At 44.1% G+C, this 60,948-nt stretch overlaps 3 protein-coding genes and 1 pseudogene across 16 annotated transcripts in view; 1 reads left to right on the top strand and 3 right to left on the bottom strand.

Annotated features, from left to right (window-relative positions):
- Positions 1 to 437: 437 nt before the first annotated feature.
- TIGD7 (tigger transposable element derived 7) lies at positions 438 to 8,098 on the bottom strand. Of its 5 annotated transcripts, none has more exons than XM_032144559.2 (2): positions 7,899 to 8,098; positions 438 to 3,279 (listed from the first exon to the last, which is right to left on the bottom strand). In XM_032144559.2, exon 2 carries the CDS (start codon positions 3,264 to 3,266, stop codon positions 1,617 to 1,619), a length of 1,650 nt encoding a protein of 549 aa, XP_032000450.1. In that variant the 5' UTR covers positions 3,267 to 3,279; positions 7,899 to 8,098; the 3' UTR covers positions 438 to 1,616. The 5 variants fall into 5 exon arrangements, with proteins under 5 accessions (XP_032000450.1, XP_058289761.1, XP_058289762.1 ...); XM_058433778.1 differs by lacking the exon at positions 7,899 to 8,098 and adding an exon at positions 7,682 to 7,883; XM_058433779.1 differs by lacking the exon at positions 7,899 to 8,098 and adding an exon at positions 7,682 to 7,883 and having other exon boundaries at positions 438 to 3,089.
- A 64-nt stretch (positions 8,099 to 8,162) lies between these two features.
- On the top strand, positions 8,163 to 24,561 carry ZNF75A (zinc finger protein 75A). 10 transcript variants are annotated; one of them, XR_009211724.1, is made up of 9 exons: positions 8,166 to 8,330; positions 10,987 to 11,510; positions 14,384 to 14,573; positions 15,277 to 15,368; positions 15,653 to 15,779; positions 19,505 to 19,615; positions 19,781 to 21,942; positions 23,036 to 23,176; positions 24,519 to 24,561. XR_009211724.1 is itself a non-coding variant. In XM_058433782.1 (8 exons), the coding sequence occupies exons 3-8, from the start codon at positions 11,103 to 11,105 to the stop codon at positions 20,458 to 20,460; spliced, it is 1,608 nt and encodes a 535-aa protein (XP_058289765.1). In that variant the 5' UTR covers positions 8,166 to 8,330; positions 9,656 to 9,777; positions 10,987 to 11,102; the 3' UTR covers positions 20,461 to 22,602. The 10 variants fall into 10 exon arrangements, 7 of the variants coding, with proteins under 7 accessions (XP_032000452.1, XP_058289766.1, XP_058289765.1 ...); XR_009211725.1 differs by having other exon boundaries at positions 19,781 to 21,429; positions 24,519 to 24,552; XM_058433782.1 differs by lacking the exons at positions 23,036 to 23,176; positions 24,519 to 24,561 and adding an exon at positions 9,656 to 9,777 and having other exon boundaries at positions 19,781 to 22,602.
- A 1,201-nt stretch (positions 24,562 to 25,762) lies between these two features.
- On the bottom strand, positions 25,763 to 26,628 carry LOC116462252 (ribosomal protein uL30-like; annotated as a pseudogene).
- A 33,848-nt stretch (positions 26,629 to 60,476) lies between these two features.
- The window catches only part of ZSCAN32 (zinc finger and SCAN domain containing 32), a 15,839-nt gene continuing 15,367 nt past the window's right edge, over positions 60,477 to 60,948 (bottom strand). Inside the window, exon 6 of the mRNA XM_058433939.1 lies at positions 60,477 to 60,948. This exon is cut by the window's right edge and continues 1,156 nt beyond it. The gene's annotated coding sequence lies outside the window, so the exon portion shown is untranslated.

Below are 60,948 nucleotides of genomic sequence, written 5' to 3'. Positions count from 1 at the left end.
ATCTCAAAAAAAAAAAAAAAAAGAGAAATTCACATCAACCAGTAATGAAAATGGCAAGGTACTAGAGCAAGAGTAGACACCAGTAGTACTGTATTTAGTCACTAATTTTATACTATAATTGCCTAGTATTCACCAGTGTAACAGAATACGCATCTCAGAAACAGATTCTTTTTTTTTTTGAGACAGAGTCTCGCTCTGTCACCCAAGCTGAAGTGCAGTGGCACGATCTTGGCTCGCCATTTTCCTGTCTCAGCCTCCCGAGTAGCTGTGACTACAGGCGCCTGCCACTGCGCCCGGCTAATTTTTTATATTTTAGTAGAAACAGGGTTTCACCACGTTAGCCAAGATGGTCTTGATCTCCTGACCTCGTGATCCGCCCACCTTGGCCTCCCAAAGTGCTGGGATTACAGGCGTGAGCCACCGTGCCCGGCCAGAAACAGACTCTTGAAGATAATATATGAGAAATGAAACATTGAAAGCCAGTAAGAATTATCCAAACACAGCTTGTTATTTGCAAATATCAACTCACCTGACACCTTATGTTAAATAGGGAACAACCATAAAGATACCATTCTTTTGGTTACAAAATTAGCAAAAACTAAGAGTATAACAATATTCAATGTTGGGATTGGTGCATTGGGAGAAGTACTTTCAAAATAATGGCGGGAATGTGAAAGCAATTTAACAGTGTGTATCGAAGTTTTTTCAAAAGTTCATTCTATTTGACCTGGTAGTTCAACTGGTATGTTACATCCCCTGGTGGAATATTAAAAAACCATCAAATGTGAGGTTAAGAGATTTTAATGACCTAAGGGAAACTCTCAGAAATAGTGCAGCATGATGGTTAAAAGCCTGAGCTTTGGCATTAAATAGAATTTAAGTCTCATCTCTGCTATTTACTAGTTTATGTGACCTTTATCGTTACTTAATCCGTTTCCTTATGTATTTGAAAAGGGAAGTCATTGTTATGAAGACTAACATATATATACAATCCTATATACTCAATAAATGCTAACTTATTAATAACAAACCATAAAATATGTTAAGACAGTAAGAGATAAGGTTTTATTTACAATGTAATCTGCCTATTTAAAAAATATATGGTATACACCAAAGTGTTGAGGATATCATTAGTCAATAGAATTGAGTGCTTTTTATCTTTTTTTATATATTCCCTATAATCAGCATGTTACTTTCACAGTAAGAGGAAAACAAACACTAAATAGGTAGTAACGGAGTTAAGAAAGCAGAGTGTGTTTTACCATTAAATTGAAAACCTAATCTATCCTTATCTTAAAGCTAACTAGAACTAGTCAGCACAGTTTGTTATATACTATGATTACAAACTAACGCTTTTCTCAAAGGCATTCCACCTTAGATAATCTGGGACAATACTTCATTATTCAGATCCTTGTGTAAAATTTAAAAGAAGAATTTATGAAACACAAATTTATTTAAATAAATTTAAAGAAACATAAATGTATTATTTTCAAACTGTAAATTTTATAACCATTATATAAATGGGCACTGATAAACAAAATAATGTCAGTTGCTAAAACATGACAATTCACAGCTGGCCTACATCATGTAATGGCAGAAATCTTTAAACACAAAATCTAATGATTAGAAGCGGAAGTTGAAGGCCCACTGAAGGAGTCCTTAATATTATGAGGCCTAGGTTTCAAAAAGCTACCAATTCTAGAATGGATTTTACTCTGGAATTGTTTCTTGACTATTTCTTGTTGCATCTCTTTCAGTGTGAAGTGGAATCTCTGAAACTCAGGTGTGGCATCAACAAAGGCAAGAAGGTAGTCCAAACTCTCTCTTACAGCAGATAATTTAAATTCAGCAGTCTGCTTCTCAGCTTCTCCTCCTTTTTCAACAACTTCCTTTGTTATTCCACCTTTGGTTTTTAGGAGACAACCCTTTTCTTCATCTCCATTTAACCACACTCTATCATCATCCAACTTAGTTTCCAATTCCCCACATTTTTCAAGAATTTCTCTATAATCCACATCTTCTAAGCCTTGAAAATCATATTCAGGTTCCTTTTTGTAAAGAAGATTTTCCCACGCATTTGCTATGGTTATTTGTTTTACTTCATCCCAACTTTTTGCCCAGTTAAAAACTGCACTTTTTATATTGTAGATTTTAATTTTGGAAACTCCTTTATCTCCTTTCTCTTGCTCATCATCACTTTCTTCAAATATTACAAGACTCTCTTCAAGTTGCTTACATCTATACAGCCGTTTGCAGCTCAAGATCACACCTTGATTCATTGGTTGAATCAAGGTTGAAGTGTTATGGGGAAAGAACATACATTTTATTCGACCATCCTCACTGGTTAGGGATTCAGAGGAAGGATGAGCCGGGCAACTGTCCAGAAGTAACAATGCCCTGACATCCTCTTCATGAAATCTTAGAACATTAAGTTGAAAATGTCGGACCTCAGGAACAAAGTTCTGAAAAAACCATTCTGAAAACAATTCTCTGGTGAACCAAACATGTTTACTGGGTTTATATATCACAGGCAACGTACTTGTGTCCTCTTTCACACTTTTGGGCAGTTTTGATTTTCCAATAATGATTGACTTTAATTTATGAGTTCCGTCTGCATTTGCACATAAAAGGGCAGACAACCTTTCTTTGTTTATTTTCTTCCCTGGTAGGCAGATATCTTTCCTACTTGCCTGAGAATTTTCTGGCATTGACTTCCAAAAGAGGTCTGTTTCATCCCCACTGTATAGCTGAGCTAGACACAGTTTCTCCTCTTTAATTATCATGGACAGTTTTTGTCGAAATGGCTCAACATTTTCAGAAACTGAACTTAGGACTTGTTCCCCACATCCTTTTCGGTTCCCAATTGCATGCCGATTTCGAAATCTAAAAAGCCAACCAGTGCTAGCTTTGAAATCTGTTCGCCCAAAACACTGTGCAAATCTCTCTGCAGCAGCCTGAAGCTCCACGCCTCTTACTGGGACACCGGCTGAGCGTTTCTGTTGGTACCACATGTAGACTGCATCATCTACATCACCATATTTGGCTCCGGTTGTCCTCTTTCTCTTCTCAGCCCCTACTAATGGCATGTCCTGCTTCAGTACAAAGTCAAGAATTAACTTCTTATTTTTTTTAATGTCATAAAATGTTGACTTACTGATTCCAAATTCATCCATTACACTTTTAAGTGATCGTCCAGCTTCAATTCTACTTAGAACCTTCATTTTCTCCTCCAAATTCAGGGTTGTGTATTTCCCTCTCTTATTCATACTGAATTTAACTCTGAACCACCAACAGGAGAAAACAAAGGGAAAAGCCTTAATGAACTGGCAAAAAAAACCCCCACATTTTCTAAACAAAACTTAGCTCAAAACCCCAGAAGGCATGGGCATTGTATTGGAGGATAATGGACTGAAGGGGATAACCATGACTCAAGAGCTAGTCTAGAGGTGGAGGTCTTACGTACTCAGACAGCTGCCAGTTCCAAAGTCCTGTCTGGCTCTTTCTCCTGCAAGCCATCAGTGATCATTTTTCGGAATGCCTCCTACTTCTCCTCTCTTTTGACAGATACAACAGCCTCGGTCAGGAATGACAGGAATACCTGCATACTTTCCCTAACTCAATACAGGAAAAGGGACAATATGAAGAGAGGAAGGATTGAGCAAGATGTGCCCACAAGAAAGGACCCAGGTGGGATAAGTTTCCATAAGAACTGATGCTTGAGAAGAAGGGAGTGTGAAAGACTCAAAGGCAATGACAGAGTAATCTTGTGTGTAGCAGAGATGCAATGTGGCTTCTCCCCTTCCAAAAAGACCCGATTTTACCTCACTGCCAGCAAAGAGAATGGTGCTCAAATTGCCGTGTACATAGCGTTCACTGGGCAGCAGTTCATCTACCTGGATAAGGGCTCCGAGCTACAAGGACCCTGACATGGGGATGTATGGAGAGTTGGAATTCAGGAACAGTTGTACTGAATCTTGAAGTGAAGAAGAAAGTAGTTTCTGTTGTACATATGAATGAAATCCAACCTTTATTGCATTCAATAGAGTATTCTCAAGCACCGTGCTTTAACTTGAATGTCTCTTGTGTTTGCCAAGGTAATATGTAAGTATGTAAATAAGTTATTTGTCAGTGGCACTTTACCATTCTCAGATCTTCTTCCTTGGGAACATCTGATGTATTCTCAAGTGCTATTTTTCACTGAAACTGTTCTCTATTTGAGATATTATCAAGTTTCAGAATCACAGCAATTCTTACAGATGAGCCCAAAAGTTTTACAAATATTTCACTATAGTTAAAAAATTTTAAAGATGTCCTTTCATTTGTTTTCCTAAATTTACATTATAAGTAACATACTTTTTATATTTGAGACTTTTATTTCTCTTCAGTGTTTATTTTACTTAATTTGAACCAAGACTCAACTTTTCCACAGAAGAAATCTAAAAGGTTTCTCTGCTGCTGTTTCTGATCAATTGTTTCTCATAAATCCTATTGGCAAACTCTTCTGTCCCTCTAGGCCCTCAAATACTCTTTTCGGGTCCTCCTGGTGCTCCCCAAAGCCATTCCAGGTCCTTAGAAATGTCTTAGTCTAGATTAATTTCCTGGTTCTCATTCCAGATCCTTAGAAATGTCTTAGTCTAGATTAATTTCCTGGTTCTCATTCCAGATACACAACCTCATGGGAAGAAACAAAAACTGCCACTTTTATCCATTCCAGGTGCTATGAAGAAAGAAAAGTATGTCAGAGAAATAAGGGAAATGGCTGGTATCTCAGTTATTCTTCCTTTTATTTAGGGCAGAATCTGACTGGCCCATTCATTCCTCAACTACATAGAATTCTGTCTCTCTCTCTTTTTTTTTTTTTGAGACAGAGTCCTGCTCTGTCACCCAGGCTGGAGTGCGATGCCGCCATCTCGGCTCACTGCAATCTCTGCCTCCCGGGTTCAAGCAATTCTCCTGCCTCAGCTTCCTGAGTAGCTGGGACTACAGGTGTGTGCCAGCACACCCGGCTAATTTTTGTATTTTTTTGGTAAAGACAGGATTTCACTATGTTGGCCAGGCTGGTCTCAAACTCCTGAACTCGTGATCCGCCCGTCTCAGCCTCCCAAAGTGCTGGGATCACAGGTGTGAGCCACCACGCCCGGCCCATAGAATTCTCTTAAGTCTCTCATCTAAAAACCCAGAAGAGTCAGACCACTGGTTTTCCTGTAACATTCATTGCAAGAAATGCCAACTATGAGTTATGGAGCATGGAGAAGACTACAACAGAATATGGTAGTAATTAGGGTATGGAGCCAATGGCAGGCTACGATCAAGCAACTTTCTAAATGAGGCAACTATTATTAAGGCAATTAGTAAGTGATAACACAGAGATAAATCTTGGTTTATCTCTTTCACTTATAAATGGAAAAATAAAAAAGTATTTGCTAGCCAACAGCAGCACCATTAGCTCGGGCCAATCACCTAGCAAAAATATTCAGGCCACTATGACAGTTGTGTGGGTGTCTCAGAATTAATGTATTTGCTTTCAATGCTTCTCAGCTGTGCCGTCGTCTTTTTTTTTTTTTTTTTTTTTTGAGATGGGGTCTGGCTCTGTCGCCGAGGCTAGAGTGCAGTGGCACAATCTCGGCTCACTGCAACCTCTGCCTCCAGGGTTGAAACCATTCTCGTGCCTCACCTCCCAAGTAGCTGGGATTATAGGCATGTACCACCATGCCCTGCTAATTTTTGTATTTTTAGTAGAGACAAGGTTTTGCCATGTTGGCCAGGTTGGTCTCGAACTCCTGACCTCAAGTGATCCACCCACCTAGGCCTCCCAAAGTGCTGGGATTACAGGTGTAAGCCACTGTGCCCAGCCACAGTCATCATTTCTAAAACAGTGCCCAAGCAAGGGGAGGTGAAACCAAAAGGAAAGGCTCAAGGAACGTTTGTGGGCTTCAAAAGATAAGCCACTATGGCAGCAAACCTCACACAATGAAAATCATCAGTGCCTCTTATTCACTATTCATAATTTGTGCCTTGCTGCCTCTTTTTCCCATGAATCCCTTTTCCCTTTAACCAACTTTCTATGTTATGAATCAGGCCTGTCAATGATATCCAAGGGCACTGCTTAGCACTGCTAGCAGAACTTCACTTATTCAACTTAATAAATTCTAATTATATATTCAGCATTGGGCCAGGTGATGAGAATCTTAATGCTGAGGACGTTGCTGTCCACTGGTTCTGATAGACTGAGAACAATATTTACTTCTGAAGAAATGAAGTCCCAACCTGGCTGAGATTTTAAGGAAATGAACCTATTTAGACACATATTCAAGTGACTTAGGCAGATGCTCATTATTAAATCTGTTTTTCTCTCTCGCTTACAAAGGATCAAGATCTATGCCTAAGCGGAGTTACATACCATCCCATCCAAAAGCAAAAATAGCATAATGGCCTCTCATCTTCATTCTCACCTTAAACTTACCTTAGATGAACTGCCATAGAAAGCAGCTCAGTCAAAAACGCTCAAATGGTGCTCCAGGATTTACTTTTTTTTTTTTTTTTTTGAGACAGAGTCTCGCTCTGTCGCCCAGGCTGGAGTGCAGTGGCGTGAACTCAGAACTCGGCTCACTGCAAGCTCCCCCTCCCGGGTTCATGCCATTCTCCTGCCTCAGCCTCTCCGAGTAGCTGGGACTACAGGCGCCCACCACCACGCCCGGCTAATTTTTTTTGTATTTTTTAGTAGAGACGGGGTTTCACCATGTTAGCCAGGATGGTCCCGATCTCCTAACTCATGATCCGCCCGCCTAGGCCTCCCAAAGTGCTGGGATTACAGGTGTGAGCCACGGCGCCCGGCCAGGATTTACTTTCTTAAATGCACTCTTTTCATTCCCATTCAAAGGACTCCAGTATAAGTGCCACATAAACTCGTTTTCTAACTTTTAAAACTCTTCCTCTAAATGCAGCCCAACTCAGTAAAAACGTACCTAAGATCTCACACTCTGTTTCCAGCTTTTACTCCTACCCTTCCCTCTGCCTGGAATGTGTCTCCATTCCCTGCTGTGGACAAAATCCCTCAAGGTCTTTCATAATTTCCCCCAACCCCAAATCAACTTGGATTTTCTTGGAGTTCTCACAGCATTCAGTTTATGTCCTATGCTTACCTTGTGTTACTGATATTCACGAAATTGCTCAGTCCTTTCAAGAGATTGCTTAAGGACAAAGACGTCTTACTCAACTCTGTAATATTGGCTACACATAGCTGACTTAATAAATAGTCCCTTGATTGGTATACGCTGACGTTACAAAAATTGGTAATTCGGAAACCACTCATACTGGACTTATTAAATAATCCCTCAACTGGTACAGACTGACATTACAAAAACGGATTAATTCAGAGATCACTGAACACCCAAAACACTTAGATTCTTCTAACTATGATTCAGTAAATATGTGTGGAATGCCTATCTTACCAGGTGACTATGTTAGGCGCTGCATGAGATATAAGATGAAAACAAGGTTCCCACTTTCCAGGGAAGAATACTGGAGTGGAAAACGCAGAGGATACCACAACAGGAGAGCTACTTCCGATTAGTGGCCGCCACTGCTGAACTATGTGACCCTGAGCAAGTCACTTCTTAGGTCTCCGTTTCTCTGTCAAGCAGAGACAGAAAAATAACCTATTTCACAGGTTCAAACCTACCTCAAGAAAAAATAGTTGTGGGGAATGCGTCACGAGACCTAGAAAACGGTACAAAACCCTCGGAGGGCTGCTGTTTCTGACCTAGAGAGTGGCCCGACTCGGACAAAACGCCTCTTCCTCGAGGAGGCTGCGACGAGCCCAGCAACAGCTCGAGCACGGCCGGCCGGGCCGCGGAAGCCTGAGGACGCAGCGCGCGCAGCTGGGCGGGGACCCTTACCCGGCGAGGCTCCCGGGACCAAACTCCGCCCGACAGCCACGCAGAACAGACGTGACAGTGCGACGCCTCCCTCACTGGGGACACGAGACAGCGACAGCCACGCGGTGAGCCGGTGCAAGACCCTCTAGGCTTCGGCGGGTCTGGAGACTCGGTGGCATTAACCCTTCCCTACCGCCGGGGCTAGCGACAGTTTCTCTGGCGAGGAAGTAGGCCGGGCTCAGACGCCTTAGCGAGAGGGCGGGCCTGCGCGCGCCCTCGGAAAGCGTCACTTCCACTTCCGGCCGGCGCTCGGGCTCTGCACCTGGACAGGGCAGCGGTAGGGCAGCGGTGGGCCGGCGGTTGCGCTCCTCAGATTGGCTGCCTTCCGGGCGGCGGCTTGCGTTTGAGCTTCAGAAAGCGAGCAGCGGCCTCCAGGAAGCCAAGCTGGCCGAGGTAACCGAGAAACGGCTTCCCCTATAGCTTCGACCCTGGAGCCGATGGAGCGGCGGCGTCCGCAGGGAGGCAGCCATTTTCCGTAGGCGGCGGCCGCGGCGCTTCCGGGCCGCGCGGCTGGAGCCTGAGGCGGGGCCACCGTCGGGCTCGAGAAACCATTCTCTCCCCGCTTTTCGCAGCTATATCCTAGAGGCGCGGCTGAAGCTCGCTGGGACACTGCCTGCTTGCCTAGTGCCCACGGGCACGCCTGTCGCAGTCACAGCCTGTGGCAAATCCGAGTGCTGGCGGGCAGCAGTGCCTGCAGCTGCGCCCGCAGACCCTTTCCCGCCTCCGCCGGCATTTCCGTGTCCGGCCGATGTTATGCGGTTGGTTAAGCCTCAGGGCTAGTAGCTTCTAATGATGCAGAAACATGGGAAGTGTCTCTGCTTCTGGAACCGGGGTGGGCAGCAAGGAGCTGGCCACTTCTTTGAATACCGGTGGCATCCTGGGCAGAATTTCGGTGCCGCTTCGGCTGGCTCACTTCAGGAAAAGTGAGGCTCACGGCTCTCCTCAGCCCCCCTTAGAAGTCTAAATGACCGTTGGAGAAATACAAAGTCAGCAGAAGGTTTCACTTTCGTAGTCACCAACGCCTATTGGAGTTGATATTTCATAAAATCAGCGACAAAAAGAAAATACGACTTGATATTTTGTAAATAAAATATCTTTTTTTCAACTTGATATTTTGTAAACACGGATCAACTAATTTTCTCCAGCTCAAGTAAGCACACTTAAAAATTCGTATAGGCCGGGCGAGGTGGCTGACGCCTGTAATCCCAGCACTTTGGGAGGCCAAGATGGGTGGATCACGAGGTCAGGAGTTCGAGACCACCCTGGCCGAGATAGTGAATCCCTGTCTCTACTAAAAACACAAAAATTAGCCGGGCGTGGTGGCACGCTCCTGTAATCCCAGCTAGTCGGGAGGCTGAGGCAGGAGAATGACTTGAACCCGGGAGGTGGAAGTTGCAGTGAGCTGAGATCACGCCACTGAACTCCAGCCTGGGTGACAGGGCGAGACTCCGTCTCAAAAAAAAAAAAATTCGTGTAAATCATCTGCATGGCACCCTTTATGTGTCTTGCAAAGAAGAATGATGAGCATCTTGTTGCTTAGTTGGGAGACATTGTCTGAAAATAGGCTACTTTTTTACCTTCCTTCTGTAGTACCCCTTTCCCCCCACTTTATCTGGGTTTCACTTACCCGCTGTCAACTGCCGTCCAAAAAATATTAAATGGAAAACTTCAGAAATAAACAGTTGATAAGTTTTAAATAACTTTTTTTTTTTTTTGAGGTGGAATCTCGCTTTGCTGCCTTGGCTGGAGTGCCCTGGCACAGTCTCAGCTCACTGCAGCTTCCGCCTCCCAGGTTCAAACAATTCTCCTGCCTCAGCCTCCTGGGTAGCTGGGACTACAGGTGCGCACCACCACACTTCGCTAATTTTTGTATTTTCAGTAGAGAAGGTTTCACCATGTTGGCCAGGCTGGTCTTGAAGTCTTGATCTCAGGTGATCCACCCACGTCAGGCCTCCCAGAGTGCTAGGATTACAGGCGTGAGCCACGGTGCCCCGCCAGTTTTAAATAACTCTTATTACAGTGTTTTATTGTTAATCTCTTATTGTACCTAATTTATAAATTAAACTATCATATCTATGTATACATAGAGAAAATAGTATAATGCAGTTAGATGCTGTTGGGGGTTTTAGGTATTCGCAGAATGTACTGGAACTTACCCCCCTTGGAGAAGGGATACTACTGTATTTTGATCTCACCGTCTCAGCTCTTTTGCCAGTATTTCTATAATGGAAAATCTAAAATGTTGTTTTTTAAGGTGCCTTTATTTTTAGTTTTTAAATTAGAGAAAAAGTCTTGCTCTAACTACCAGGCTGGAGTGCAGTGATGAGGTCATGGCTCACTGCAACCTTGAATTCCTGGGCTCAAGCAACTCTCCCACCTCAGCCTCCTGAACTAGAGCTACTGGTGTGCTCTACCATCCTGGCTATTTTTTTTTTTTTTTTAATTTTGTGTTTTGTAGAGATGGGGTCTTGCTATGTTGCTCAGGCTGGTCTGAAACTCCTGGCTGAAGTGATCCTCCCACCTCGGTCTCCAGAAATGCTGGGAATACAGGCATGAGCCACTGCACCTGGCCTAAAATATTTTTAAAATGAAGGCTTCCATCTTCACAAGAGGATGAAGGGTCATAAAAGTTGTATTCCCCTTACTAGAGACAGACTGGGATGATCTGTTGAAATTTAAGAGAATCAGAATGTTTTCCTAATCTTATTTTCCCCTATTTTCTTATGGGGAAGATGGGATAGGAGGCACACCAGTTAAATCCTTGGAAAATCCCAAAATACCTTTCAGCCAGTGGGTGCCAATTTTCTTACCCACCAACCTTTCCTAAATTGTTTTCTTTTTTATAAAAAAGACAGTTGTCCACTGACATTTGTGTTTTTTGTGCTGTGCTTCAGCTGAATAATAGAACAGGAGAAAAACAAAGGGCCTGCTAGTTGATTTTGAAGGGAAGACAGGACACCTTTTCTGTTCTTTTTTCTCTCATAAGTCGCAAGTGATGAGGTTCATGTGAGTTTCTTATTGATACATACTTTTTTTTTCTTGTCCTCAGCGCTTTTAGGAAGAAGATCCTTTTATTGCTTTTGTACAAGACCAGACAGGATCTCATTTGTCAAACGTGGTACCAATTGGGTGTCTTAACACAGGAGCAGAACTTCCTAAAGCAGCATGATGATGGTAGATCTGAAAGTGGCTGCGTACTTGGACCCTCAGATCAAGGCTTTGTGGGAGACCAAGGAGCCTGCAAGAGAGAGCTCCGGTCAGAGTAAAAAATCTCCTCAAATGGACAGTATCGATCCTAAGAGCTCTTGCTGGCGCTTCCGCAACTTCACCTATGATGAAGCAGCTGGACCTCGTGAGGCTGTCAGCAAACTTCAAGAATTATGTCATATATGGCTGAGACCAGAGATCCACTCAAAAGAGCAGATACTGGAACTGCTGGTGCTGGAGCAGTTCCTGACTATTCTGCCCAGGGAGACACAGACCCAGATGCAGAAGCACCATCCACAGAGCATTGAGGAGGCTGTGGCTCTGGTAGAACACTTGCAGAGGGAATCTGGTCAAACATGGAATGGGGTGAGAAGAAAGATTCCTGGCATATACAGTGAAATAGGATGCAGGTGGATATAGTAGAGATGGTGGCAGTTAGTTGAGAAATTAGATGGATTAGGTCACTGTTTTTTTTTTTTTTTAGGACAGTTAAGGTGGGACATGAAACTACGGCCCACAGAGAAGTGCACAGCTTTCAGAGATTGTGGCAGATACTTCCCTGGCCTTAGAGAAGGAGAGTTGCTTTTGCCCTCTTTGGAGCCAGGGTGAATTGAGGGTGATGGGCCTAGTCTGGCTTGGCCAAGGAGACAGGACTTAAGTACTTAGAAACAGAATAAAAGGTAATAAAGAGTCAGGGAGGCTGGATGCAGTGGCTCACACCTGTAATCCCAGCACTTTGGGAGGCTGAGGCGGGTGGATCACCTGAGGTCAGGAGTTCAAGACCAACCTGGACAGCATGGTGGAACCCTCTCTCTACAAAAATGAACCAGCTGGGCATGATGACGAGTGCCTGTAATTCCAGCTATACTGGAGTCTGACGAGGGAGAATCATTTGAACGTGGGAGGTTGCAGTGAGCCGAGATCGTGCCGTTGCACTCCAGCCTGGGCAACACAGCAAGATTCCATCTCACAAAAAAAAAAAAAAAAAAAAAAAGGAGGGGCCGGGTGCGGTGGCTTACACCTGTAATCCCAGCACTTTGAGAGGCCAAGGCAGACTAATTCCGTGAGCTCAGCCTGGGCAACACGGTGAAACCCCGTCTCTACAAAAAACATGAAAATTAGCCAGGCATGGTGGCACACACCTGTGGTCCCAGGTACTTGGGAGGCTGAGTCAGGAGAATCACCTGAGCCCAGGAGGTGGAGGTTGCAGTGAGCTGAGATCGCACCATTGCACTCCCTTGGGTGACAGAGTGAGACCCTGTCTTAAAAAAAAAAAGGGCAGATCCACAAGGAGAACACAGGAAAACAAGGACATTTAAAGAAAAGGAGAAATTGGCCAGGTTTGGTGGCTCATGCCTATATTTTGAACACTTTAGGGGGTCGCGGTGGGAGGACTGTTTGAGACCAGACGGGGGAACATAGCGTGACGTTGTTGCTATGAAAAAAAAAAAAAGCCAGGCTGATGGTACATGCCTGTAGTCCCAGCTTCACAAGAGGCTGAGGTGAGAGGATTGCTTGACCCAGAAGTTTGAGGCTGCAGTGAGTTATTATTGCAGCATTGTATTCTGGCCTGGGCAACAGAGTGAGAACTTGTCTCTTTAAAGAAAAAAAGAGTTTTAGGCCGGGCGTGGTGGCTCACATCTGTAATCTCAGCACTTTGGGAGGCTGAGGCGGGGGGATCACAAGGTCAGGAGTTCGAAACCAGCCTGACCAACATGCTGAAACCCTGTCTGTATTAAAAATACATTAGCTGGGCGTGGTGGCGTGTGCTCGTAATCCCAGCTACTCAGAAGGCTGAGGCAGGAGAATGGCTTGAACTTGGGAGGCAGAGGTTGCAGTGAGCTGAGATTGCACCACTGCACTCCAGCCAGGGCAACTGAGCAATACTCCATGTCAAAAAAAAATGTTTTTAAAAATTAGGAAAAATCCAGCCTGGGCAACATGGTGAAGCTCCGTCTCTACAAAAAACACAAAAATTAGCTGGGCATGGTGGCGTGTGCCTGTAGTCCTAGCTACTCGGGAGGCTGAGGTGGGAGCATCACCTGAGCCTGGGGAGGATGAGACTGCAGTGAGCCATGATTGCACCACTGTACCCCAGCCTGGGTGAGAGAGTGAGACCCCTGTCTCAAAAAAAAAAAAAAAACAACTAGGGGAAGACTGCAAAAGAAAAGAAAACATAGAAAAAAGGGAAACAAAGATTTGGAAAAAAGAAAAATCCCAACAGAATAGCTAAGGAGAAGAAATGCACTGATGGGTAATGTCCTCCCTATAGTAGATGAAAGTCTCTACTGCCTTCCCTTAATGGTTGTTCCTTGGCTTTGCTGACAAGTTAGGAGCCAGGGTACGAACTTGGTGGGTGGCGACACATCTGCTGACCTCGGGTCTGCTGGGAAGAATACACGGCAGGACCTATGTTTGGTGTCAGAATCATGTGGAGGTAGGTTGGAGCCACTCCTTCCCCTTTTTTCTTCATTCTGTCCCCATTCTCTGAAAACCTTCGCTGGCTATAGGGATAATCAGGCTGACCGGAAAACTTTTAAATTCATTGAATTTATAGAAAACTAGAAGATAGAAAACCACAACTGTGGGATTGAAGTCAACAGAAAAGGCCTGACAAGACAGTATTAGAATGAGTGGCCTGCCCAGCTGGGCACAATGGCTCACACCTATAATCCCAGCACTTTGGGAGATTGAGGTGGGCAGATCACCTGAGGTTAGGAGTTCGAGACCAGCTTGACCAACATGGAGAAACCCTGTCTCTACTAAAAATGCAAAAATTAGCCGGGCGTGATGGTGCATTCCTGTAATCCCAGCTACTCGGAAGGCTGAGGCAGGAGAATCGCTTGAACCCAGGAGGCAGAGGTTGCAGTGAGCCGAGATTATGCCTTTGCACTCCAGCCTGGGCAACAAGAGCAAAACTCATCTCAAAAAAAAAAAAAACTGAGTGGCCTGCCCAACCCTGCCAGTGGCCTGACTTAGACCGTATACAGAGGAGTAGAAGCTGCTGTGTTGAAGGGCTGGCAGGCACCACAGTTTGTTTCTTTTTACCCTAGTTTTCTCATATTTGTGTATAGTCATTTGTGGAACATTGGTGGCCCAGTATCTCTTTAAGCCTTTTTTTGTCATTTTTTTTAGTGTCTTATACTACCCACAATGTGGGCTGTACACCTGTTGCTCTGCCTCCACCCCCACAAACCAAAAGTAAGTTCTGTGGTAACGAGGATGGGAATTATTTCTAGGTCCGTGAGCTGGGAAAGGAGGCAGTGCTCTTGGGAGAAACAGCAGAGGCCTCAAGTTTCAGGCTGAAGCCAACAGAGTCCCAACCAGTGGGCGTATCCCAAGATGAAGAATTTTGGAATACATACCAGGGTCTGCAAGAACAGCTCAGCAGGAATACTCATAAAGAGACTGAGCCTGTGTATGAGAGGGGTAAGGTGCTTCATGGTAATTTCCTTCTCCTGGGAGCTGTGATCATAGTTTATTCAGCCAAAATGTCATGGGCATTTTTTGAATACCCTGCTCTGTGGATTTGTAAAACCATCCTTGATAGCAACTATAATGTCCTTCCAGGCAGCAATAGAAATGCCAGCTGTGGATGAAAGTGGGAGTTGGCCTAGGGAACAGAAATATCTAAACCACAGAACTCTTGGTAATAATAGCGTGAACTCTGTTCCTTAGAAAAGTGGAGAGGAAGGAAAGAAATGGAGTGGGAAGGCTTGGAGCCACCTCATCCTCATAAAATCAGAAGGAATTGGGATCAGATGGGCTGTTAGTGCAGAATTGTGAAAGCAATTGTGTACCAGGAAAAACATAATAAAAGACAAAAAACTTCATCTACCATACAGTGGAGTCCCTGAGTACTTCATTTTAAGATACCTTTAATTTTTGCTTAACTCAGAAAAATATGAGAGGAAAAAGGGATTTCCCTTTTATTTCTCTGATGAAAACTGAGGAAACATTTAATTCGGGAACTAGTTCTAGGGGCTATTTATGAAGAGACTGCTTCAGGCATCACACACACCACACGTGTAAAGGTGTCCCACCTGTACTTAAAAAGTCAGGATCAGTATTTTAGAATGAGCTCAGGATGTTTATAGATAAAAGATTTCTTCTGACTCTTTTCCCCCCACAGCTGTGCCTACTCAACAGATTCTAGCCTTTCCTGAGCAAACAACCACCAAAGACTGGACAGTGACACCTGAGCACGTCTTGCCTGAGTCCCAGGTGAGCTGTGCTTTCCAGCTGTTTAGGGCTACCTTTCTCTGCTATGTATGATTCATACTGTCCAGGAGGGGTTCAGAGGTGTGTTAGTCCCGGGTGTTCTCTGGGCTACTGGGTACCTCCCAGGCTGTGGGCTGACGCCTTGGCTCCTTTTTTTCTGCCTTCTCACTTAAAAAAAAAAATCATGTTCTGTTAATTCCTTTATCGCCTGGTCAATTCATAGCCAGGTGGCTAGGCTGCTTCTGTACAGTGGCAGGTTCTGAGCTGAAGTCCATTCTCTTCTTTAGAGCTTGTTGACATTTGAAGAAGTGGCCATGTATTTTTCCCAGGAAGAATGGGAGTTATTGGATCCCACTCAGAAGGCCCTCTACAATGATGTAATGCAGGAAAACTATGAGACTGTCATCTCTCTAGGTAAAGATTTTCCCTTCCCTTTATGTAGTTGAGTACTCTATTCTTGGCTTACTGAGAAGGAACCCCATTGAGGGGTGTCTCACTGTTCCAGGAGCTGGTTGATTCTCAACTAGATGGTGTAGGGGAGGGTGTAGGTAGTGTATCCAGATCACCTGTGGAGCTTTTTCCAAACGTACATGCTGATTGCTTATCCTACATTGAGTTCTTAATCCTTTCCTTCTCTCTTCCACCAAACTTCCTCTTCCATGTCTTATGTCAGTAAGGGGCACAGTCATTATCCAGTGGCTCAAGGCATACAAAGTAACAGTCCTCCTTTATTCTGATCTTGTCATCATACCCCACTGTTAATTCATTAGCAAGTTTTCTTAGCTTTACTTTGACGCATCCTGACTGCAACCATGTCTCAGCTTCTTGCACTGTTAGCATTCTGGTGTAAGCCAGTGTCATCTTGAACCAGGCATACATGAGTAGCTTTTTAACAGGTGTCCCTGCATCTCCTTGTGCCCTTCCACAATCTGTTTTTTATACAGAAGCTAGATTGATCTTCTAAAAACCTAATCAGATCATGACATTTCCTTTCCTCAAAAGCATGTGGTCACTTACAGTCAGAAAAAAAAAGTCTGATATTACCAGGGCTCCAGGACACTCTACAGTCTGGTGTCTGCTCATCTGTCTGCCCTCATCTGCTACTCAAGCCCTTGCTCAGTCCTCACCAGCCACTTAGCTGGTCTCCTTGCTGTTAATTGAATTTGTCAAGTTCATTTTTACCCTCTTGTTTCATTTTATTTGGCACACTGGGCTCCCTGAGTACTTCATTTTCCAATTGAGTACATCTAAGTTTTGCTCAACTCAGAAAAATTTTTATCATGCGAGGGGAAAAAACCCTATATATATATCTTTTTATTAACTTTCCTTATGAAAACTGAGGATAATCATCTGGGAACTGGATCTAGGGGCTGGTAGACACTTGGTTCTAATTTACAAAGAACCAAGTGGTTACCATACACACTCTTAAAAAGGTGTCCTATCTTTCCAGAAAGAATCAGGATCTTGTGTATTTTAGAAATGAGCTAAGCATGTTCATAGAAACAAGACAAATGCCGTCTGGCTCTTTTCCACCCACAGCTGTGCCTGCTCAACAGATTTTAGTCTTTCCTGAGCAGACAAACACCAAAGACTGGACAGTGGCACCTGAGCTCCTCTTGCCTCAGTCCCAGGTGAGCTGTGCTTTCCAGCAGTGTAGGGCTATCTGAGCATGACCTTATCTGCCTTTCCCTGCTGCCCAAGACCCACACTGCCCAGCATGCCCTGAGGCATGTTAGCCCCAGAGGTTCTACCCTGGACAATTAGGCTTGGCCCAGAGGGAACTGGGTACCTCCTAGGCTGTTTGCTGACCCCTTGGCTCCTTTTTTCTGCCTTTGCCCCCCCACCCCCCGCCACCTTTTTTTTTCTTAAATCATATTCTGTTAATTTCTTTAGCACCTGGCCTACCATGCAGTTCATACCCAGTTAGGCTGCTTCTGCAGTGGCAAGTTTGGAGCTGAAGTCCATTCTCTTCTTCAGAGCTTGTTGACATTTGAAGAAGTGGCCATATATTTTTCTCAGGAAGAATGGGAGTTACTGGATTACACTCAGAAGGCCCTCTACAATGATGTAATGCAGGAAAACTGTAAGACTGTCATCTCTCTAAGTAAAGATTCTCCCTTCTTTTTGTGTAGAAGTTGAGTAATCTGTTCTCAGGTTACTGAGAATGAACCCCTGTGAGAGGGTCTCACTGTTCCAGGAGCTGGTTGATTCTCAACTAGATAGTGTAGGGGAGGGTGTAGGTAGTGTATCCAGATCACCTGGGAGCTTTTTCCAAATGTACATGCTCATTCCTTATCCTACATGGAGATCTTGATCCCTTCCCTTTCCCTTTCCCCAAACCTTCTCCATCATGTTTTTCCCATCTCAGTAAGGGGCATCAGCATTATCCAGTTGCTCAGGACAAACTAAGTACTGTTATGTTTTTTTTTTTTTTTTTTTTTTGAGATGGAGCCTTGCTCTGTCGCTCAGGCTGGAGTGCAGTGGTGCGATCTCAGCTCAGTGCAAACTCCGCCTCCCGGGTTCACGCCATTCTCCTGCTTCAGCCTCCCGAGTAGCTGGGACTACAGGTGCCCACCACCGTGCCCAGCTAATTTTTTTGTATTTTTTTAGTAGAGACAGGGTTTCATCATGTTAACCAGGATGGTCTCAATGTCCTGACCTTGTGATCCACCCACCTCGGCCTCCCAAAGTGCTGGGATTACAGGCGTGAGCCACCATGCCCAGCTAGTACTGTCATCTTTTACCCTGATCTTGCCATCGTACCCCACTGTTAATCATTAGCAAGTTTTCTTAGCTGCACTTTGACATATCCTGACTGCAACCATGTTTCAGCCCCTTGCACTGCCAGCATTGTGATCTAAGCCAGTGTCATCTTGAAGCAGGTCAATGTCAGTAGCTTTCTAACAGGTCCCCCTGCCTCTGCTCTTGTCCTCCCACAGTCTGTTTTCTACTCAGAACCCTGATTGATTTTTTGAAAACCTAATCAGATTGTTGCATTTTCTTGCTTCAGAAGCGTGTGGTTACTTCTTAACGATATTTGGAGAAAAATCTAAACTTCTTACCAAGGCCTCAGGACCCTCCATGGTCTGGCTCCTATGGACTTCTTTGCACATGTGTCCTGCTACTGGTGCGCTTGTGCACTCAGTCCTCTTTAGCCACACTGGTCATCTTTCTGTTACTTGAACTCGCCAGGCTCATTTCTACTTTTCCTTTGCCTTGCATACTTTTCTGCCATGTGGCAAAACTCACTTTTAGGTTTCTGCTCAAGTATTACTTTCTCAAAGAGGTGTCCCACAGGACCTTATCTAAAATAGCTTCACAGGAGCAGAATTTTAAATACTCTTTACCATGATTTAATTTTCTTTAAAACATTTATCACTCCTACATTATTTTGTTTATCGATTGATTGTGCCACCCCTCTACTATAATGTAAAGTCCATGAAATCAGGGATCTTCTTCACTACTATATCCCTAGCCCTCGAGCAGTGCCTAACACACCATAGCCACTCTATACATGTCTGTTGAATGAATGAGTGACAGAGTTTCATACCTTGCAATCTTTAATTAGAGAAACTTCACCAAGTGATTTTGGTCTATTTCTTCTACCTGCATATGAACCAGTAATCTATAGGAATGGCAGAAATCTATCCTAGTTGAGGGTCTGTCGCTAAAGACTAAAGGCTAAATAAAAAGTAACTGTAATTATAATATTAATCACTTCTGCTTATGATAAGTCAGCGTCATTCACATTGGCTCTGCCATACCTGGTCTGATCCGGGCTGAGTCCTTCTAAAGAGGTAATAAGACCAGCTTATATTCTCTGCAACTTCTGGAGCTTGGCTCCCCCTTGGTTGGATATAGGGTATTGATGGCAAAAGAGGGAGAACATATACTGGATTCCCATTCCCTATATCCTTTTCATTGATCCACCATAGGTTTATTTCTTAGTCTCTGCTTTGCATAGCTACCTAGAAGCATAGCATAGTATAAACATGATACTGAATCTTGGAGTCTATCCATTTAACCATTTGGAGTAACAAATTGTAAAATGTCTTTGGTCATCCTGAAACAGTCTGGGATTAGTGGACCAGTTCTCTGTTAAGTTACCAGTCCTTGACCTCATTTTGTCCATTTGACAGCATTGTTTGTGCTCCCCAAACCTAAAGTGATCTCCTGTCTAGAGCAAGGGGAAGAGCCATGGGTTCAAGTATCCCCGGAGTTTAAGGATAGTGCCGGAAAATCTCCTACAGGTAAATATACCATGGGAAGTGGAGAAATGTGCCTTGATATGAACTTTTGCAAGGGCTTAACATTTTAAGATTTTGTTCCTTTTTTTAAATCATTGAATTTTTCTTTTTATTCATGTGATTTTCTTGTTCTGGGATACAGATGGGTGATTATGTTTGTTCCAACAGGGTTAAAGCTCAAAAACGACACTGAAAAGCATCAACCTGTATCTCTTTCTGACTTAGAAATACAAGCATCAGCAGGCATCATATCAAAAAAGGCCAAAGTAAAAGTTCCCCAGAAAACAGCAGGCAAAGAAAATCATTTTGATATGCACAGAGTTGGAAAATGGCACCAAGATTTTCCAGTGAAGAAAAGAAAGAAACTTTCAACCTGGAAACAAGAGCTGCTCAAACTTATGGATCGTCACAAGAAAGATTGTGCAAGAGAGAAGCCTTTTAAATGTCAGGAATGTGGGAAAACCTTCAGAGTTAGCTCTGACCTTATTAAGCACCAAAGAATTCACACTGAGGAGAAACCCTATAAATGTCAGCAGTGTGATAAGAGGTTTAGATGGAGTTCAGATCTTAATAAGCACTTAACAACACACCAAGGAATAAAACCATATAAATGTTCATGGTGTGGGAAAAGCTTCAGTCAAAATACAAATCTACATACACACCAAAGAACTCATACAGGAGAAAAGCCCTTCACATGTCATGAATGTGGAAAAAAATTCAGTCAGAACTCCCACCTTATTAAACACCGCAGAACCCACACAGGTGAGCAGCCATATACTTGTAGCATATGCAGGAGAAACTTCAGCAGGCGGTCAAGCCTTCTTAGACACCAGAAACTCCACCTGTGAAGAGAAGCTTGTCCAGTGTCCTCATTCTGAAGACATTACCAAATGGAGCTTGACACTAAAATTTGTGTAAAACAAAATCACAAACCTTGAAAAATTTTACATCAGAAAATGGGGGGATAAACATAGGTTTCACAGAAAATAATCAAGACTTGCTCTGCAGCCACTCGGTAGTCTTCTGTGGTCACAGAAGTAAACATTGTTGGTTTTGTATTGATCTCTCCAGTCATTTTTGAACACATCCAGTAGAAACATTTGCAGCATGGTCTTCCAAAACAAAAAGCAGTAACATGCATGTTTAATTGCATACCATTCTTTTCACAGTAGCAGGTTTACCAATTTCAATAGTCTCATGAAGCAGAAATGAATTACAATGTAAAGTGTTCCAAGAACCAAATTGGATTTTCTTTCTTTTGTCATTGGACAAGGTTTGCAAAGTTGAACATCATTTGAGTTCCTTCTTGAACTTTTTGGCAACTTCTCTTGGATCCTGTTATCACAGTTTTTTACTGTGATGAAATCATGTTAACTTCAGCACTAGGGAATCTCCAGATGAACTATTAATGCACTATCTCATGCCTCTCGTCGGTGATGTTTGGAAAATAGAAAACATCGCTAATGGAATCATGGGGAAACGGGTTGGAATTTGTAGCCATGGAATATATATTAGATGTAAAGAATTTTCTGCAATAAAAGAAACTAGATTTGTTAATCCCTGCCTTGCAATGTCAGTAGGATAAAGCAGCTATAAAAATTAGTACTTGCCCAAGCCCTGAAAGAAAATTAGTGGGAATTACGATCAACTTCTCAGAGTTTTGTTTACTTTTTAATTGGCTTTTCTTTGTTATTAAGAATGAGAGATTTACATTTGTATGGGAGTTGGAGTGTGTGTGCTGCAGGCAGGATCCTGTGGCTCATTTGGCATGGAGACCTGGACATCTAGTCAGCAGGAGGCGGTTCCCTAGATAAAAGGTTTGGGCACTGGTGTTGACTGTTGGGTGAGGATGAGCAAATCCACATCCATGTTGTTTTGTCCTATATTGTAAGCTCTACCTGTCTTTGTTGTTTCCAGCACAGCATTTAACATCAGCCTCAGGTGATAAATTTGATGTATTGCCAAAAGTCTGTATAGCCTATGGATTTTCTTACAACTTGCTTGTTTAGCTACAGCAGTGACTCAGGTGCATTCCTTTTAGAGGTCTTAGGTATATCAGGAAAGGGGTTAAATGACCTCTTCCAAACCTCTTATTCTATTCATTTTTTTTTAGACAGAGTTTCGCTCTTGTCGCCCAGGCTGGAGTTCAATGGTGCGATCTCAGCTCATTGCATCGTCCGCCTCCCAGATTCAAGCGATTCTCCTGCCTCAGCCTCCAGAGTAGCTGGGATTACAGGCACCCACCACCACGCCTGGCTAATTTTTTGTATTTTTAGTAGAGACGGGGTTTCACCATATTGAGCAGGCTGGTCTTGAACTCCTGACCTCAGGTAATCCACCTGCCTCGGCCTCCCAAAGTGCTGGGATTACATGCATGAGCCACTGTGCCCAGCCTATACTAATTATTATTTCTTAAGTACAGCCAGCTCTGGAGCTCTGGTCTGCATAGCTTTTACCCAGCACCACCTTAACCTAAGACCTCCAGGATTCTGTTTCTTCTCCCAGATCATGTGTGGCTTTCTTTCTGGCCCTACATTCATTCATTCATTCTGTTCAATTTAATGAAGGCCTATGATGTGTCAGGCACTGTCCTGTACTCTGAGGACATAAGAGTGGCCAAGAGACAAAATTCCATCCCCTCATGGAACTTGTATTCTAGTGAACAGTAAAAAGAATGGTTTTGCTTTCCTGCTCCTTGCACTAAGACGGGGTTATGAGATAGTTTTGGTCAATGAGTTGTGAGCGGAAGAAGCCTCACTTTTGGCTGAAGCTTTTCTTTCTTTCTTTCTTTTTTTTTTTTTTTTTTTGCTGGTACAAGGCCAGTGCTCTCCTTTCCTGCCTTAATCATGGAACCACATACAGAGAGAGGAGCCATGAAATCAAAGCAGTCCAGAACACTGAGCCCCTGCATGGAGGGCGGCTATTCCTGAGAGTCTCCAGACCTATAATGGACTTTGTGAGAACAAGAAATAAACATTTGTTCTGTTAAACCACTGAGACATTGGTGCTGTGTGTTTCTGTAGCATAACCTGGCCTTTTTTTTTTTTTGAGACGGAGTCTCGCTGTGTTGCCCAGGCTGGAGTGCAATGGCACAATCTCGGCTCACTGCAAGCTCCGCCTCCCAGGTTCATGCCATTCTCCTGCCTCAGCCTCCTGAGTTGCTGGGACTACAGGTGCCCGCCACCACGCCTGGCTAATTTTTGTATTTTTAGTAAAGATGGGGTTTCACCTTGTTAGCCAGGATGGGCTTGGTCTCCTGACCTCGTGATCCACCCCCCTCAGCCTCCCAAAGTCGTGGGATTACAGGCATGAGCCACCGTGCCTGGCCAACCTGGCCTATCTTAATAGAGCTTGGAAAAGGGCAGTTGGGGGAGTGACTGTTGTGCTGGCGCTCTGTAACCTTTCCATTTTCATTCTACCTAGGCTTTGGCCCTCAAAAGAGATCTGGCTTCCCATGGATGCTAAACTGAGCTGGTGCAACACTAATGGGACCACTTAGGACCTCCCAAGACTGTAGATGATAGGGAAGAAAGACATTGCTGTCTGGGACAAATCTTACAGGAGGTCAGTTCAAGGGGACAAGGCAACCCTCCTTCCCTGTCTGGCCTTATTCCACTTCCCTTATTCTTTGTCTCCCTGTGCGTTGCTTCATGGACAAAACGGGCATTTCTATTGATGAATGGGCTATGGTGGGGGTTAGGGGTAGGGATTGCCTCCCTGATATGAGTAGAGGAGATTTCAAAGAATGGTTTGTTAACTACCTCTGTCGTATCTTCAGTGAGTTGTGCCTCAGAAAACAGATGAGATATAGGGCAAAAGCAAATTTGCCCAGATCAGTGTAGACAGTAAGGTGGCTGTCTTCCTGGACTAAGGGATGACAGACAACTGGGGAGAAATTTGGGCAGGGAGGCAGGATCAGGACAGTTCCACTTGTGGAGTGAGAATCCTCCAGGGGGAAAGTCGTAACTTAGCCAGTACCCAGCTGCTACGCATAACATGATGTCTCATACCAACCTTGGAATTTAGGGGGTGGGGAGTGGAAGAAGGGATTTCTGTAGCTTGAGATGAGATTGGATTACTAAAATGATATCAGATGATATGAGAGCAGATTACTTAAACCATGATATTAAAATCTATTGAGGCTTGCTTTAAAAATGAAGTATGAGAGACACATAATCCTAGGTTTAGCCTTAAACATTAGTACTAAATGCACTAATTAGTACTAAATTCACAAATATGTCCTCCATAAACCGGCAGATGATTTCTAGGAAACAAAAAGGATGCTTTATTTTAGCATGTTCAGATAGCAGCCTTACTGTGGCTTCAAGGAGCAGCCTTACTGTGGTTTCAAGGTTATTTCAGAGAACTGTATCATTGACCCTGTCTAGTCTCCTGACGTCTCCCCTGTGCTAGTCTAAGTTCAATGCTGGGACCATCCCAGACCTAGAGTTCTCCCTGCCATTAAGCAGACTGAAACTTGAGCTCACTTTGAGAACCTCAGATATATTTTATTTTTGAGACAAGGGTCTCACTCTGTTGCCCAGGCTGGGGCTCACCACAGCCTCCATCTCCCAGTCTCAAGCAATCCTCCCACCTCAGCCTCCTGAGTATCTGGGACTCCAGGCACGTGCCACCATGCCTGGGTTATTATTTTTTACTTTTAGTAGAGACGAGGTCTTGCTATGTTGCCCAGGCTGATCTTGAACTCCTAAGGTCAAGTGATCCTCCTGCCTTGGCCTCCCAAAGTACTGGGATTACAGGCATGATCCACCATGCCCAACCTCAGATATCTTTTAACTGGAGGGGAAGAACAGGAGGGCTTAGAATCAAACTAAATGTCAAAACTAAAACTCCTAGGGTTTCTGTTAACTTTTGGAACTACTGAGAACAGTGTTTAATTTCCCAGGTGAGTTTGAGGAAGAACGCCCAGCAGCCTCTTTTACCCAAATGGACAATTGGTAACAAAAGATGGGAGTTCATAAAGGATTTTCCAAATATTTGTTGAGTCATGCCACTGAAGCATTTACTCCAGCATTTCCTGGTCACTCCTCCCTGTCACGTGTGATGAAGGCTGCCCTGTTACTCCTCTCTTGGAGGTTTTCTAGTGCATAAATACTTGGCGAAGCTCTCCCCACATTCCTTATGTGGACTGAATTCTCTCCTGTGTAGCCTCTCTGAAGTCCCCTCAAGTGGGAAACGAAGTTTTGCCCATACTTTGCGTTTCTACTGTTCGTCCCAGTAGAAATCCACCCAAACAAAAAGCATACTTTTGTTTCTGAATCTTTTCTGCACTTGTCGCTTTTTCTTTCTTGTGTGGGTTCCCTGGGGACTAAGATGAGGGCACTGTTTGAAACATCAACCAAATTCGCTATATGGCTAGGATTCCTTCATGTATTAATCCTCCACTGGGCAATGGTAGATGGGCTGTACTGAAATGCCTTCTTCAGTTAAGCATCTGTAAGGCTTTGCTCCTGTACGATTCACCCAAATCTGATAATTCGTGTACTTTGCCTAAAGCAGTTCGCCTAGTCTGAATCTCTCCTGTGAAAGGAATTAAGCAAGCTACCTTTTGCATTGCATTTCAGTTTTAGGAAAACTATATGAATCACTTTTCATTTCTGCCACAGTTCAGATAATGAATCTTGAGTTGCACCAATCTTAGCGCTGACATTAAAAATCAAGCTTTACGGTGTTTGCATATGATGCACCTTTTAGGAGAAACTAAGAAAGCTTACTGTTGAAGTTTTTTTTTGACAAGTTAACATTTATTTTTGGGCCTTTCTTCCTATGTGTATTTCAAGTCTTTTTCAAAATAAGGACCCAGGAATCTCCAGATTCAATTATGTCCCTGGGCTTGGTCGACTGCTCCCGGAGTCTTAGGAAGCCTTGTACAAATGCTAGAGTTACTCATTTACCAACGTTAAACCCTAGGATAGAAGATGCAACAAAGCAGGACTCCTTCAGCTGACAAGGAGGTAGCCAATGTAGAAAATGCTGGAATTTTTCCTTGGAACTGGACTGTGATGAGAGGTACTTGCCATGAACATAAGCTACTGTCTTTTCTTTAACCCTTCCTTTCCAGTTTTTGAAGATAAAGCAGGAAATAGTCTGAAGATACTTGGTAAAAAAAAAAAAAAAACTCAAAAAAACAAAAACACATGCTTCCACTTCATTGATAAAAATTTACTGCAGTTTGGCACCTGGGTCTAGTTCAGCTGGCAGATTAGCTGATTGATGCATTCACCCCGATAGCCAGTTGTGCCCATCTCCTTGAGGAAGCCCACTGTATTTCTGGTAGCATGATGGGCCACTGAGAGGTGGAAAGGGTGCAAGAACCATGCGATCTCCTGGAAGTGCTTCCCTGGGAAGGCAATTTCATGAATGAGGTCTTCCAAGCAAATGACACCAAACTTCCCCAGGTGCTTCTCAATCACTGTGTTGTCTGTCAGAGGGGTGGTCTTCTTACTGACCTTGGCTTGTCCACGTTTCAGAATGAGTTCCCGGACAAACTTCAGATTTGGAAATCCCCAGATCACATAAGGTTCCACTATACGCAGCAGTTTTAGGTTCTGGGGGGTGACTTTTACAAAGACACCACTAAAAATTTTCTTTAGGAGAAGTCTTGCAATGGCTCTCTGCACCAGTAGACTTACGCCATCAATCCTTTTGATGCATACAACAAAGGCCAAGGAATGTTTATCTGGCAATTCCAAGGCACGAGGTTTAATTTCTAGTCATCTGAGACACACCTTGTCACGTTTCTGCCACCAGGAATCATGTAGGAATGATTCCAGTTGCTTAAACCTGAGCCCTTTTCTTTCCGCTGCTCCTTCTTTGCCAAAAGTGCCTGCTTTGCCTTAGTGGCTTTGAGGACTTGATAAGCCTCCCTCTATTTCAGGAGATTTTCTGGAACCAAAGGGATTTTTCTTTGCTCTTGCTGTGCCATCTTTCTAGTGTTGCAGCTGCTGATTCTTACTGTTGAATTTTTGAAACCAATAGATATACTTTCAACATAATTTTCACACTAAGCATTTGTCCATGATTTGTACAATCAACTGAATGATTTCAAAGCATTTGAAACAATCAAAAAGTAAAAGATCTTTACTGTTCACAAAGATAAAATTAAATATTTGTAGCATTAGAAAAATTCCTAAAATATTTAATAGCATAGGGAACAACAGCTTGTTACACAGAGGAGTTAGGAAAAAAATTTTTTTATTTTATTTTTTGGAGGCAGAGCCTCACTCTGTCCCCCAGGTTGGAGTGCAATTGCCTGGTCTCGGCTCACTGCAACCTCCACCTCCCCGGTTCAAGCAATTCTCGGGCCTCCTGCTTCCCAAGTAGCTGGGACCACAGGTGTGCACCACCACACCTGGCTAATTTTTTGTATTTTAATAGAGACAGGGTTTCACCATGTTGCCCAGGCTGGTCTCAAACTCCTGAGCTCAGGCAATTCACCTGCATAGCAGAGTTAATAGATTGGCAAAGGCCATTGAGTTGAGGAAAGCACATTATGATGAATCAGCCTCATGTTCTGGGACAAAATCAGAGTACTCACTCTACTGAATTGACCAAGCGACCATGACAAAAATATCTAACTAAACTGCTCAGTGTTGAAATGGATTTCTCTCTGCATATGTTTGTTTTATATATATTTTAGAGATGGGAGTCTTGTTATGTTGCCCAGGCTGGCCTCGAACTCCTGGACTCAAGTGATCCTCCTGCCTAAACCTCCCAAAATCTGGGACTACAGATGCATGCCATCACACCTAGCTCCTCCTCCTACACACACACACACACACACACACACACATAATGTATATATACCTACATATACATATATATGCTTTCCTCAAATATATTGCAGATTTGGTTGCAGGCCCATGCAATAACATGAATATCACAATGAAGTGAGTCACACAAATTTTTTGGTTTCCCAGTACATATAAAAAAGTTATATTTACACTGTACTGTAGTCTTTTTTATTTTTCAATTTTGTATTGTGTTTTATGTTTTGAGACAGAGCCTCCCTCTGTCACCAAGACTGGAGTGCAGTGGCATGATCTCAGTTCCCTGCAACCTCTGCCTCCCAGGTTCAAGTGATTCTTTTGCCTCAGCGTCTGAAGTAGCTGGGATTACAGGCACCTGCCACCACGCCCAGCTAATTTTTGTATTTTTAGTAGAGATGGGGTTTCACCATGTTGGCCAGGCTGGTCTTGAACTCCTGGCCTCAACCGATCAGCCACCCTCAGCCCCCCAAAGTGCTGGGATTACGGGCGTGAGCCACTGTGCCCAGCCTATTTACTTATTTTTTTAATAGAGATGGGGGTCTCACTATGTTGCCCAGGCTGGTCTCAAACTCCTGGGCTTAAGTGATCCTCCTGCCTTGGCTTCCCAAAATGCTGGGATTACAAGTGTGAGCCATCACACCTGGCCTGTAGTATAGTCTTTAAGGGTGTAATTGCATTATGTCTAAAAACGTCTATATCTATGTATCTATCTATCTATCTATCTATCTATCTATCTATCTATCTATCTATCTATCTATCTATACACCTTAATTTAAAAATATTGGCATGGAGATATGAAGTGAGCGTGTGCTGTTGGAAAAATGGCAGTGACAGATTTGCTCAACACAGGCTTGCCACAAACCTTCAATTCATAAAAAATACAATATCTGTGAAGTGCCATAAAGTAAGGCACAATAAATTAAGGTATGCCTGTATATTAATACATATGTGAATACACTCTATGGATACCTATATTTCATATAGGTAGATATCTTAAGTGTATATATTTTTAAATATTAAGATGTTTTTCACTATGTTTTTGCTTTGTTGGTGTAAAAGGGAAAAATGTAAAAATATAAAATATTTCTCAAATTGCCATGCTAAATGAGGCATGTAGGTACCTGATGTGAGTATTAGTGATGGAGATTATCTCCAAAGCATGGAGGTATTATACTGCAAGAGTACTCAAGTGCATTCTTTTTTTTCTTTTAGATGGAGTCTCACTCTGTTGCCCAGGCTGGAGTGCAGTGATGCAATCTCGGCTCACTGCAAGCTCTGCCTCCTGGGTTCAAGCGATTCTCCTGCCTCAGTCTCCTGAGTAGCTGGGATTACAGGTGCGCGCCACCAAGCCCGGCTAATTTTTTTATTTTTAGTAGAGACAGGGTTTCACCATGTTGGTCAGGCTGGTCTTAAACTCCAGACCTCGTGATCAGCCCGCCTCAGCCTCCCAAAGTGCTGGGATTACAGGCGTGAGCCACCGTGCCTGGCTCAAGTGCATTCTTATGATGACAGCCTGGGACGCCCGGAACAAACCCAGCACTCACCGTACACCAGGCAAAATGATGCCTTTCTTTCGGAAGTAAATGCACTCTCCAAAATGAAGCACATTACACTCTCAAAACCATTCCCATCCACACCAGACACTGCCTTAAGGAAATCTTCCACCTCTACAGACCATCCAGGTCCCTGATCTCTGACCACAGCTTCACACTTCTATTGCAGTTTTAGAAGATATGGTTCAGTGCCCTCTGTTCTATCCTACTAGAAGCTTTACACATGGGGAGTGTAGCAGACATTTGTTGACTGCCTCCTAACATCCATTTCACCCTTTTTCCTCTCTGTCAATCCTGATTCCATTTGGAGATCTGAGAGGTTCCTGATCCTGGTTTCCAGGAATGGAGAATGTGACCTAACCTCAGTAAGAGAAAGATTCTATCTCCTTGGTTAGACAATGGCTCAGGGTTAGGCATATGGCCTTAAGCTGGTGCTATTGGGACTTTTCTTGGAGGTGCTAGAACAAATCCAGCTCTTGCCGGATGACGCATGTAACCCAGCTCTTGCCGGATGACGCATGTATCTCTTGAAACTGGGAGATATATGAGCCTTAGGATGAAACCAGCATCATAGAAAGCAGAACAGAGTGATAGAAATTCAGTCCTTGGTAACATCATTGAGCTATAGGATCAAGCATCACCTCATACCTAGAACTGCCCAGTACTTTTCAGCTACGTGAATCTATACATTCCCTTTATTGTTTAAGCCAATGTGAATTGGGGTTTCTGTTAATTGTAACTGAAAGAATTCTAATAAATACATAGAGTAATAACTGACTTAATATATATAGGAAATGGACAATCCTTTTATATGTACCCACTTAGAGGTTTTTCTTATGGAAGTTATCAAACATATATATATAGTTATAAAGAGAATAGTATAATGAACCCCCTCCAGGCCTTAAAAATCACCAACATTTTGTCAATCTTGTTTCATTTATCCCCTCCAGTTTTTTTTATTTTTTGCATTTAGAGGGTTGTTGGTTTGCTCTGGAGTATTTTAAAGTAAATCTCAGACATGCTAACATTTCACCCTTAAATAGTTCAGTTTGTAAGAGATAATTCTTGACAATCTCTGCCCTAAACCATCTTTGAGGAACAGTTCCTACTCAGTGGAGGACCTCTGTCCCATAGGAGCAAAGCTCATTGAGAACACAGGAGCTGCCTTTCCCTTCCCCAGAGGGTGACCCAAACTTTACTGACTTCTCAAGATGGCTTTGTAAGAGGACCCTCTTGACCTCCTCCCTGGAGTATCCATTTATGAGAACAGTAGGCATCCCAGACGCCTTGTAATGAGAGTGGTCCGGAAGGGATACTAGATGCTTCTAATGATCCCTGGAGCAAGTTATTAATAACTTGAAACTAAGTAATCTACTCTTGAACTTTTAACAAGCCCCAGAGTGCTTCATTCATTAAGAGTTCAGTGGCATCAGTTAATTGTCAGTTTCCTAAAAGCCTACTGAACAAAAAACTAACAATAATTACACCGGGCATCTCCCCAGGAGTTCAAAGTGCCCTCAGAAGAGTTTCTCATTTACTCACTTGCGTTGGCTTTAATTTCTTTTTCTTGAAACAATGTGTAAGTAAATATTCAAAGCATTAAAATTTCATTATAGTTTACCTCCCTCTTAGTATACCTGCTTGATTTTATTTCATTTTAATTAGCATGTGACCATCCTATTTGGGTAACTTCTAAGAAGAAAAACGGACCTCAAAATTTAATGTCCCTATTCTACTTTCTTCCTCATTTGTTATCATGCTTCCTCGTAATGAGGAATTTTCTCTCCTTTCCCTTGGTTAGTGTTCCTTCCTTAACTTGATCCTCTGTCTGGAGTTTTTCTAAAATAGTTACTCTATACTTTAACACCCAGCGTCCTGATAGTCAAGAAGTGTGCTACAAACTGCTGTGAAAGATCCTTTATGGCCAGTTAATACTTGCTATAATTTATCATTGTGGTTTTATAATAACATACTTAACCAAACAAGAGTTCTTTGCAACCAGAATTCCTCGTGCCATTAGCTTCTGTTTATTACCTTCTGCAGTTCTCAAATCAACACTTAAATTAACCTGCTGACAAAAATTTATTCTGTTCTTATCTCTGCCTAAGGATTACTCCGCCTAAGTTTACTCCCTAAAATTTTTTGAAAGTTATGTACTCTGTGTGCTCATTCATTCATTCAACATTGGGAAGATATTTATTGGTCACTTTTTATCTATCAGCCTGTCAAAACTGTGAGGCAGGAAAAACAACCAAAAACCTAGCACCTGTCTCCTGGGAGGACAATGTAAGCTTGGGTAGGTAGCCAGACTAGGATGGAGAGCAGAAAACAACTGGTGTGGGAAATTGGCTCCCCTTTGGGGTTCTGTGCTCACCCGCCCTCTCCTTATCCCAACAACTCTCTTGAAAAGAACATACCCAAATCAGAAGCATAGCATGTTAACTGAAGGCAGGGTCCCTAGTGGAGCAATGACAAACAGGGTTGACAAATAGGAAGAGTTCAAGCCCAGAGAGTGTTGCCAGAAGTACTATGCTCTGAGGGTGTTGCCCCACTCCCTGTCTAAACTTGCCTGGTGGAGCACAGCCGGGGCCTGACCGTTGGTCTTTCCTTCACTCAGTTTATCACCAAGGTAGCTGATGTGCACAGGGAATAGTAAACACAACACATGAAATAAAGACACATGAAATAAAACAGTTGGGCTGACTGGGAAAATTAATTAATTAATTAATTAATTTGAGGCAGGGTCTCGCTTTGTCGCCCAGGCAGGAGTACAATGGCACAATCTTGGCTCAGTGACGGAGCCAAAGGATACAGTCAAATAAGGAATCGGTAAGCAGAAAGATCAGAAAGAGGAACACCTCTAGAAGGCATCAGGAAGGGATGGGAGAGAAGACACACACACACGCGCGCACACACACACACACACACACACACACAGCTTAGCTATGGAGTGGGAAGAAGAAATGGAAACATTCTCCTTGCATTTGTGTGAGAAGGAGTATCAGAAGGAGAGAAAAACAAACAATAATTAATATAGAAAATATCTGAAGAATGACCAAGAATGTCCCAGGATTAAAGACAAAAGAACACCACAAAAAGAGTATATAGGATAGATAAGAATAAAGGCCAAAAAGGGGGAAAAACATGCATACCTAGAAATATTACAGTAAATTATTATTATTATTATTTTGAGACGGAGTCTCACTCTGTCACCCAGGCTGGAGTGCAGTGGCGCGATCTCAGCTCACTGCAAGCTCCGCCTCCCAGGTTCACGCCATTCTCCTGCCTCAGCCTCCTGAGTAGCTGGGACTACAGGCGCCCGCCACCACACCCGGCTAATTGTATTTTTAGTAGAGATGGGGTTTCACTGTGTTAGCCAGGATGGTCTTGATCTCCTGACCTTGTGATCCGCCCGCCTTGGCCTCCCAAAGTACTGGGATTACAGGCTTGAGCCACGTGCCCGGCCCCAAAGGGAAGTTTTAAAACAACAATTTTAAGAACCCCTTCACAAAAGTCATCTCTGGAATGGTCCAGGAGGAAGCTGGGAAATTCTTAACATGAAACAAACAAACAAAAACCCTTTTGCAGGCACAACTCTGTTCTGGGAACAGAGTCCTCAAGCAGAAAAGGATCGTAAAAGACTTAGGGTATAGGCTGGGTGCAGTGGCTCACGCCTGTGAACCTAACACTTTGAAGGCTGAGGCGGGAGGATTGCTTCAGCCCAGGAGGTTGAGGCTGCACTGAGCTGTCATTGCACACTCCAGCCTGGGTGACACAGTGAGACCCTGACTCAAAAAAAAAAGAACTTAAGATATATTCACTCACGCCTGTAATCCCAGCACTTTGGGAGGCTGAGGCGGGTGGATCATGAGGTTAGGAGATCGAGACCATCCTGGCTAACACGGTGAAACCCCATCTCTACTAAAAATACAAAAAATTAGCCGGGCGTCGTGGCGGGAGCCTGTCGTCCCAGCTACTTGGGAGGCTGAGGCAGGAGAATGGCGTGAACCTGGGAGGCAGAGCTTGCAGTGAGCTGAGATCGCGCCACTGCACACCAGCCTGGGGGGCAGAGCGAGACTCCATCCCCCCGCAAAAAAAAGATATATTCAGGCCGGGCGCGGTGGCTCACGCTTGTAATCCCAGCACTTTGGGAGGCCGAGGCGGGCGGATCACGAGGTCAGGAGATCGAGACCACAGTGAAACCCCGTCTCTACTAAAAATACAAAAAATTAGCCGGGCGTGGTGGCGGGCGCCTGTAGTCCCAGCTACTCGGAGAGGCTGAGGCAGGAGAATGGCGTGAACCCGGGAGGCGGAGCTTGCAGTGAGCCGAGATTGCGCCACTGCACTCCAGCCTGGGTGACAGAGCAAGACTCTGTCTCAAAAAAAAAAAAAAAAAAAAAAAGATATATTCAGCGCCTTCAGGCAGGCAAATCTCTAAGCATACCTTATTTTTCTCTTGCCAAAGAATTTAATCAATATTTTATCACACCAACATCTCAAAATGCCCAATCGCAATTTCTCCTGCTCTGAATTTAAGACTTTTTTCTTTTTCTTTTTTTTTGAGAAAGAGTTTTGCTCTGTCGCCCAGGCCTGAGCGCAGTGGCACGATCTCGGCTTACCACGACCTCTGCCTCCCGGGTTCAAGCGATTCTCCTGCCTCAGCCTCCCTATTTTTTTTGCTTTCCATAGAGAAGGAGAGCACTTGCTTATGAAGCAAAAATTTTAAAAATCTCATAATAGTGAAGACATTAATTGGAAGAAAATTTGTTATGGAGAATGGTCTGAGAAAAAAATAATTGGAAGTAAAAAACCCACTTCTCCCTTTAACTATTTCCTCCTAAGCAAGTCTCCCGTCTTGGCCATACTTCATAAGACCTATGTCCTCCTTCTCCCTCTTCTTTAAAAATCTGTGTACTCCGTTATCCTTTTTAAAATGCTAGGCAAATCAGGTAAGACGCTGGGATAAGGAATTGCTAATGCGGTACACAGCAGAAAGCTTACTCCCCCGCCCTTACATGGAACCTCCTTTTGTTCATTTTTCTCTCTGGGACACCCATTGCAAGTTGCCTTCAGCTTGCAGAGAGGTGTAACCTTGATCTCCTTGTACTCCTGGGATATTTGTGCTTCTCTAGCCTTTTCCAGTCTAAATTTGTGCTGTTGAATTTTTGTATTTATTTGATGTACTGCCAAGCATTTAGTCTTTTTTTTTCCCCCTATTTTATAAGATCCTGGGCTTATTAGAACTGCCACCTTGACTCAGCCCATGGTCCATTCAGCCACAATTCTTTCTTTGACAGCAGAATTAGAAAATACATTTTAAAGGAGCTTGGTTGTTTTCCCTGATGCAAACATCAAAAGTTAAAGTCCCTTCCAAGTAGCCTAGATTTCCCTAATCATGCATGGTATCTGTGTTTGTTAAATTTAAATTTAAATTTTTTTTTTTTTTTGAGACAGAGTCTTGCTCTGTTGCCCAGGCTGGAGTGCAGTGGTGCAATCTTGGCTCACTGCAAGCTCCACCTCCCTGGTTCACGCCATTCTCCTGCCTCAGCCTCCCGAGTAGCTGGGACTACAGGCACCCGCCACCATGCCCGGCTAATTTTTGTATTTTTAGTAGAGACGGGGTTTCACCTTCTTAGCCAGGATGGTCTTGGTCTCCTGACCTTGTGATCCTCCTGCCTCGGCCTCCTAAAGTGCTGGGATTACAGGTGCAAGCCACCATGCCCGGCCAAATTTTAGTGTTTTTAAACTGTGATGTCTCTTAGGAGTAATAATTTCCATAAATTTACTATTAACTATGTATTTTTTTCTTGCATTCATCCTTAATTGACTTCTTTTAAGATTCAAACTCCCCCATTTCTAGTTCTTGAATTCTAGGATTTGGGGAGGGGGAAAATCCCTGTTCACTTTGTTTAATACCAGCCCCCCACAGACCAAATAACTTTGGAGGAAGATGAGCAGTGTCTTTCTGTTTCTTTCTTTCTTTTTTTTTTTCTGAGGTAGAGTTTCACTGTTGTTGCCCAGGCTGGAGTGCAATGGCATTATCTCAGCTCACTGCAAGCTCCACATTCTGGGTTCAAGTGATTCTCCTGCCTCAGCCTCCTGAGTAGCCGGGATTACAGACATGTACCACCACGCCCGGATAATTTTTGTTTTTTTTTTTTTTTTTTTGAGACGGAGTCTCGCTCTGTCGCCCAGGCTGGAGTGCAGTGGCGCAATCTCGGCTCACTGCAAGCTCCGCCTCCCGGGTTCACGCCATTCTCCTGCCTCAGCCTCTCCGAGTAGCTGGGACTACAGGCGCCCGCCACCACGCCCGGCTAATTTTTTGTATTTTTAGTAGAGACGGGGTTTCACCGTGGTCTCGATCTCCTGACCTCATGATCCACCCGCCTCGGCCTCCCAAAGTGCTGGGATTACAAGCGTGAGCCACCACGCCCGGCCTAATTTTTGTATTTTTAGTAGAGACGAGTTTCACTATGTTGGGTAGGCTGGTCTCGAACTCCCAACCTCAAGTGATCTGCCTGCCTTGGCCTCCCAAAGTGCTGGGATTACAGGCATCAGCCACTGCGCCCGGCCCTGTCTATTTCTTTTCCCTAAAGGGACACAAGGGAACAAGCACTTGTACTGGCAGGAGGTAGTAGGATGGGTTTCAGGAAGAACTTCTGAAAAGAAAGATGATCTAATTATCAGATTAGTAAATCAGTTCCTCAGCTCTCTTAAGTCCTAGATGAAAAGAACAAGTAGACCGGGCGCAATGGCTCATGCCTGTAATCCCAGCACTTTGGGAGGCTGAGGCGGGCGGATCACGAGGTCAAGAGATCTAAACTATCCTGGCCAACATGGTGAAACCCCGTCTCTACTAAAAATACAAAAATTAGCTGGGGGTGGTGGTGCACACCTGTAGTCCCAACTACTTGGGAGGCTGAGGCAGGACTGCCCAGCTGAGGCTGAGACTGCCCAGCTGCACTTCAGCCTGGGTGACAAGAGCAAGACTCCGTCTCCAAAAATAAAACAAAACAAAATAAAAAGGTCATTTGCCTTTTGATTCTAGGCAAAGAGGGTCCCTTGCTACTGTCTTATTGAAATCATCCCACCCGAAAGTCCTAGACATCAGATGTCCTACCAGCATTTGGGTATGCTAGTCTGGTCAGTGGATAATGGAATGTCCTAAGATTCTTTATGCAAATTTAAGACCCCAGGAAAGATCATCCATCCATAAAGTATGTTCTTTGCCTCAAGATCTAGTCTTGAAGCCCTGCAGTTCCTAACATTCAGCCATCAGTTCAGCACACAATAACTCATCTTTCAGGAACTCACATGTTGGGATCAGAATGCCAATTTGTGATTCTGCACATTCCTAGAATTGTCAAAGGGATCCCCACCTGATGCCACAGTTCATTTACTATTTTCCCAGACAGAGAAGCCAGATTAATATAAGAAAGTTGCATGACAACTACATTACCATAGAAAAGGGAATCAATAGGTTTTAGAACTAGTTCAAAAGGGCCTTTCTTTGGCTTTGTGTCCCTATAATTTTGAAACACATGCCTTATACATAGTAGATACTCAATAAATGTTTAGCAAATATAATTAATGAGCTTCATGAGTCCTCCTTTACCTTGCTAAGAACTATATTTGCCAAATGGACCGTTTTCATATTTGCCACTTTGGGGTCATCCCATCCCTTGGACAGCATTGAACAAACAATGATAAATGTTCCTTTTTCCACATTCCCATAATTCCTTCCAAAGACATCTAATCACACTGTCCTGTCGTGATTTTGTTTTTCCAATAGCAGATCAAATCCATTTTGCCAGTTCCTCATACAGCAATACTCAAATATGTCTCTAGAAGTAGACAACTGGTAACATTATCTTGGCGAATTTATTAAAGTACAGAGTCTTGCAGGCTCAACACTGGTTGTTTTTTGTTTTTGTTTTTGTTTTTGTTTTTGAGGCAGAGCCTTGCTCGGTTGCCCAGGCTGGAGTGCAGTGGCGATCTCAGCTCACTGTAACCTCTGTCTCCTGGGTTCAAGCAATTCTTGTGCCTCAGCCTCCTGAGTACCTGGGATTACAGGTGTATGCCACCATGCCAGGCCAATTTTTTTTTTTTTTTTTTTGGTGGAGACAGGGTTTCACCATGTTGGCTAGGCTGGTCTCAAACCCCTGGCCTCAAGCGATCCACCCTCCTCAGCCTCCCAAAATGCTGGGATTACAGGTGTGAGTCATCGCACATGGCCAGGCTCAACATTTTCATTGATTGGTACACTCAGATTAGGTCAAGTTCTCAAGAGGTAGGTTCACAATGACCAAGCTCCTAAAGCTGTTACGTAAACCAAAATGCCAGCTGATTAATTTATGAAACAGTACCAAGAGACTGAACAGTTGTATCCTCCAGTCAATTCATTTAAGTTGTGAAATAACTTGGGGGGAAATAGGAAGAAAATGGACAGGTATTCCTGAGACATATGAGTGCTGTAGAGCCTCCATATGGAAAAAATTGGACATTTTGTAACTAACACGGAGTTCTGGGTGTGGTAAGACACAGGGAATTAGAGGGAGAAGAACAATCTGTCTGGCTATGATGAGGAAATGAATACATCACAGGGGTTGCATATAACTTCGTCAACACACATATGCTTATGTTCCATTCTCAATGGTGTGCATGAAACAAGGCCAAAATTTGGGAGGAAAAGAAGCAAATATGAAGCAAGCTCCTTGTTATTGAGAGGTTGGAGTCCTATTTCTAGGTGTCCAGGAAAAAAAAAATATGTTTGGTGTCTTGTTCAGTTGGAAATTCAGGAAATGACAGACAAAACAGCCACCAAAGGCCGGGCACAATGGCTTACGCCTGTAATCCCAGCACTTTGGGAGAATGAGGTGGGCAGATCACTTGAGGTCAGGAGTTCAAGACCAGCCTGGCCAACATGAGACTCTGTCTAAAAAACAAACAAACAAACAAACAAACAACAACAACAAAACACTAAAACCACCAAGACCTATGAAAGATTCACCAACCTTAGTAAAATGGAAATGAAAAGCATTTGAATATGCTCATCTGCTCAGTGGATTTAAGTGTTTGAGAGCCCATTGCATAGAGCCCTTCTCAGAGTCTGTCTGGATCCCATACCTTTCCTTTAAGGTATCAAAGGCTTCCTGAATACCTCAAATGAGCAAATTCTGAAGCTGCCAATGAAGACAGTCAATCCTTTTCCATTCTCTCAGCCTTCAGGCTCAAGTCCAGGAAAGATTAGGAAAGATTAGAATCAGGGAACTGGGAAGAAATAGAAATTGAAAAGTGACTTTGGCTTGATGCATACACACTTTAGTATGTGAGCTCTGAATTAGAGACTATGGTAGGATGCAGTGGCTCACACAACTGTAATCCCAGCACTTTGGGAGCCCGAGGAGGGAGGATCACTTGAACCCAGGAGTTTAATACCAGCGTGGGCAACGTAGTGAGATCCCGTCTCTACTAAAAATTTAAAAATTAGCTGAGTGTAGTGGTGCTTGCCTATATCCCCAGCTACTCAGGATGGTGAGGTAGGAGGAACGTTTGAGCCCAGGAGTTCAAGACTACAGCAAGTTGTGATTGCATCACTGCACTTCAGCCTGGGTGACACAGTGAGATTCTGTCTCAAATAGATACAAAATTAAATAATAGACTAATTTGGAAGCTCTACTAATGACTTTGCAAAAAGGTCTAGTCTATTTGACCAACGGTGGCTAAGTGTACTGAGTACTCACCATGTGCTAGATGAGGATCTAAAATCTATACACTTCCACTCATTCAATCCTCACAGTCCATGAGCCACGTGCTATAATGCTTGTCCTCTTTTTTTTTTTTGAGACAGAGTCTCGCTCTGTCGCCCAGGCTGGAGTGCAGTGGCATGATCTCGGCTCACTGCATATGCTTGTCCTCATTTTAAGATGAGGACACTGCAGCACAAAAGGAAACTTGCCCAAGATCATGCTTTGGTAGGGCAGGGAATCAAAGCATAATCGTCTTGACTCTAAAGCTGTGCATACTCTTTTTTTGTAAAAACAATCGCAAACTTACAGAAAAGTTGGAAGCATGAAACAAAGACTTCCCCTGACCTCCAATCATTTGAGAGTAAGTTAGCAACCTGATACCCTGTCTTCCCCAAATATCTTGTGGTGTATTTTCAACGAACGAGGACGTTATCCTACAGAGCCACAATATAACCATCAAAATTAGAACAATGGGCCAGGTGCAGTGGTTCACACCTGTAACCCTAGCACTTTGGGAGGCCGAGGTGGGCAGATCACCTGAGGTCAGGGGTTCGAGACAAGCCTGGCCAACATAGTGAAGCCCCATCTCTACTAAAAATACAAAAAGTAGCTGGGCATGGTGGCACGCGCCTATAATCCCAGCTACCCAGGAGGCTGAGGCAAGAGAATCGCTTGAACCCGGGAGGTGGAGGCTGCGGTGAGCCAAGATCACGCCACTGCACTCCAGCCTGGGCAACAGAGCAAGACTCCATCTCAAAAAAAATTTTTTTTTAATGAACATTAATACATTTCATTATCTAATCTGCAGACCCCGTTCAATGTTTGCCAACTGTCCCAACGATGCCTTTCATAGCAAAAGAATTTTCTTCACAATCACACATTGCATTTAGTTGTCATGTCTCTAGTCTTTGTCAGTCTGAGATGGTTCTTCAGTTTTTTTCTTGACTTTCATGATTCCCACACTATAAAAGATTGTTAGCCAGTTATTTGGTAGACAATGTCTCCATTTGGGTTTGACATTTCTTCACACATAGACTCAGGTTAGCATCTTTGGCAGGAATATCACAGATACGAGATTGCATTCTTCTCATTGTGTCCTATCAGGGGGTGTATATTTCAGTTTTCATTTTTAATGGTGTTACTTGGATCACTAAATGAAGGTTGTGTTGACCAGCTTTCCCATTGTTTCCCTCTTTGTAATTAATAAGTGTCTTATGGGGAAGTACTTTGAAACTATGTAAATATCCTGGTACTAATTAAACTCAATTTATTCATTTATTTGGTTCTATCTTATGCAATTAAGGTTTTCTGTTTTATTTAATGGTTTATAACAAGGGTATCCAACCCCCAGGCCACAGAGAGAAAGAGAAATACATATGTGTGTATATATATATGTATATACATATATCTGACATGCAACGCAGTGCTCTGCCCTTGCTTTTTCCCACACTCGGGCTCTGCTTTCTCTTTCTCTCTCTCTTTGCTGTCCATTTAGTCATCTACTACCCTGCCCTCTGAATAGAAAGGCAGCAAGGTGCCTCAGAAAGTTCAACGCTCTGGGAGTCAAGAACTTCAGTATTTGGGTGCACTCTGCAAATAATTAGTTAGGGTAGTCAGTGGCTCTTTATAGCACTCTGTCTCATCATCTGTAAAATGACTATAATAGGTGGCAGGAACACTGTAGGAATCAAAATAGATAATCTATGTAAGAAATGCGTGTGTTTAAAAAACTCCTCCATGGTTATTCTTAATCAAAGATGGCATACTTTTCTTAGAAGTGTCATCAACCTATTTCATATCCCACTCCCTGTATTTATATCCCGATGAGGTACTACTCCTTTGTGCTACCAGGGCCTTCATAAATGATGGATGAATGAAGGGGGGCAAGACTGAAGGCAGAAAGACTACATAGAAGCCTTAGTATGATCCTCCACTCTTCTTTCTCTCACACTCCACATCTCAATCCAGTAGCTCCCTCTTCAAAATATACCCAGAATACCCAATCCAGAATCACACACACGTGAAAATTAGAAAAGTGTTTCTATGTCCACCAAAAGAGAAATGGTTGATTATATATATTGTGGTGGGGGGAGGTGGGGAGGAACATGGAAAAACATTTTAAAAAGAGTATGTATTGTGGTACATGCCTAAATGCAGCTTTAAAAAATTATATATATATGAACAAAAAGAAAAAAACAAAAAATTATATATATAAATGGAAAAAACCGTCAAGATGTAGTAAATGTAAAAAAATTATATATTAAGAACCAGAAAGATATACACACTAGTAATGTTACCAGTGGAGGGTGTCCAGGTTCTTGGCGTTTTGAACAAAGAATTGGACAAAACACACAAACAAGGCAAGGAAAAAAATGAAGCAACAAAAGCACAGATTTATTGAAAACAAAAGTACACTCCACAAGGTGGCAGCCCGCAGAGCACAGGGGCTCAACAAGCATGTGCCAGAATTTTTCTGGGGTTTAAACACCCTCTACAGGTTTCCTATTGGTCACTTGGTGTACACCCTATGTAAATGAAGTAGTGGCCCGTAATCCGCCCTAGGTTCCCTTAGGTTGCTTTGCGCAACCAGAGGCTGAAGTGAAGTTACAAAGGTTACACGCTATGCAAGCATCTGATACTTTCAAATTTTTGTCTGCCACGCAGAAAAGGTGATGGGGTTTGTAAAGGGAGTAGCCTGGCCGGGCGCGGTGGCTCACGCTTGTAATCCCAGCACTTTGGGAGGCCGAGGCGGGCGGATCACGAGGTCAGGAGATCGAGACAACGGTGAAACCCCGTCTCTACTAAAAATACAAAAAATTAGCCGGACGAGGTGGCGGGCGCCTGTAGTCCCAGCTACTCGGAGAGGCTGAGGCAGGAGAATGGCGTGAACCCGGGAGGCGGAGCTAGCAGTGAGCCGAGATCGCGCCACTGCACTCCAGCCTGGGGGACAGAGCGAGACTCCGTCTCAAAAAAAAAAAAAAAAAAAAAGGGAGTAGCCTCCAGTCCTTTCAGTGGGTCCTTGCCGTGGGTCCTTTCCTTACTTAGGTGGGGAAAGGGAAAGTTGGGGTTTTCCTTTTGATTTAGTTCTAGAAGTCAGCGTGAATCGGTTAGGTTTCCTGCCTCCAGACCCTATTCCTCTGCCTCAGTAACAGTTATTTTCTCTAGGGAGGGAGTGTAATTTCAGAGGCAAAGTATGAATATATTTTGTTAATTATTTGTATTTATCATTTATTTATTTTGAGACAATCTCGCTCTGCCGCCCAGGCTGGAGTGCAGTGGCAATTACGTCTCACTGCAGCATCGAACTCCTGGACTCAAGTGATCCTCCCGCCTCGGCCTCCCAAAGTGCAGGGATTACTGGCGTGGAGACTTCAGTTTTAAGTGAGAACGTTTTGCAGTACTTACTTAAGAAATAAAAACAACTTAGAGTGGGGGAAAAAAAAGCCACTGGATTAGATACGAGTTCTAGTCCTTAACGAAAGTCACTTAAACTCTGTTTTGGCTTCCTCGTCTGGAAGATGAAAATGGTAATATAACTGACTGAGTAGGGTTGCTGTAAGTATGAGTTAGTGTGTAAATGTTTACAATTACTCATGGCACACAGCAAGCGCCACGTTTTCTATCAGGGCTATTCTCACCTAACGCCTAAAACAGAATGGCATGCCCAGCTGGATCCAGGCCCTGGGTTCTCAGGCATTGTGATTGGTCTCAGCATATGACGCAAGCTGCTGTCAGTTAGCGAAGGGCGGAAACCAGGCGAAGAGGGCGGTCCTTTGGTACCATACTTGCGCGACTCGCTCCTCTTTTCAGGCTTAGTTACTGCGCATGCGTCTGGCCCTCTTGAGGTTCCGGCGTGCACCGCAACAGCTTCCGGCGTGCTCCGCAACAGCTTCAGGCGTGACGCAGTAGAAAAGGTGGCGTGGCTGGCGATTCGTGCCCGTGAGGGCCTTTTCTGGTGAAGCGGGGCTTAAGGGTTGCGGCTCCGGTCTCTGTCCTGAGGCTTTCAGATTGCACTCTGGGTTCCTGGACGCAAAAACTCGGAGTGGCTGCGTGATGCAGAGTGAACTGGGTCCTCTGGGGACGCGTGGGGAACGTGGCAGTCCGGAGTGCCGGCTTTGTTGCCCTTCGGAGCTCCAGTCCGTTCAGGTTCCCCAGTGAGGCCTCCTTTGAAGGGCTGGGTGCCTCTTGCTCTTCACGGTGAGAAAACACACACTCGTTTCCTAAAGCTCGATTGCGCCCTTGTGCTGAGCGGTGGGGACACGAAGACAGCACAGAAATGCTGTTTACCCTCAGCGAGCTTCCAAACTGTCGGAGTGGATAAACCCACCAGAAACAAATTACAGCGTTAGGCGGGTTAAGATGGAGCACCCTGAGAGATGTTACAGACAGAACCGGAGAGTTCACAGGATCAGGATGCTTCAAGAAGATGGGGATAGTGGCGTCATCAATCTTCATCCTGGAGTTTTTGTCTTTGATGTTGCACTCCTTGAGGACATGAAATTTTTCTTCGGCATTTCCAATACCTAGGCTCAGGTGCCCTTCCCTGGTTGGGAGGGATAGAGACCAGCTGTCTCTCGTGTTTATTATCTGTGGAAAGGATGAATTAGGTCTTGGGGACTTCAGGAGGGAAAATTTTGGTGAGCAAAGGCACTAATATGTCCCTAGACCAGGGATTCTCAACCAGCGCCCCCCTCCCAGAGCATAATTGACACTGTCTGGAGACAATTTTGTTGTCACTACTGAGGGGTGCTACTGACATCTAGTGGATGGAGGCCAGGGATGCAGCTAAACATTCTACAAGGTCCCCACCCCACTCCCTAACTCCAAGAACTCAAAAAGCGATCTGGCTCAAAATGTCAGTGTGCTGAGGTTCTGAAACCCTACCCTAGAATGACAGCGGAAATGGAGAGACAGCGGATGTTGGAGACATCTCAGCCGAAGACTAGTTTTGTCTCTTTCTTTTGAGACCATGTCCTCGCTCTGTCGCCCAGGCTGGAGTGCAGTGGCGCAATCTGGGCTCACTGCAAGCTCCGCCTCCCGGGTTCACGTTATTCTCCCGCCTCAGCCTCCGGAGTAGCTGGGACTACAGGCGCTCGCCACCATGGCCGGCTAATTTTTTGTTTTTGTATTTTTAGTAGAGACGGGGTTTCACCGTGTTAGCCAGGATGGTCTCGATCTCCTGACCTCGTGATTGGCCCGCCTCAGCCTCCCAAAGTGCTGAGATTATAGGCGTGGGCCACCTCGCCCGGCCTCATTTTGTGTTCTTTATAATGCGTAAGTATTTGATGCGCACTTGGTTAATCAGGTCTGATGAGCCCAGTCTTCCTATTATTTTTTCACCCATTCATTTGCCAGATAACTGTTTAGCACTAAACACTATTCAAGATGCTAGGATTCAGCTTTGACCTGAAAAACCTAACATTCTTGCGGGGGGTGACAGACATTAAACTTACATGTCAAGTAGTAATATATGCTATGAAGTTCCTGCAAGATGGAGTTTGTCTTACTACCACCACGTACCATTTATTTACTTCCGAGTGCCAAGCACTGAACTAGATACTTTACTAATATTTCTACTCTTTTCCTATATCCTGCAAGGTGGGTATTATTTATTTATTTATTTATTTTTTTTTTGAGAGGGAGTCTCGCTCTGTCCCCTAGGCTGAACTGCAGTGGTGCAATCTCGGCTCACTGCAACCTCGACTTCCTGGGTTTAAGCGATTCTCCTGCCTCATTCTCCCGAGTAGCTGTGATTACAGGCACCCGCCACCACGCCCTGCTAATCTTTTTTGTATTTTTAGCGAAGACAGGAGTTTCACCATGTTGGCCAGGCTGGTCTTGAACTCCTGACCTCAAGTGATCCACCCGCCTCGGCCTCCCAAAGTGTTGAGATTACAGGTGTGAGCCACCGCGCCCAGCCCTGCAAGGTGGCTGTTATTATCCTCAGATGATAAAAAGCGGATCACAGGAGTTGAATAGTTTGCCCCAAATCACTTAGTATGGATTTGAGCTTGGACTCAAACCAGATTCCCCTGAAGGATGAAGTCTGTATTATTTCCACTGGTTAACATTGTGTCCCATATACGCAGCTGGATTGCATAGCATGAGAAATCTATACCTTCTTTCCTAGGATTAAGAAAGTGAAGTAGAAACGAACCCACACTGACCTCTTTCTGTTTCCAGAGTAGAGTTTTTATCAGACCTAGCAGGAGGTGATTCTTAAGAGTTGCAGCAACTGAATTAGGAAAATAATTATAAGAGTGTGGTCATGGAAAGTGAGTAGTTCTTTTTTTTTTTTTTTTTTTTTTTTTGAGACAGAGTCTCGCTCTGTCGCCCAGGCTGGAGTGCAGTGGCACGATCTCGGCTCACTGCAAGCTCCGCCTCCCGGGTTCACGCCATTCTCCTGCCTCAGCCTCTCCGAGTAGCTGGGACTACAGGCGCCCGCCACCACGCCCGGCTAATTTTTTGCATTTTTAGTAGAGACGGGGTCTCACCACAGTCTCGATCTCCTGACCTCGTGATCCGCCCGCCTCGGCCTCCCAAAGTGCTGGGATTACAAGCGTGAGCCACCGCGCCCGGCCGAGTAGTTCTTCTATAATAGGGGATATAGCGTCTTGAAGGCCTAACTGAACTGGGTGAGCCATTAAGACATACAGGGTTTATCCTATATCTTAACTTTGACAAAGTTATGTAATGATTTTACTAATATCGAGAGTCATACAGGTTATGGGATTGGCTTGAAATCAGTTTCTGGAGGTTCAATTTCTTTTTCGTTTAGGTTTTCACGTAGATTGGCTCTTCGAATGTGTGGCAAGGTGGTGGACAGCTGTACAGTCACTCTTAATTAGTAGATGCTTGTTCAGTTGTTAGAACTTTCCGTTTTGAAGCAAAGGCTTCTCAGATTATGAAAATTATTAGTACGACTGCTGTTAATGAGATAAATGAGCCTACTGATGAGATAACATTTCATGTGGTGTATGCATCGGGTTAATCAGAGTAACATCGAGGCACACCGACAGGCCGAGGAAGTGCTATGGGGAAAAGGTTAAATTAACACCTATAAATATAATGATGAAGTGGATTTTAGCGTAGGTCTGATTAAGTATATAACCTGAAAATAGGGGGAATCAGTGGACAAAGCCTCCTATTATGGCAAATACCGCTCCTATTGATAGAACATAGTGGAAATGGGCTACACCATAATATATGTCTTGTAAAATAATGTCTAATGATGAATTAGCTAGTATAATGCTAGTTAAACCTCCTAGTGTTAATAGAAAAATGAATCCTAGGGGCTCAGAATATTGTGGGAGATCATTTGATACCACTGCTGTGCAGTGTAGCTAATCATCTAAAGACCTTGACTCCAGTAGGGATAGCAATAATTATAGTGGTGGAGGTGAAGTATTCTCGTGTGTCTACGTCCATTCCTACTGTAAATATATGGTGAGCCCATATGATAAATCCTAAGAAGCCAGTTGATATTATGGCTCGTACTATGCCCATATACTCAAATGGTTCCTTTTTTCCAGAGTAATAGGTTAAGATATGGGAGATTACCCCGAAGCCTGGTAGGATAAGGTTATAGACTTCAGGATGACCAAAAAATCAGAATAATTGTTGATACAAGATAGGGTTACCCCTGCCAGCAGGGTCAAAAAAAGTAGTATTGAGGTTATGGTCAGTTAATAGTATGACAATGCCAGCGGCTAGGACTGGGAGAGAAAGGAGGAGAAGGACTGCCATAATGAGGACTGATCAGATGAAAAGGAGTGTTTGATATTGGGATAAGGCTGGGGGTTTTATGTTAATAACTGTAATAAAGTTAATGGCCGCTAAAATAGAAGAAACAACTGCCAAGTGGAGTGAGAGGATGGTTAGATCCACAGAGGCTCCTGCTAGGTTTCTTGCTAAAGGGGGATAAACTGTCCAGCCGGTTCCAGCGCTGGCTTCTACTACTGAAGATGCAAATAGGAGTAGAAAAGATGGGGGGAGAAGTCAGTAGCTCATGTTATTTATCCGGGGGAATGCCATATCAGGGGCACCAATCATCAGAGGGACTAGCCAGTTGCCAACACCCCCAAATATGATTGGTATTACCATAAAGAAAATTATGACGAATGCATGGGCAGTAACAGTAACATCGTAAATCTGATCTTCTCCTAGCAGAGTTCCTGGTTGGCCTAATTCTGCTTGAATTAGAAGACTTAAGGCGGTGCCCACTATTCCCGCTCATGCGCCAAATACTAAATATAGTATTCTGGTGTCTTTGTGGTTAGTTGAAAACAATCAACAATTAATGAACATAAGCGGGAAAAGGGTAAAATGGCTGAGTAAGCATTAGACTGTAAGTCTTTTTTTGTTTATTTGAGACCGAGTCTTGCTCTGTCCTCAGGCTGGAGTGCAGTGGCTCCATTTCGGCTCACTGCAACCTCCGCCTCCTGGGTTCAAGCGATTCTCCTGCCTCAGCCTCCTGAGTAGCTGGGACTACAGGCACGCACCACCACGCCCAGCTAATTTTTTTATTTTTAGTAGAGACGGGGTTTCACCATGTTGGCCAGGATGGTCTCAATCTCTTGACCTTGTGATCCACACGCCTTGGCCTCCCAAAGTGCTGGGATTACAGGCGTGAGCCACTGCGCCTGGCTGGATTTATCTTTTTAATTAAGATTGGGATAAGAGCTAGTATGTTCATTTCTAGGCCTGTTCAGATGAGAAATCTATGTGAGCCTAGCATTGTGGTAAGAATTCCTGTGAAAATAGTAAGGGAAATTATAAGTTGAGCTAATGGGTTAATTAGTACAGTAAGGGTATAACTAACATTTTTGGGGTATGGGCCTGATAGCTTATTTAGCCAACCTTACTTTAGGACTTGGTGTAATGGGTAGCACAGAGAATTTTGGATTCTCAGGGGTAGAATTGGATTCTTATTTCTAGAACGAAATAAGAGGATTTAAACCTTTATTGTTGCCGGGCGCGGTGGCTCACGCTTGTAATCCCAGCACTTTGGGAGGCCGAGGCGGGCGGATCACGAGGTCAGGAGATCGAGACCACGGTGAAACCCCATCTCTACTAAAAATACAGAAAATTAGCCAGGAGTGGTGGCGGGCGCCTGTAGTCCCAGCTACTCGGAGAGGCTGAGGCAGGAGAATGGCATGAACCCGGGAGGCGGAGCTTGCAGTGAGCCGAGATTGCGCCACTGCACTCCAGCCTGGGCAACAGAGCGAGACTCCGTCTCAAAAAAAAAAATAAAAAAAAAAAAATAAACCTTTATTGTTTACTCTATCAAAGTAATTCTTTTGTCATACATATTTCCTATGTTTGGGGTGGGATGCTGGAAATTAGAATAGGCATTGAGATACATCATATGCAGAGTGCTAGTGTAAGCGGTAGGAAATCTTTTCATAGAAGATATATAAGTTGGTCATAGTGGAATCAGAGATATGCTGTTCGAATTCATAAAAACACGTTGGTTAAAGAAGGGTCTTGGTAATGAAATTTGTGGTATAGAGTTCTGGTGAATATATAGTGTGTAGTGCTCCTAGAAAAATGGTAATAGTTAAGTCATTTATTACGATAATATTCATATATTCTGCTATAAAGAAGAGGGCAAATGAACCTGCGGCATATTCGATGTTAAAGCCTGAGACTGACTCTGATTCTCCTGTGAGTTCAAAAGGGGCTCGGTTAGTTTCTGCTAGTGTGGAGATAAATCGTATTATGGCTAGGGGTTATGATGGTAGAAGCAGTCAGAGGAATTCTTACGTTGTGATAAATGCATGTCAGTTAAATGAGCCACTTATTAGTAGAACTGATAAAAGGATAATGGCTAGAGTGACTTCATATGAAATTGTCTGGGCTACAGCTTGTAATGTGCCGATTAGTGCGTAATTTGAATTAGATGCTCACCCTGATCATAGGATAGAGTAGATGGCTAGGCTTGATGTGGCTAGTATAAATAGGCCTGTATTAAAATTAATTAGAGCATCTGGTATGTGGAGGGGAGTTCACAAGAGGAGAGCGATCAAAACAGCTAGGGTTGGAGCAGTAGTATAAAGGGTAATAGACGCTGAGGGACGTAAGGGTTCTTTGACGAAAAGTTTTATTGCATCAGCGAATGGTTGAAGCAGTCCATAGGGACCTACAATGTTAGGTCCTTTGCGTAATTGTATGTAGCCTAAGAGTTTTCATTCAATGAGTGTAAGGAATACTATAGCGATTTTTTTTTTTTTTTTTTTTTTTTTTTTTGAGACGGAGTCTTGCTCTGTCTCCCAGGCGGGAGTGCAATGGCGCGATCTCGGCTCACTGCAAGCTCCGCCTCCCGGGTTCATGCCATTCTCCTGCCTCAGCCTCCCTAGTAGCTGGGACTACAGGCGCCCGCCAACACGTCCGGCTCATTTTTTGTATTTTTAGTAGAGATGGGGTTTCACCGTGTTAGCCAGGATGGTCTCGATCTCCTGACCTCGTGATCCGCCCGCCTCGGCCTCCCAAAGTACTGGGATTACAGGCTTGAGCCACCGCGCCCGGCCTACTATAGCGATTAAAGTGGTAATAATAAGTAGGAGAAGATTGATTATAGGCATATTGTTAAGAAGAGGAGTTGAACCTCTGATTTTAAAGTTTTAGGTTTTAGGTAATTGCCGGGCTCTGCCATCTTAAACACTGTTCTTGGGTAGGGTGTGTGATGATTTGTTAGATTGAGACAGCATCATTTATGGGGGCAAGGGTGCTTTGTGAAGTGGGCCCTGTTTCTCTTGTCCTTTTGTACTAGGAGAATTGTTAAGTAGTTAGAAACTGACCTGGATTACTCCGATCTGAACTGAGATCACGTGGGACTTTAATCGTTGAAAAAATGAACCCTTAATAGCGGCTACACCATTAGGATGTCCTGATCCAGCATTGAAGCTGTAACCCCTGTTGTTGATATGGACCCTAGAATAGGATTGTGCCGTTATCCCTAGGATAACTTATTCCGTTGATCAAATTATTGGGTCAGTGTGTGTTAACTAGCTTAGACTAGTGTGGTCTTAGTTTAGGTTGTTTGGAGGTTGAATTATGCTCTGAAATAAAAAAAAATTATTTTTTTATTTTTTATTTATTTAAAGACAGAGTCTGGCGCTGGTGCCAGGCTGGAGTGCAGTGGCACGATCTTGGCTCACTGCTATCTCCACCTCCCAGGTTAAAGCCATTCTCCTGCCTCAGCCTCCTGAGTAGCTGGGATTACAGGCGCGTACTACCACACCCAGCTAATTTTTGTATTTTCAGTAGAGACAGGATTTCACCATGTTGGCCAGGATGGTCTCGATCTCCTGACCTCGTGATCTGCCTGCCTCAGCCTCCCAAAGTGCTGGGATTACAGGCGTGAGCCACCACACTGGGCACCCCAACCAAAATTTTTAACGCAGAGATAGTAGGCTAGGGCCTGTAGGCTTTTTTTGAGTTTCTATTTGCATTAATGAATTGAAGCTCTATAAGGTCTTCTCCTCTTATTTGTTTATACTGCCTCTTCATGGATAGGTCAACTTCACTGATTGAAAGTAAGAGACAGCTGAACCCTTGTGTGGACATTCATACAAGTCCCTATTTAGGGAACAAGTGATTATGCTACCTTTACAATGTCAGGATACCGCAGCTGTTCAACATATGTCACTGGACAGGCGGTGCCTCTAATACTGGTAATGCCAGAGGTGATGTTTTTGGTAAACAGGTGGGGTAAGATTTCCCGAGTTCCTTATACTTTTTGTAATCTTTCCTTAGAGCATACCTGTGTTGGATTAATGGTATAAATAATAGGGTATTTATTCTTTATTAATATTAGGCTGTTAACTGTCTGGATTCTGGTTTGATGTCAGCTTATGCAATGGAGAATGTCTTCATGTTACTAATATTAACATTATTGCTTCTATTAAGTAATAGATTAATGTAATGTTAGGAGTTCAATAGAGTGATTAGGATTTAAAATAATTGGATGTTGGGCTTGAAAGCTTTCTTTTTTTCTTTTTTTTTTTTTTTGAGACGGAGTTTCGCTTTTGTTGTCCAGGCTGGAGTGCAGTGGCACAATCTTGGCTCACTGCAACCTCCGACTCCCGGGTTCAAGCGATTCTCCTGCCTCAGTCTCCCGAGTAGCTGGGATCACAGGCATGCACCACCATGCCTGGCTAATTTTGTATTTTTAGTAGAGATGGAGTTTCTCCATGTTGGTCAGGCTGGTTTCAATCTCCCGACCTCAGGTGATCTGCCCACCTCGGCCTCCCAAAGTGCTGGGATTACAGGCGTGAGCCACTGCACCTGGCCTTCAATGCTTTCTTAATTGGTGGCTGCTTTTGGGCCAACTATGGTGGTATTATTTTTTACTCTCTGGAGGAAGGTTATTTCTTAGGGTCTAAACAGCTGTCCCAAAGAGGGACAATATTAAGGATGGGAGATTTGTCTCCTGTAAAATGCATCCTTTCTCCTCTGCAGGTTATGTTCACCTGGTCCTACTCTGAATGAGAGTCTCCTGGTTCTTGAAAGGCCTGCTCTGTGATGGAGGGATTGCAATGCCCAGCAAGGTGTGGGCACTTTAGTTAAGTCCTCAGTGTCTGAATCACACCTCTCCCCCAAACAGATCAATACAGCTGGCTTTCTGCTCGAGAGACCGCCAGAGGCCAGGCGCGGTGGCTTACGCCTGTAATCCCAGCACTTTGGGAGGCCCAGGCAGGTGGATCATGAGATCAGGAGTTTGAGACCAGCCTGACCAACATGGTGAAACCCTGTCTCTACTGAAAATACAAAAATTAGCCTGCTGTGGGTGGCGCATGCCTGTAATCCCAGCTACTCAGGAGGCTGAAGCAGAAGAATCGCTTGAACCCGGGAGGCGGAGTTGCAGTGAGCCGACATCGCACCGCTATACTCCAGCCTGGGTGAGAGTGAGACTCCATCTCAAAAAAAAAAAAAAAAAGAGAGAGAGGGAGGGGGCCAAAGTGGGACCAGCTTGGGGCTGGGTACTATGCTGCACGGTGTGACAGAGCTGTGGATCTGGGGTGGGAGCAGCCACAGACCTTCCTGCACTGCCCTAAGCCAACAGGACCCTGATGTGCTCTGTGTCCCTGGCAGCTGTGGTGCTGAGACCTTGACTGCTCTTTTTTTTTTTTTTTTTTTTCCCTCTTTCCAGCTTTTATTTTAGGTTCGGGGGTAAATGTGCAGGTTTGTTACACGGGTAAATTCCATGTCGAGGGGGTTTGGTTTACAGATTATTTTGTCACCCAGGTAATGAGCATAGTACCCAATAGGTAGTTTTCCAGTCCTCACCCTCCTCCCACTCTCTCCCCTCTAGTAGGCCCCAGGGTCTGTTGTTCCCCTCTTTGTATCCGTGTGTGTTTGTAAGCTACCGGTTACAAGTGAGAACACGTGGTATTTGGGTTTCTCTTCCAGTGTTAATTTGCTTAAAATAATGGCCTCCAGCTCCATCCATGTTGGTGCAAAGGACATGATTTAATTCTTTTTTATGGCGGTGTAGTATCCCATGGTGTATATGTATGACATTTTCTTTATCTACTTCACCATTGATGGGCATCTAGATTGATTCCATGTCTTTGTTATTGTGTATAGCGCTGCATTGAACATATGTGTGCATGTATCTTTTTGGTAGAATGAGTATTCCTTTGGCTGTATGCCCAGTAATGGCATTGCTGGGTTGAATGGTAGCTCTAAGTTCTTTGAGAAATCTCCAAACTGATTTCCACAGTGGCTGAACTAATTTACATTCCCACCAGCAGTGTGTAAGCATTCCCTTTTCTCTGCATCCTCACCAGCATCTGTTATTTTTTGACATTTTAGTAATAGCCATTCTGACTGCTGTGAGATGGTATCTCATTGGGATTTTGATTTGCATTTCTCTTATGATTAGTGACGAGTATTTTTTCACGTGCTTCTTGGCCACATGAATGTCTGACTGCTCTTCTAATTCTGTTCTGCTCAGCTGCACCTGCCCCGTTCCACGTTCAAGTGTTTAGCTCTGGCTTTCAGGAATCTCTGTTACCATACCTCTGCTGTCGGAGCCCATGCAGGGATTTCTGAAGGGGTGAGGTAGGGTGTCAGTGATAGGGTTTTTCTTCTCTGGGATTATGGGGGGAGTTGCCAAGCCCCTATTAAGAGCCAATGAAGCCCCCTTCCTCAGGGACTTTCCCAAGAGAAGAGCCAGAGCTCATACTCAGGACCATTCAGACCATAAGGCCTTATAGAGGAACCCAGTGACTCCAAGAAATGGTGAGACACAAAAGAGTCTCAGGCTGGAAGGGGAAGAATCCAGGGATGAGAGCTCATCAGTGCCTGTGACATCATAGACATGACCATACAGTTCTGTCATGACCAGAATTGGGAGAAAGAAGCAGGTGAAATGGTGGTGCAGCTGCCAGACTGAGACATCTCATTTCCTTATCTAAGCTTTGTCATGTCCTCCAGTCCTCCCTTCAGAAAGGCCCATATTCCATGATAGCCCCTAGAAGGGTCATGTTTTGGTGTTTTGCACAGAACTCTTTGGGTTTCTCCATTAACTTAGCTACTGTGCCCAGCAGCCACCAGAGGCCCCCAAAGAAGAAACCAGCAGGGGATCTGGCTGCCTGGGTTCCTCGGGGGTGATCTCACCATCGGGGTGGGTGAGACCACCACAGCCACACTATGAAAGTTTCAGAGTTTTCACTACTTACAGATCCTCAAGGTAGGCAGGGTGACCAGAGAGAGGCAGTCCTCAGTTCCAGGTCTTATGTAGTAACAGCAGCTGCACACTTGTGGGAGAGGACTTCTGTTAAAGGCTTATTTGGGGGTAGGATGTCCTAATTTCATGGAATTACTTTCCACTGAGTCCTTCAACCACTTTTAGCAGCAAAGGTAGTTGAGCAGTTTGGCATGAAGCTGGAGTTAAAACAGGGCTCTGCAGAGGGACTTCTTGTCTATCTTGGTCAGCCCTTGCCCGGCAACAATCAACTGTGGTTTCTTCATTACTCCTCAGACACTTGGGACATCCATGGTGACCTATTGGCACCCAAGGAAGAGAACCTGATTTTAATTTGGACTGATAAGCAAGTTTTCTGAACAGGTTTATAGGGGTTAGTTTAGTCTGGACAGAGTGAGCCTGAATCAAAAGATACTGTTAATACCAGAGGACTAGAAGATCCCATGTGGATATGTCAGGTGGCTTAGCCATTGAGAAAGAATGACAGTAGAGCTGAAATGGTCCAGAGCCCAGGTATTCAACAAAGGCTAAGAGCCAAGGTGAGAGGGCAAAGGGAAGGTGTGGAGGAACGGGTGAAGCCCCACTGTGTGCTTGGCCAGCCCCACAGAGCTCTCTGCTGGTGCTTGGGGGTATGAATTCTACTTCTGACATGTCAATTTATGTCACCATCTCCGGTGCGTGGGTCTAAAGTCTTGACTTGTAAAAGAAAAAAAAACAAAAAACAACTGGGGATTCCAACAGACACTACCTTCATGGTAGGTAAGCAGGGCTGGGTAACAAGTGAGATCTCTCATTCCTTCCTTCCTTCCTTCTCTCTCCCCTTTTCTTTTTTCTTCCTTCCTTCCTTCCTTCCCTCCCTCTCTCTTTTCTTTCCTTCCTTCCTTCCCCTCCCTCCCTCCCTTGCCTCCTTCCTTCCTTCTTTCCTTCCTCTCCCTCTTTTCCTTCCTCCCTTCCTCCCTCCCTCCCTTCCTTCCTCCCTTCCTTTCCTTTCTTTCCTTTCTTTCTGACAGACTCTTACTCTGTCCCCAGGCTGGAGTGCAGTGGCGTGATAGCTCACCGCAACCTCCGCCTCCCAGATTCAAGTGATTCTCCTGCCTCAGCCTCCTGAGTAGCTGGAATTACAGGCGCACGCCAACAGGCCCAGCTAATTTTTGTATTTTTAGTAGAGATGGGGTTTCACCATGTTGATCAGGCTGGTCTCGAACTCCTGACCCCAGGTGATCTGCCTGCCTTGGCCTCCCAAAGTGGTGGGATTACAGGCTTGAGCCATCACGCCTAGCTCTTTCTTTCTTTTTAAATGGGTCTCTTTTTGCCTTTTCTACCTTTAGACTGTAAAAACTGAGTGAAAGTGAAATGGAAGTAATGACAGGTTTTGCAATTGATTTGACCTATGTTCAAAATCTAGCTCCTCTCCCTTGGAGCAGTGACCAGGTCTTCCATATCTCTCTTTGCTTGGCACATTATAAACATACCTGGGCAAAATAAATATCAGTTTTATCATACTGTATTTAATGAACAAATGAACTCACTGACCGACTGAAGAATATGGTGTTGGGAGAGTTGTAGATGTAGCCATCAGTAATGCCTGTTTGACGTTGTTTGGTGCTTGTTTATCCTGCCTAGTAAAACTCAAGACATATCCAGTAATAGCTGGCATATATAAAGCTTTTACAGTGTGATAGGTTACATGTAAATGGCTTCCACACATGAAAGCACTTAACCCGTTAAACCCCTCTGAGAGGTAGACATTGTCATCACTGACTGTAAGATGAAGAGGCTGGGCTCAGAAAGGTTAAGTACTTGTGTACTTACTTACATAAGTATCCAAGAACACACAGCAATAGGTTATAACAAAATTAGAAGTTAAACCTGGTTTGTGTCACTCCAAAGCCCTCACTACGGCACCATCCTAACACTTTTTCGTGGAATCTGCAGAGCTGGAGGTTCATTCGTTGTCTGATACTGACCTTAGGCCCCAGTGTCCTCTATCTCTAAGAAAGGGGTTCATGTCTCTCAAACAGGCATAAGCACACAGAAGCACTTGGAAAACTGCCCCAGACTGACAAATCAGAATCTCTGGTGGTGGCATCTAGGAATCCTCATTTAAAAAGAGAAATTACAGATGAGGGAAAAATGTCCAGCTCTTTCACTTAGTCACTGTGCAAGTTACCTAACCTCGGAGAGCAGGTATGAATTGGGGCTACCAGGAAACCAAGACTTTACTTACAAATCTCCATAAATCTTAAATCTATGAAAAACTCCAGACTTGCCCCTGGAACAGTCAACTGTAAGGGTAGTGGCTGAGCTGCTGCAGGAGCACAGCTTCCTCCAGATGCCGCACAGGTCAACACCAAGTTCACAGCTTTCAGGCTGACTACCATGGGGAATGGTGGGGCCACTTGCTAGAGTCCCATATTCTCTGTAAGTGAAGAACACTCAGTCCTTCTCTTGGTCTCTACCCAGAAACCAAGTTATGGTTGAGTCTATTTCTAGGACTGCGAGGAGCCAAGGATTCTGCCTGTGATGAAGTGAGCTATGAAACGGGTGCGTTTTTATGCCAGGATCCCAGAAGTTCTGGGCTGTTCCCAGACTGAACTCACAAGAGAAGCAGCAGAGAGGTAGCAAGAGGAAAGGAGAATGAGGCGACCAGCTCTTGTTTGGCTCTGACCGTCTAACAGCCACTGTCAGCTGAGGAGCCATGGTAGAACTGTGGACCAGTGATGGCCTGTAGGCTCTGCCCAACTTCTCTGGGTTGTAGCGAGACGATTGATCCAGTCTACAGGGACTGGTTAGGAATCTTTGGAAAAAAGGAATAGTGTCAATTGAAAAAAAATCATATCAACTAGTTAAAATGTTTCAGTGAGGGAAGGAGGTATGGAAACAGTGTAGAGCCCACTGTGTAACTTACCAGGGAATGACCTGGTTTTTTTAATGGGCCTCTGAAGGGCTGCACCAATCCTGGAGGGTAATATTAGACATAAGAGGAAATCTGTAGACTTGGGGTGTTGCCTTTTGTACAACCTAGCTGAAATACATTCTGAAGTTGTTAGTGTGGTATTGGGCTCGTTAAGCAATGGAAAGTCAAATGGTGAGGGCCTGTGGTCAATTGACTGAGAGAAACAGCCCTGAGCTGTCATTCTGAGCGTACCCTCCAGGTGGAAGGTATGCACTAGGGTGCTAAAGAAACAAAGACCTTCCTCACAATCCTTGATAAACAGCAGTTTAGTGAAAATACCTGATCTGTTACTGATAATGCAAGGTGCCCAAAACAATAGCTGTGCAGCCTGAGGAGCTGGGTTACTTGCACATCCAGAGCTGTGTCACAGCAAGTTGAAGTGTCTCTAGATGAACGTCACAAGGAGAGCAGCAGCCATGTGCCAAAGCCCTGTCCCCTCCATGAAGAAATGGACCAGAGGACACTGAGGAGCCAACATGGCTGGACTCCTAGCCCCCAAGACCCAGCCCAAAAGCTAAGTGGTAGTAAACATTCTCTCCTAGAAGAGTTACATAAAAGACTTGGTAAGAAGAGAGCCCTCTGCGCCCTGGGAAACCTGGATTATAATTCTGTCTTTACTGTGGATTGAGCCACAAGACTGTTGTGTGCCCATCCTTCCTCCCTCTAAAATGTATTTCCATTTCTAGAAGAGGGATGATAATCTACTCTCCCTCTCAAAGATACCACTGAGAGGGCCTGCTTTCCATCTGGGGTTGTATCTCTCCCTTCTTTCTGTGAATTACTTTTCCCTCTCTGACCTCCACTTATTTGAGTTTCACCCATTGACCCAGATAATGATAGGAAAGCCCTAGAATAGACATAGATGAGAACTCTCTCCTTCACCTCCATAACTAATCACCACTACCTTATGTTGAATATGCACCCAAAATGTACAAAACCCATCCACTTTTTTCTGTATCCACTGCCAGCACTAGACTAGACAACTCTAGACCTCAGAGCTAAGAAAGTCTTATCTGGTCTCTTTGCTAGTACTTTTTTTTTTTTGAGATGGAGTCTCACTCTGTTGCCCAGGCTGGAATATAGTGGCCCAATCTCGGCTCACCGCAAGCTCTGCCTCCCGGGTTCACGTCATTCTTCTGCCTCAGCCTCCCAAGTAGCTGGGACTACAGGCACCTGCCACCACACCCGGCCAATTTTTTGTATTTTTAGTAGAGACGGGTTTCACCATGTTAGCCAGGGTGGTCTCGATCTCCTGACCTCATGATCCGCCCGCCTCAGCCTCGCCAAGTGCTGGGATTACAGTCATGAGCCACCGCGCCTGGCCCGTTGCTAGCACTTTTAGCCCTTCTGACCTATTCTCCACACAGCAGCCAGAAGAAGAGAATTGTGTCATTCCCTGCCTAATTATTGTGGCTTCCCATTATACTTATCATAAAATCCAAACTCTTAGCATCACATGTGATAATAAACTCTAGTCAGGAAAACAGAAAGCATTCTTGATGTTTCAAAGAGGGGACTTAATGTAAAGAATTTGTAAAGTGGGTGTGGTAGAATTGAAAAAAAGTGTAAAGGGAAAACTACAGTGACAGAGACAGTAACGGTAGGAAACAGCTACCACACATGGGGTCTGGATAGAGAAAGGGATAGGTTTACCAGAACTTGGAAGCTTGGAAGAGAGGCCCCGCAGAGCTGGGACTTGGATTTGGCGAGGGTGCTGGGGGTTGGGAGCTGGGCAGTGTTGCCTGACTGGTGCTGATACCTCTGAAGAGTCTAATGAGGCTGCCTCTGGAAGAAGCTTTGTTCACTGCTTTTCTTTCCCCCCTTAACGTGGGGAATCTTGCACGCTGGAGTGCAATGGCGTGATCTTGGCTTACTGTAACTTATGCCTCCTGGGCTCAAGCCATCCCCCCACCTCAGCCTCTTGAATAGCTGCAAGCACGTACCACCACTTCAGGCTATTTTTTTATATCTTTTTGTAGAGATGGGGCTTTGCCATGTTGCCCAGGCTGGTCTCAAACTCCTGAGCTCAAGCAATCCACCTGCCTCAGCCTCCCAAAGTGCTGGGATGACAGGTGTGAGCCACCACCCCTGGCCCTGTTCACTGCTTTATATTTGGCTCCAGTACCTCATATAGGCAATCACATGTTTCCGGAATAAATGAATGGATTCTCCCAACCCTTACCTGTCTACTTCAGGTCATCTAGAGTGGCTGACAGGCATGGATTGGAAACTCTAAAGGTACTTGTTTTCATTTTTCTGCCCAGCCAACTAGAGGACAAAGCAGCCTGGAGGGCAGAGGCAACCTAAACATGCAAGGAGTTCAACAGTTGTACCCCCATTTACCTGGTCACGGTAGGCCCAGGAATGGGAGGAGCCTACTAGTGAGGCCACAAAAGTGTCTCAATTTCCTTATCTCTTCCTTTGACTTGCACTGGCTCTCATTTATCCAACCACCTTCTCTGAGCTGATAATCCAAAGCCCATCAGTAATTAGTCCACTCCTGTCTCCCCTTCTCCACCATGAATCACCAATGAAGTCATGGTGTCCCAAATAGGTTACATTCCAGCCCACCTCTTTGTTGAGGCCCTTTGAAGATGTTTTTTTCTGAGTTGAGCAGAGGCTGTGAAATATGTGACTTTCGGAGCTGTCCTGCAGAGCTTCTCCTTAGGGGCATGGTCAAGGACAGCGAATGCAGAGAGAAGCAGTGGCCCAGGCAGAGCTCAATAAAGAAACAAAAGTATATTCTCCTCTTCTGCCTTTGCTTCTCCTTCGTCCCCTTAAATTCTCATTTTCTTCTGGCTTTGAGGTAGAAAGCACATTCTCCTTTGCTCATATTTAACTTTTCTCACTTAGAAAAAAAGTGAAGCTTGCTGCCAGCACTCATTTAATTTCATATAAACATGCTCTCTGAGGGTGAAGCAAATGTGACTGATTTTCAGTGTGAAAATAAAATATAAAAACTGTTCTTGGAGTTATTTCTAAACAGAAATAACATTGGAATTGCCTGAATCATCAGAATTCTTTCAGAAAAATCAGATTCATCGAATAGATCTTTGGCCTACAACTGTTAGAGAATGATGTTAACATCATATGTAAGAATGCTATGTTTTCTAGGATTTGACATTTTCAGCGATCGAAAATTACTGTATTTCGTAAAAGGAAATACCACTACTAAATGCTGCAAATAGAATGATGTCTTTTGTTTCCAAAGTTGATATACTAGAGCAGTGCGAAAATAATAAAAGCGAGATGGCCAGGAGCAGTGTCTCACACCTGTAATCCCAACACTTTGGGAGGCTGAGGCAGGAGGATCACTTGAGGCCAGTTCAAGACCAGCCTGGTCAACATGATGAAACCCTGTTAGTCGGGCATGGTGTTGCAGGCCTGTAGTCACAGCTACTTGGGAGGCTGAGGCTCGAGAATTGCTTTAACCTGGAATGCAGAGGTTGCAGTGACCTGAGATCACACCACTGCACTCCAGTCTGGGTGACAGAGAGAGAACCTGTCTCAAAAAATAATAAAAGCAAGCTATTTTGTGGCAAAGTTATTTCAGGGTAAACACTGCAGCTCCAAGTGCTGCTGGCAAGTATTCTCGGGGCAAATGCTTAACTTTTCAAAAAGCTCAAGAGACCATGATGCTTGTTTTTCACCATACCTTAGAAAATGTCCTACTACCTTGTGTGCACCAGCCAACAACCATAGACAAATGTACCTATCTTCTACCACTTTTTATCCATGGCAATTTCATAAAAGTTTAACTATCTGTGACTCATCGTAGATGAATTTTAAGTTTGGTTCCTAGTGTTTCTCATATCCATCCTTCCTTTCACCTACCATTCTCATCTGCTAAAGTCTTCAGGAGTCAGAATCTCTTGGTGAACCTTGTTTTTCCCTTGTTTCTATGATCTTCCCTCTCATGATGGCACAAACCCTTCCCAACCCAATTCATTTCCTCTTCTCCATTTCCTACCCCTATTCCTTCTCTGCATGTCCTACTGCCCTGAAACAGACTCTACATTTATATACATCATTTTCAGGACCCTACAGGCTTCTGCATGAGTATAGTTTCTGATGGAGAAAATTACAACCAAAGGCCAAGGAAGTGGAGGGAGAAACAACTTTATTTTCATCAGAAATTAGTAATGTTTATAAATTTGTTTATAGTAGTTTGTAAATTATTATCAGAAATAGTAATGTCTATAAACCACTTACTTTAAGAGACAATCGGCAACTATGACGAGGGCAATAATAAAAGGAGAAATCTTTTAAAAAATTAACCTGGATGTTATGCTTGCTCTAAGGTTAAGTCACTTAGGGAAAAAGATTCAGTATTATCCAATGGCTTAACCCTCCTTCCTTCTTTCTGTTCGCTTTTTGGTGGTGGCTGGGTTAGAAAGAGTAGTGTCTTCTGCCCTGAAGGTAGCAGTATTATGGTGGGTGCCTAGAGGTCAATTATTGGTTTAGAAGAGATTCAGGCCCTTAATTTTTACATGTGCTTCCCAGGAAAAGAGACACTTTCTTTCTCAGCCCTGTGTGAGGACTATGTTAGCCCAGAAAGTGTTCTTGGACCACTGG

The sequence above is a fragment of the Hylobates moloch genome, unplaced genomic scaffold (assembly GCF_009828535.3).
Source record: "Hylobates moloch isolate HMO894 unplaced genomic scaffold, HMol_V3 SCAFFOLD_23, whole genome shotgun sequence".
Taxonomy (NCBI): domain Eukaryota; kingdom Metazoa; phylum Chordata; class Mammalia; order Primates; family Hylobatidae; genus Hylobates; species Hylobates moloch.
Note: the sequence above shows the minus strand (reverse complement) of the source record. Positions and strands in the feature narration are given on the sequence as shown.

What these genes read in the sequence shown, in the direction of transcription:
- TIGD7 (XM_058433777.1), bottom strand. Translation starts at nt 3,516, where the DNA reads ATGGCTTGCAGGAGAAAGAGCCAGACAGGACTTTGGAACTGGCAGCTG. An exon ending in TGGAACTGGCAGCTGTCTGA is followed by an intron (nt 3,280 to 3,463) that starts GTACGTAAGACC and finishes TTGGTGGTTCAG; the next exon opens with AGTTAAATTCAGTATGAATA.
- ZNF75A (XM_032144560.2), top strand. Translation starts at nt 11,103, where the DNA reads ATGATGATGGTAGATCTGAAAGTGGCTGCGTACTTGGACCCTCAGATC. An exon ending in ACGTCTTGCCTGAGTCCCAG is followed by an intron (nt 15,369 to 15,652) that starts GTGAGCTGTGCT and finishes TCTCTTCTTTAG; the next exon opens with AGCTTGTTGACATTTGAAGA. An exon ending in TGAGACTGTCATCTCTCTAG is followed by an intron (nt 15,780 to 19,504) that starts GTAAAGATTTTC and finishes TCCATTTGACAG; the next exon opens with CATTGTTTGTGCTCCCCAAA.